This window comes from Lotus japonicus, chromosome 6 (assembly GCF_012489685.1).
Source record: "Lotus japonicus ecotype B-129 chromosome 6, LjGifu_v1.2".
Taxonomy (NCBI): Eukaryota; Viridiplantae; Streptophyta; class Magnoliopsida; order Fabales; family Fabaceae; genus Lotus; species Lotus japonicus.
This window is the reverse complement of record NC_080046.1, coordinates 49141692-49205656: the sequence shown is the minus strand read 5'-3', so window position 1 is coordinate 49205656 and position 63965 is coordinate 49141692. Positions and strand designations below refer to the sequence as shown.

Here is a 63965-nt window from a genome sequence, read left to right as displayed (position 1 = left end):
TTCAAATAAACTAATTAAATTTTAGTTAATTTTAAAACATAGGCTCATTTATAAATATATAAAAATAATAATTTTTATACAAAAATCACTTTTTAAAAAATTTCATTTAGAAAATTGATTTTTTAAAAAATATTATGTATATTTTATTGGGCTTGGAATTAATTAAAATTGATTTTTTTAAAAATATTATGTATATTATGTATATTTTTTATAAAGAAAAGATTTATATATTTTTCTCTATTTATATTATATCCTATCATTATTCTGTCCACCTCAAACATAAGATATGATAAGAGTCTATCATACTCTTATCATATTTTTCCTTTATCCAACTCTCTATCTTATTATGTTCTTATCCTATCCTGTGAGGATCACCAAACGGATCCTAAATAATAAAAGATTATCCAATAAATTGTTTCCATTTTTTCTACTAAGTACTCAACTTCAACACTAACCCCAACCGTTCAGCTACTTCAACGTACGATTAGTACCCCTACCTCTATCCTGTTTTCCAGATCAGCGCTAGCTTGTATGGTAAGTTGGTAACTATTTCTTTTTTTGAAAAACGTGATATATGCACGAACTATATCAGGAAATTGTGATAACTAATTTTGACGTAGCTTGTTGTGGATTAATCAAAATGTGATTAAATCAGTAGCTTGAGTATACGTTTATAGAAGTAAAATTTCAAAGATTTTTCTTTAAAGGAAAATTTCAAAGATAATGGAAATCTATTTATTTTTCAATAAAATCAACAAGGCAAAACCATGACAAAGAAATTAGTCATCGTCGCGGGCTCGGATTAATTAGGAAATTTCATGCTTGACAATATGTTAATTTTAGCCAGAAATACGAATCCTTATCAAGTAATTAAGAACAATTTTATCCTAATTTCTAAGTAATTTCCATATCCACACGTAGATTAGACTTGGCAGCGGCGGACCTTCATGGGGACATAAGGGAGCTGCAGCTCCCCCACCATTTTCAGAAAACACTAAAGTATTAGTAAGATATATACAATTGTGTTGAAGCAAATTAAGAGATTACATTTAGTAAATAATAATAATAAAATACTCCAAAGTAATCACTCTTACTCTTATACTAGCTACCTATTCACACTCACATGTTTCAATTACTTTTTCGTGCAACCTATGTACCTCTAAACTTAAAGCATTGTCTTTTTATCTTATTTATCTTTTTATAGTTAGTAAAAATCTTATTTATCCTTTTATAAAAATTGTTCTTGTTAATTAAAAGTCAAATTGTAATCTATATTTTTTATTTTTTATATGAGAGGGTAAAAAATGAAAGATAAGTGATAAATGTACGTGATATATGATATAAGGTGAAATGAAAGATAAGTTATATCGTTTTTTTATAGGCAAATGTTAGTTGTTAGAAATGTTAGTAAATTAATCATTCCTCCGGGTTCGAACCCGGGACCCTTCACCTCACCCAACCCTTATGTCCCTAACTCTTACTATTTGAACTATCCTTCGGGGATAAGATAAGTTATATCGTATATCACATCTATTATTTTTTTCTCTTCTCTTCTTTCTTATTGCGAGTGTTAGTTGGATGTTTTTTAAATTATCATGGTAAACTTTTATTTTTCCAAATCAAGTTTTACATGATAAATTTTAACTTCTTTATTAATTAATACATAAAGATATGCAGAATCACGTTTGTGTTTGAACAAAAATTATCAATCAAAACATACTCTAACTTACACAATATTTTTTCCATCAAAAAAAAAACTTACACAATATTTTAGCTCCTCCAAACATTTATGTCAAGTTCCGCCACTGGGACTTGGAATACTATATGCGGTGATCAAGAATCCACGTGTTCACCAATCATCTTACCGGTATAACAGTGCATTTTTTTCTCTATATATACATAGGAAAGGTACTCATATGTGGCACTACAATATTTGGCTCTATCTTGAAGAAGTGTAAAATTCAGTGTTATAAAACTCGGCTCGAACCGGTCGGTTCGACCGGTTGAACCGGGAACCGGACCCCTGACCGGTTCGAGTCGAGCAACGGATCGGGCATGCAATCGGCTCGCCTTGAACCGGATTGAACCGTCCGGGTCGGTATAAAAACCGGTGACCCGGAGCTACGGTTGGACCGGAAAGTTGAAAAAAAAAAAAATCCAGAACAATGCACAGTGGAACTCAGTTTGGGGCTTCTGCTACCAAAGCTTGTTTGTCAATGATGCTTCACTTGGTTACATCATCAGTGAACAAAGAGGTGATCTCAAGAAGATATGTGGAACTCGGTTTGGTTCCACTCTTGTTGGAAGTTCTTGTTCATCATCAGAGAACATTTCTAAACACACCAGAAAGGGGAAGGGGTCACTTGAACAACACAAATGTAGCAATACTTTAAAATGAGAGATGAAACCTTCCATAGAGAGAAAAATAGATAAGGAAGAAGGAAGTATTTCATCTTATGTAACAGAAATCTGAAAAATAAAATAGACAAGGATTCTTCCTTGTGTATCAAATTAAAGAAAACTGAAAAAGTAAGAAAGTGGAGGCACAGGGACACAGGCGGCGCAAGGATGAAAGGTTGAAGTTAGAGATAGGGTTAAACTTTTAACAAGGTATAATAATGGTTTTTTTTGTAAGAAAAAAATATGGACCGTATATTTCAAAAATATGCCCCATCGACCCAACTAAAAAGAAGACCATAAAGTAGGAACAATAAACTACTATTATAAAAAGAACATTTCAAAAAAATCTATTTATAATAGTTAGCATTTTTTTAACATAAGTTACAAGTCGAACAAAACAAACTTTTTTTTTGAAAGAATCGAACAAAACAAACTTACACTAATATATAATATCTTTATACAAAAACAAAATAATTACATCAAGTTAGTTACAATAAACTGTAATACTATCATTATTATTTTATGTAATAGATTTAATTGTAACACTATCAAAATAATATATAAATAAAATTCAATTACACTAAAGTTATTTGTGAATTGTGACATTTTGTTGTGGTAAAACATTCCTTGTTCCTTTTGTGTGTATGGTATTTATGACATTTTCATATGGTATTATGAATTTTTTTAATTTTTTTAGTGTCGACCGAGTCAAACGGTTCAACCAGTGACTCAGTGGTTGAACCATTGACTCATTGACCCAGTGCCTCGACCGAGTCGATCACCGGTCCGAGTCTGATAACAATGGTAAAATTAAACTCTTTTTACAAAGTACGTAGTTGGAGACAGAAAAAGGTTCACATTGTTTGTGTGCGTCACACCATGATGGCAGCAACAAGCAGAACCAACACCAAATCTCAGACTGAGAAAGCTTTTGTGAGTGTGAAGAAGGAAAGTGGTGCTGGACTTCTAACGAATCTTGTCAGTGGTATTGTTGGGAAAACACTTGTTTTGGAGCTAGTGAGCGAGGAGCTTGATCCTAGTAAGTTCAATTTCTTTGTTTACAAGTTATTATTAACCATTGTAGTTATGAAGTCAATTCACGTAAGCATGCTTTTTATTCAACAACGAAAAACGTAAGTATGCTCTTTTCTTAATGTCCCTTACCCTTTGTTTAATTTTTATAAATGTAGAATCGAACTTAGAGAGAATGACAAGAAAAGGCGATGCAAACAAGACACAGGAAAAAGTGAATGAGGTGCAGTACGAGGTTACATTTCAATTACCAGCATGCTTCGGAAATGTTGGTGCTGTTTTGGTTGAGAACGATTACCACAATGAAGTTTTTCTAAGAAAAATTGTCCTAGAAGGCTTTCCTGATGGGCCTGTGCACCTTACATGTGAGTCTTGGGTCCAGCCCAAACATGATAGTCCCATAAAGAGAGTCTTCTTCACTGACAAGGTCACAATCATGCCTATCTTATTTGTTGTCTCTTTACGTCAATTTTTTTGTATATTTTATCACAATATTTTATAATATCAAAATTTTACTCCAACATATATTTTTAAGTGACATTCAATCGACATATGTTTAGTGGCGGCAACGGACTGCCCATTAATTAACTGTATGTCTCGATTGAATCAATTGAATATCTACTAAAAAGCGAATTTTCAATTTTTATAACATAGATCTTCTTTTGGTTAATAGTCATATTTGCCAACGCAAACACCAAGTGGATTGAGAAGGTTGAGAGAAGAAGAGCTAGTGTTGCTAAGAGGGAATGGAGAAGGAGTGCGCAAAAGTTCAGACAGAATATATGACTATGATGTGTACAACGACCTTGGAGATCCTAATACTAATATTGACCTCAAAAGACCTATTCTTGGTGGCTCCAAACAGTTTCCATATCCAAGACGGTGTCGTACCGGCCGAAAGCACTCTGATGCAGGTCATATATATGTTGAAAATGAGTGCTGGACATACATTTTTCAATGAATAGCTACACGTTTTAGCGGCAGTTTTAACCGTAGTAGTTAATTAAAGTGCATCCACTGATTATGTAATTTATATTGTAATATACTAATATGCTTGTTAACTTTGTTATTTTACAGATCCGTTGTATGAAACGAGAAGTTCAAGTTTATATGTTCCTCGTGATGAGGCATTTGCGAAGATAAAGCAGACACAATTCAACACAACCACATTATCCTCAGGAGTAAGGGCAGTTTTAGAATCCTTTGATGCAATTCTCACGGACACAAATCTTGGATTTGAAAGCTTCGAAGACATAGACACACTTTACAAAGAAGGGCTTCATCTACCTCCTCTTAAAGGCAATGGGTTAAATTTGCTTCAAAGAGTCATTCCTCACTTGATCAAAGCTGCCAACGATAGCCAGAACCTTTTGCGCTTTGATACCCCTGAAGCAGTTCAAAGTAAGCACATTTATAATGACATGTGATTAAGTTCTTGTATATTGCCTTACTTACTTTATAACTTATTTGAGTCTAATAACCATATGCTAAGCTCTGGTGTAATAGTTGTTTATATCATCTCTTAATCATGAGGTCAGAGGTTTAATCCTCACCAAATGAAGTACATTTTGTGGCAACCGGCTTTGTATGAGCATCGGCCATGAGAGGATCAATGACCATTGTTGGCGGTGGCCGGTGGATACCATTGTTTGAAGAAGATAAATATTATTCCAGTCTAATATACTTGACTATAGATATCTATAGATACCCCGCAAAATGCAAATATTTTCCATCACTAAATGATTGTGAGTTTTGAAATTGTAGGAGACAAATTCTTTTGGTTATCAGATGAGGAATTTGCAAGGGAGACTTTGGCTGGTGTTAACCCATATGGCATCCAATTAGTCAAGGTAAGAGTTCTTGATTATACATACTTGGTTTAAGAATTACTTTCATAGTCTCATCTATGATCAAGAAGTTTAAAATGTTTCCTCTCTGTATTTTCTTTATATAGGAATGGCCTTTGAGAAGTAAACTAGACCCTCAAATCTATGGTCCACAAGAATCTGTCATCACTGATGAAGTCATTGAGTCCCAAATAATTGGTTATTCCACAGTTGAAGAGGTACCAAACAATATATAATGACTTAATTGAATAATGATCTATGATGATTAAAAATGGTTAAATCTAAACTGCAGGTTATTAAAGAGAAGAAATTGTTTATGCTAGACTACCATGATTTATTCTTACCATATGTAAGCAAAGTGAGAAAGATTGAGGGAACCACACTCTATGGATCACGAACATTGTTCTTTCTCACCAAAGAAGGCACATTGAAGCCACTAGCTATTGAGCTCACTAGACCAGCCATGGATGGTAAGCCACAGTGGAAGGAAGTCTTCACACCTGCTCCTCATTCCACTGGTCTTTGGCTTTGGAGGTTTGCCAAGACTCATGTTCTTGCCCATGATTCTGGCTATCATGAACTTATAAGCCATTGGTTAGTTCAATCATATTATTCTCTTTTCCCATGTATTGATTTAGGTTCCGAGTAGTCATAACAATCCAAAACTCATATATGATGGTAATTTGAGTTGTTCAAATAACTCATGTGTTTCAAGATCGGACAACTGCTAAGTTTAATATCTAAATCGTATGTTCTTGATTGATCGACCAAGTCTTTAATTCTAGAGAATCCAAATTCCATGAATTTAAGATATGATTAATTATTCTAACAAGTAGTTGGTGTGGGAAGTTTTGTGAGTCTTAACTAGGGGTACTAGTTGTTTTACATTTAAATCATCAATTTATCAATTTTTGCAGGTTAAGGACTCATTGTGTTATAGAACCCTTTGTCATTGCAACAAATAGGCAACTTAGTGCCATGCACCCAATCTACAAGTTATTGAATCCACATATGAGATATACTATGGAGATCAATGCCCTTGGCCGCGAAGTGCTTATTAACGCAAATGGGGTCATTGAAACCACATTCTTTACCAGAAAATATTCAATGGAATTAAGCTCTGTCGCATATGATCAACTTTGGCAATTTGATTTGCAATCACTTCCTAATGATCTTATTCACAGGTAAAGTTTGCAAAGGGGCATGCCTTTAGGTTTTGTTTGTGTTTCCTTCTTGTTTTAAACATGTTAATTAAACATTCACTTGATGGAGTATTTAAATTGTTTCTTTCAGAGGAATGGCTGTTGAAGATCCTAATGCTCCTCATGGCCTAAAGCTAACAATTGAAGACTACCCTTTTGCCAATGATGGTCTCATTGTATGGGATGCCATTAAACAATGGGTCACAGATTATGTCAACCATTACTATCCGAGCTTTGATGTCATAGAATCTGACCACGAGCTCCAATCATGGTGGACAGAAATTCGAATGGTTGGTCATGGAGACAAATATGAAGAACCGTGGTGGCCAAATCTTAAAACACCAAAAGACCTTATTGACATCGTCGCCACAGTAGCATGGGTAGCCTCTGCTCATCATGCAGCTACAAACTTTGCCCAATATGCTTATGGAGGCTATTTCCCTAATCGACCCACAATTGCTAGAAACAAAATGCCTACAGAAGACCCTACTAAGGAAGAGTGGGAGAAGTTTTTAAATAAGCCTGAACAAACCCTTTTGGAGTGTTTCCCATCACAGATCCAAGCAACTTTAGTGATGGTCATCTTGAACTTGTTATCATATCATTCACCAGATGAAGAGTACCTGGGGCAATACATGGAGCCATCATGGGCTGAGAATCCAACTATAAAGGAAGCCTTCGGAAGGTTTAGTGGGAGACTGAAGGAGATTGAAGGTATTATAGACTCAAGGAATGCAAATAGCAATTTGAAGAATAGGCATGGAGCTGGGATGATTCCTTATGAGCTAATGAAACCACTTTCAAAGCCTGGAGTCACTGGAAAAGGTGTTCCATATAGCATAACCATTTAAAGATTGGTTACTTTGATTAGAATGGGTTGATTAATAAATTCTTCGAAGGGTGATATGTTTAGCAAGGTTTTATATATAAAGTTCATATTCATACTTATAAATTTGTTATATCCCACATGTTTATGATCATGTATTAATTGCATTGCTACATGGGTCTTGTATCAATTTGTTTATCGTTTAACAAGGAATAAACATATAGTTTCTTTTGAAAAGAAGTTTCTTCTCTCACCTAATTACTTCATGAAGGTAGTATGATTTTTTTGCGCAAGGTTGTCATTAGATGAACTTGACTAGTACTGTGGGGAAATTTTTTCGCAAGGTTGTCATTGCTTCAAATCACGTAAGTGTGCTTTTTATTCAACAACAAAAAGCAACAATTTGGGTTTGACCCACTGACCCGGTTTACTTGTACAGGGAATAGTTACTTTGTTGTTCTGTATGATAATGTTAGGTTTATGTCCTTTGTGCTATCAAGGGAATTGAAGGTTGCCATTGGAATTAGAAAAGCTCAAGACAACTCTTCCTTTTTGTCTCTCTCCCATTGTCTCCATGCGCTAATCATCTGCCTGTGGCAAATCATCTTCACCATTTCTGAGGTAAAAAATTCAGACATATTCGGTTTCTTTTTTACCCCTTTAGATTATAAAACTAGATGAAGTACCTGGTTCAAGAATGCACATTGGTGGAAGATTCAGTGAGAGTTTCACACAAAAATCGAAAAGTTCAATCAGAATCATTAAAAAAGGGTAGAAATAAAATAAAAATAAAAATTGATAAAGTAAATATGTGTGGTGAAAATTTTAATATAAACAATAAATGTATTCGAGTTACAACAACCTTTCCCAGTTATTGTTTCACTTTAAGTAATTAGACAAAGTGCAAGAAGTTTCAGCAATGAACAACAATGAAATCTATAACAAAAAATGAGCAACAACATAAAATGCAGTAGAGAAGTTTGATCAGCAAAGAAGGATGAAAGACAGCAAAAGAAAGAGAGAACCTGAAACTTGAAGGTTTGACTAAATGGAAGAATCAAAGAGGATCAGGACACCAATGCAAAACAGTGATGGAAAGCATACTTCAGCTTCACAATTTGAAGAGATATTATTTCATTCTCAAATCTTAGGGATAAGGCTTTTGTGCTTCAATATGTTCAGTTATTTACTCAATCATTGGAGTTTTATGAAAATATATAGGGAAAGGTTTGGAAGATACCAAGAAGTTTGTATTCAAGCTCCGAGTCAAGAGGAGAATGAAAACCATATAGAAAAAAAAAGGTTTGGAAGATACCAAGAAGTTTGTATTCTTGTCAAACAAATTATAATATTGAAAAAAAGAGTTGAAGTATGGTATTAGGAAAGAAATGGATCCGGATCCTCTCCAGCCCAAAATCATGTCCAACCTCTACGGCTCATTTATAGCCATAGATCAAAATAATTAATGGTTGAGATGTGTTAAGGTGAAAAAGTAATTTAAACACTAATTTTTTTTTCGGAGTAGTATACATTGCTGGACCCTCCAGCGGCTGGAGAGGATCCAAATCCTTAGGAAATGAGTTCCTTCCACATGGAAGCAAGAGAGAATATACTTCACGACTGTGGTCCATCTTATTTGACATTGTTTTATAGCATAATAGTCTAGAGGTATTTTTCTTCCTTCCAAATATCCTTAACGGATAGGGAAACAGTTATGGGAACATTCACATTATATTAAGAGACTCAAATTGAAACTTTACTATTGTTTGGTTGGAGGGGAATGGAGGGGAGGGGAGGGATTTTTTCTAACTTGTTTTGTTTGGTTCAATTTATAGGAGGGAGGGGAGGGGAGGGGAATGGAGTGGACCAAAATCCCTCCTAACTCAGTTTTGTCTCCCCTCCAAAAGTGGGGGATTAGGAGGGGAAACATTTATTGGACAAAAATACCCTCCCTTCCAAATTAAAAACAGTGTCTGCTACCAAAACTCAGTAAAGACAACAACAAAGGAACCCAAAAAGTGCCAAACTGCCAATTCCTTATTTACTCTCTTCGATCTTGCTCTTCGAAATCGATTGGGGATCCCACCGATTGAATTATTATTATAATCGTAGCAGGTTGGGACAAATTATTTGGACAGTGCTGAAGCCATTGTCTCGTCCCTTTTAGTGTCTTATTATACGTAAAGAAATTTGTTCTATAAATCAAATCCTTCATTCCAAATTACCTTTGATTCTAAAGGTACAAATGAAACGAAGACAGTTGGAGGTGGGGTTGAGAGCATTCGGGTTTTGGGATAAATTTTCCATTGGACCAACAAAAAAAAAACGGTGAAGATGATCTCAAACAAAAAGGGTGTAAAAGGTAATATGTTTTAATACCCCTCCCCTCCCCTCCTTAACCAAATAAAAAATGAGTTATTTCCCCTCCCCTCCCCTCCTCTTAACCAAACACAAAATCATTTAAAGTCCCTCCCCTCCCCTCCCCTCCCCTCCATTGAACCAAACAGTAAGGGAAATCAAACATAACTTATAAATGGTGCAAAATATTGGTCTTACTCATATAAAAAAAAATAGACAGTTTCTTTTCTTTGAAGGAAAATATGAACAGTTTCTTCCTTCACTTGTTACTACTCAAGATATATTATTTTGTTATTATGAGACGTAATTAGCTAGTAAACTCTTGTGAATTAGAAATCTGCAATTTAATCCCCATCCGCGATTAACTTATGCAGCTCCTCTACCCCTCTTTACTCTAACAAGATAACTCCCTCCACCCATGTGGTCTCACAACCAAGCTACTTAGCCAATGTCTTCAATTTTGGTTAGACCATCCCATCAGCCACACCAAATGTAAGCCCCTCCACCACCACCACTCTTACCTCCATCCCATGTTCACCTCTCATGGCATCAGTGCAAACAGATTTCCAAACACACCCTAACTCCTACTTACATTCCTGATAGACTGACCTTAACTGCTTTTTCAATATCCGAATTCCATAAGCCATATAGCAAAGACTTCCCTCATATAACCCATACAGAAGATGACACAGTGACCACTACTCCCACTATGAGAGAAATATGCCAAACTCATGTTCCTGACCATATATTGCAGTGGAAACTTCAATTTCAAAATCCTTCCTTTTTTTTCTTTTTTCCCCTGCATCACTCTCCCCCTAACTGCCATTCTTTACAATTGGCTATAGCCAGAGAATTTGATAGTTTGAACTTTACTATCACTATTCTTCATGGTTCATATCACCTATATAATTTAGGAAACATAGGCACACAAATACACAATTTTTTTTTGAAAGTTATGTCAATGCATTAAACCAAAGAAGGCAAATAAGCCATTACATCCGAGTTCACCAAATGAACCGCTGCCGGCAGAACTTCCTATACAATTCTATCAGTAAAGAATTAAACATCATAAAAGCCATGAAACCAACAACATTGAAGCACACCTGGGATTATACCATATTCATCAAACACCATCACAACTCAGAAACATCACACCACAAATATGAAACCAATATCTCAGAATATGTATGCAAAACGACGAACGAACGAAACCAATTGTATACTAACAATGGTTAACAGTAAATTTTTTATGCTACTTCATTGAACAAGAAATCCATTCAATCAATATTCAATACAAATTTCTATCAACTCATTCTAATCCATGTTCAAACAGAAGCATAATCTCTTGCTCCTAATCCAACATTCAACATAGCTAGATCAAAACAACAATAACAAAAAGAGATTAGAACAAAAGAGGATCAGAATCAAAACCAGAGCTTAAGAATTCAATCAAGGTCCTTCACGATCTTAATCCCCATGCTACTGGCAGTTCCGATGATCGACTTGGAGAGAGACTCGAGCGGCATGTTGTGGAGGTGAGCGTCGTTGGTCTGCTTCAGCTTCGCGATCTCGTACACGTGGCGGAGGGAGACCGTGGAGGCGGTCACGTGACCGGGGCGGCCGCTACCGGATTCGACGCCGGCGGCTTTCTTGAGGTACCAGGCGACGGAGGGTGATTTGACGGTGAACTCGAAGGTGTTGTCCTTGTAGGCGGTGATGGAAACCGCCATGGGAGTGTCGGGCTTGAACTTCTGGGTACGCGCGTTGAAGTCCTTGCAGAATGCCATCAGGTTTAGCCGGTACTGACCCAGCGCCGGTCCGACTGGTGGCGCCGGACGTGCGCCTCCCGCCGGCACCGTCAGCCGGATCGTTGCTGCCACCGCTTTCGGAATGCTCATCGTGGTGGCTGGGATTTTGGAGCGAGAAACCACTCAACACAGTCGTCAGGTGAGGGTTTATGGTTGCTTCCCTGGATTGGGCCGGCCCAACAAATAGGCCCAAATTTACTTAACAACTTTTTGTTGACTCATTGAATCGATAACCATCTTTCACCTAAATAACTAGAGGCGTCTTGACTCATTGAATCGATAATCATCTTTTGACTAACCTAGCCTCGTATGTCCCTCATGACCAACATGGGGTACATGAACTCTGATCCTACTATTCAGGAATCTTGGTAGATTGAAAAACATACTCGTAAAGCAAAGGAAAAAGATATAAGTACTCTCTTTGAGATATCTCATTTTGGGAGGCACGCACATTTAAATCATTCCTTTTTTTAATGTTGAACTCAACTGAACTCAAATAAGTTTAAATAATCTTTTCCACATTTTGTGTATTGAGAATCGAGATTATCGAATTACAAATTCTCATGTGGTCAATGTAACCTCAAACGGAAAAAGCAAACACAACCAATAGGCTATATGGAGAGATCTTGTTTAGCATCCAAATTGTTATAGTCAATTGGATTGATCAAGTTACAGATAATGTGACATATTTAGTAACTTCTATTAATGAGTGGATAAATTAAGTGGCGAAACCAAGGGGGTGACCAGGTACTGTCATAATCACCCCCCAAATTATCAATCCTTTTAATTTTTGTGTATAGAGTAACGGTAGGTCCCTTTCATTTTTCACTTTTCATTTCTTTCTACTCGTACAAGAAACTTTAGTGTGATTAGTACTTATAGTTTTTGCTTTTTGGCTTCCTAGATCACTCTACTTTGGAAAATGTGTGGTCAAATTATGAAGGCAATTAAAGAGAGAAATTGATTATTCTTCTTTCTATTACATGTCTTATACTAGTTTTTTCCCTCAATTTAGTGCGTTTTTCACAGGAAAACTAGATCGTGTCCCATTTTTCATAGCTTCAAGTTTTATATTTGTTTAACTAGTTATTTGTATTTAAAGAAATTTGGTTGAGCTTATAAGTTAAAATATGAATTATTTTGATAAGTATGTTTTTAGAGGAGAGAGAGAGAAAATAATTCGAGAATCGAAACTCATTGCTCATCATTCATTGTCGGCGAGAAGTACAATTTTGACTTTGTGATCGCTTGGGTCCCCCTTAAGCTAAATACCATTCATATACTTTAGATACAACTTTTATTACTTAGAAATTTCTTTATTGCGTGAATCACTGAATTAAAATACAATGGCTATACTGAAACAGCACGATACTATTTATCAGACAGTAAGAACGAAATAACTGTAGAAGGGCCATGACCAATCATGAAGAACATGCTTATTACGTAAAATCCAAAGAAGCTAATTTTTCGGCACATGAATTAGCCTCTAGCCTAATATGATGGTAAGATACACGCACCAACAAGTAGAAACATTAATAATCTCAGCCAAAACTGCATCAAAGTAAGAATATACAGAAGGAGACTCTAAGCATCTAAGTGAGAGTACAGAAGGGAACTCTATCTCAACTCCAATATCCTAGAAACGTGAAGAATCACTCTCACAAATAACATGAATAGAATAATTGAATTCACACTATTTTTAATTGTCAAGTATGCAACCATGGATAAATGTATAATAGTATGAATTCAAATGTACTATTTGTCTTATATTTATTGCCTTTGTGTCATTTACACTATATTGGTTATTAATTTCTGAAAATGAATAATAAGAAGTGAGCTGCAAAGGAAGCTCATGCACTTGACAGATCCCACCACAAAACACACAAGCTGAACTCAGATCCCACTTTGATAAAAGTGAAAGCGGTTTGGTCTAAACCAACGCTGACCGTTCAAACTAAATCCAACGGCTCACATCACGCGTGTCTACTTATGTCACATTGAATCTGTGTGACACGCACGCACTCACACTCCCTCCCTCTCTTTCTCTCTCTTCTCTGCAATTCCCGCCGGTGCTCAAACCCTAACACCGTCGTTTCGTCCCCGTCCACCACCGTTTGAGGGGGAATTTGATTTTCTCCGATCATTCTTCCCTGAAATTGGAAGATTCGTGAATCAATTTCTCGTCAGCTTCTGGTAATTTATGTAAGTTAGAGATTCCAATTTTCGATTTTAATTTGCTCAGAATCACCTGGTCAATGAATTCCGTAAATGTTTCTGTGATTAATTTTAAAGTTTCAATCTTGCTCATTTTTTGCAGGTCTTAATCTTATGCACTTTGTTGATTTTTATAGATTTTATTTTTGTGCAATTGATGAGTTTTTGATTACTTTATTGTGAAGCTTTTGGATTTCTACAACTTTTGGATTGTCATGATTAATTGAGTACTAAAATTTTAGTTATTGTTTTAGTTAGCTTACACTTACTTGACATGGCAGCCTTATGTTATTGCATAATTTGAGTGTTACTGTTATATGAGTCCCTGTTGGCTTTGAATTGTAATTTAAACCCATTTGGTGATTTCAAGATTAGGTTCTAACTTATAATCAGACAGAATAATTTGATGTTACTTCCTAAAAGCTTAATTGGGTAAATTTTAACCTGAACAAGCTTACATTTGGTAAATTAGTGGTTTGTTTTCTTTGTTTTGCTCCATTTCGTTATCGAGATTATAAAACCATAAAATGATTTGATTTGTGCTATGAAAGTGATTGTGGCATCTATTATGATCTATTAAATCTGGAGCGCGATATGTAGCGTTGCTTGCCACGTGTCTTTTGCTTCGGGTGCCGCATTAGAGAACTTCGAGATCTTTCATCTTCCACAATTGTAAACACAATAACTTCCATTATAAATAAGATTTATGGCTTATAGGTAAATATAAAATACATAATAAATCACTTTAAATTTTTATAAAAATATAATTATGTATATTTCATTTATTACGACAATAAGTAAATTTTATAATTATTTCTATGTGTGGTGAAGTTACTTTTACATAATCTCTTAGCAATGTTATAAAGTAATTTACCTGCCTGCACGTCGCATTGCACGGGTCATATTCTAGTTTATGTAAATTTGAGCAGCATTCGGAGTCTGGAGGTCATTTTTTAATCTACTTCAACTGCAGTTTTTTAATTTGCAATTTACTTGGAGCACAGGCAACTTAAATGACACCTGCTTTCTATTTGATAGGGTTAAAAACATTAAGCTCATGGTCAGTACATTCTCCAATGACTTAAGCACACAATAACATAGCAGTAGAAATTGTTTCAAATGGATGTTCAAGTGATAAATGTGGAAGAAGGGAACGGTCATCAAGCTAAGGCTGATGATGGAGATGCAGAACCAAGTGACGGGGAAATTAATAATGCTGAAAACTCTGGATCTGGATCTCAGGTTGAGGATGGAATTTCTGAGCCGTTTGTGGGTATGGAATTTGATTCTGAAGTTGTTGCTAAGACTTTCTATGAAGAGTATGCTAGACGCATGGGTTTCTGCTCTAAGATTGGCCCATGTAATCGCTCTAGAACTGATGGGTCAAATATGTATCGGGAGTTTGTGTGTAACAGGGAAGGTTTGAAAAAAAGAAATAATGACAGTTGTGATGCCATGATTAGGATTGAGCTAAAGAGTCAAAATAAATGGGTTGTAACAAAATTTGTGAAGGAGCATAGTCATTCCGTGGTGAGCTCCAGTAAGGCACTCAACCGTCAGCCTCGTAAGCATTTTTCTAGTGTTGGTAGGACAATGCCTGAAACTTACCAAGGAGTGGGACTTGTTCCAAGTGGTGTTATGTATGTGTCTATGGATGGGAATCGCATTTCGAACCAGAATACTCGTGGGATGCTGAATACTCATGCTGCTGCCGCTGCTGAACCCAGTCACCCAATTAAAAATTCCACATCAATGAATTATACAGTTAGGCCACCTTTTCAAAACAGGACACTCGGGAGGGATGCTCATAATCTACTGGAGTATTTTAAGAAAATGCAGGCGGAGAACCCTGGTTTCTTCTATGCTATACAACTTGATGAAGAGAATCGTATGTCTAATGTCTTTTGGGCAGATGCAAGATCAAGGACAGCTTATAGTCATTTTGGTGATGCAGTCCATCTGGACACAATGTACAGAGTAAATCAATACAGAGTGCCATTTGCTCCTTTTACTGGAATAAACCATCATGGCCAAATGGTCTTGTTTGGTTGTGCACTTCTCTTGGATGATTCCGAGGCATCTTTTTTGTGGCTCTTTAAGACATTTCTTACAGCAATGAATGATCGTCAACCTGTCTCTATAATTACTGGTCAAGACAAGGCCATTCAGGCAGCAGTTTCACAAGTTTTCCCTCAAGCTCGACACTGCATTAACAAGTGGGATGTCTTGAGAGAAGGCCAAGAAAAGTTGGGCCATGTATGTCTTGCGCATCCGAACTTTCAGGCTGAACTTTATAACTGTATTAACCTGACAGAAACCATTGAAGAGTTTGAGTCATCTTGGAATTCTATCCTTGATAAATATGACCTCAGGAGAAATGATTGGCTTCAGTCACTGTATACTGCTCGTGCGCAATGGGTTCCGTCATACTTCCGTGATTCATTTTTTGCTAGAGTATCTCCTAATCAAGGACTTGATGTATCTTTTTTTGATGGTTATGTCAACCAACAGACGACATTGCCATTGTTCTTTAGGCAGTATGAAAGAGCTTTGGAGAGCTGGATTGAAAAGGAGATAGAAGCAGATTTTGAGACGATTTGCACAACACCAGTTTTGAAGACACCTTCACCTATGGAGAAACAGGCTGCCAACCTTTATACAAGAAAAATATTTTCAAAATTTCAGGAGGAACTAGTTGAAACTTTTGTTTATACTGCAAATATAATTGAAGGAGATGGGGAAAATAGCACTTTCAGGGTTGCAAAATTTGAGGATGACCAAAAGTCATATAGTGTCACATTAAACCATTCTGAGTTGAGAGCTAACTGTAGTTGCCAAATGTTTGAGTATTCAGGCATTCTTTGCAGGCATGTCTTAACTGTTTTCACCGTAACAAATGTACTTACATTACCATCCCATTACATCTTAAAACGTTGGACAAGAAATGCAAAAAGTAGTGCCGGATCAGATGAGCGTGCTGGGGAATCACATGAACAAGAGTCTCTGTCATCGAGGTATAATAGTTTATGTCGGGAAGCCATCAGATATGCTGAGGAAGGGGCAGTAACTGTGGAAACTTATAATGCTGCAATTAGTTGTCTTAGAGACAGTGGAAAGAAGGTTACTGCTATGAAAAGAAGTGTTGCCAAAGTTTCACCTAATAATCAGGTCAGTTGGGCTGCTTATGATGACAAGAAATCAACTTCGGATACAACTCCTCTGTTGTGGCCCCGGCAAGATGAAGTAACAAGAAGGTTTAATCTTAATGATGCTGGCGGTCCTGCTCAATCAGTTGCTGATCTAAATTTGCCACGAATGGCCCCGGTGTCCGTTCACCGAGATGATGGTCCATCTGGAAACACGGTACTTGAAAAAAATAACATTTAGTTTTTTTGTTTCAGTTGTTTAATTAATTTCTTAGGATTCCATGTCATTGATGTGTTCCTTGAGTTCTTCCATGTAGGTGGTTCTTCCATGCCTAAAATCAATGACATGGGTAATGGAGAACAAAAACGCAAGTCCAGAAAAAAGAGTAGCTGTTATAAATCTGAAGGTATGCTCAATTGCTCATATTAACATCAAACAAGGAAAGGCAAATTATAATATTCTTCATTTGTTTAAACTTTTAAGTTCGTTGAGATATCAGTACTTCATTTGCTTGGGTATATATTCTGTAGCCTTTAATTTGGAAAAGAAAATTGCTATCCCCCTCATAACATATTTTGTAACCAGTGGCAAGATTTAGCCCCTTAACATATTTCAATATAATATTGCAGTTGCAAGATTATAGCAGAACTCCGTCAACTGAATCTGAGGTTAAATTTCAGCTTTCCAGAGTTTCTTTGGAACCAATGTTGAAGTCTATGGCTTACATCAGTGAACAGCTCTCAATACCAGCTAATAAGGTTGCTGTAATAAATCTCAAGGTATGTAATTTTATTTTATAGACTTATCATTCTCGTATATTTAATATTTATAAGTTCTGTTGCACTAGTTAAACATCTGTGGTCATATTTTCTTCCTAGTAAATTGCTGTAGGGGTTAAGTAAGATGCACATTTGTTGATTTTCAATTTATGTGGAGTCCCTTTTGATTGCTATTGATTCAGTGACTAAGGAAGATAATTCATGAGGAGTCCCTTTTGCTTCAGAAACTTACTTAAAAGGGCCTAGCTTCAAGAGAATGAGGAGGAAGAGACCTATACTCCTATAGTGATAGTAATGAACATGATAAAAAGGAAGTCTCGGATCTAGAAGAACAGGATAATCGGTGGTTCCTATTTAGGAAACTTTTATTTGAACTTTCATGTTTCTAGGCAGTGTAGTTTAAGTCGGTGGACGGAGATGGAGACTGAGGGGTTTATTTTCTGCAGTCATCAACCTTCCACGGATAAGGATTTTTTTTTTTACCTTGGTCAATTTGTTCCGGCGAATTGTTTTTCTTGATCAATGGAGTGAGCCACCCCAATTAGTCCAAGACCCATATCAATCCACCTGAGTAACTTGCTGACCTGCCCATCAGTTTTTGTTAGCGTGGGCTCTTTGGGCCGGAACTCACTGACGAGCATGCCGAAGATCTTTGTCAATTTGGTTCTATATCTTTTACAACATTGTACAGCTTAAGATTCACAATTTGGAAATAAGTCTCCTAATTCCAATACATATGTTTGGCGACTATAAATAATAGTAATGTTAGTTCTCACTGACAAGCGCTTCCTTTACAGACATGTATTTGGTGACTATAAATAGATGCTGGAACTTTTAATTAATTGTATTTATATCACCTCTCTTGTAGTATATGTCTCAATTTTTTCTTGAAAGGTTTCTTTGATTCTGTCTCTTTACTTTGACATTGTTAAATGAAATCCTTGTCAATCTTTCAGCTTGAAGATACTGAGAGAACTTCTGGCGAGTCTGAAGTAAAGTTTCAGGTGTCAAGGGATACATTGGGTGCTATGCTGCGATCAATGGCCTACATTCGTGAGCAACTATCTTCTATGGCCTACATCCGTGAGCAACTATCTACTGCTGTAAGTGCCTCTGTTATCTCATGTACATTGTACATGATGCATGGGTTATTGAATAACTGTAACCTATGTGAGGTTTCTTTTTCTTTTGTAATTTTTCTGCGTGATAGATAATTCTTCTTCAACTACCTAGTCCAAACATGCATAATGGGTATTGTAAAATTCTGCTTATATCCATCCAAAGTGTAGATTTGAGAACTTCATTACATGTTCAATGCTTTTATAGTTAGAAGAAAAGAAGTGTTTACACTTTATTAAAAAGAAGAAAAAGGTACAACCGATGATATGCAATATGCTGTTTTCCTTGAATCTTGTTTTTACTTCAGCGCAAAGAAATCAAGCTCATGAATCATCAATAAAATAAATCTTTCTAATCCTTTTGGATGTCTGATATAGATCCTTGAACAAAACTATGTGTAGAGCACAACAAAAGAGGCCATGACATTTTACATTCCAATTAAATACCCTGAAGGGCAATAGCATCTCAATTACAGTTTTGCTCTTCTTCTGTCAATGCTTCTCAAGTTATTTATAATAATTTCTGATATCTGGGCCTTAAAAATGCCAATCAAACTAATAAAAAAATGTGTATCATTGGAATGGATTGCTTTCTTTGTTGATATTAATGTCTATGTAATTGTTAAAATTTGGCAGGGCAATTCACAGTCAGAACCTCAATTGAAAAAGCAAAGGAAGTAAAGCGGCAAATGTTCATTTCATTCCCAGGTGGATGTGGCTGCATATCTTATTGATCGAAGTGTGATGACTACTCAACACAAAAGTGGCTTAGAAATTGTAGTATTTGTTTTAGGGTGGGGGGTTAGCTTCTATTTCAAAGGCTGTTATGTAACTTGTACATGTATTATATATATCCCAGGCAGCAGCTTCGTTTTATACGAAGCCGATCGACTCCCCTTAATCCTACAAAAGCATAGGAATTGGTTAAGAACTTGGCCCAAAGAAAGGAGAATAGGGTCTATGAATAGGGAATAAGAATGAAATTTCTAGTAAAAAAAGTCATAAACATGATACATTGGCTGGGAGTTAATTTTCAGTGCAAACAATCAACGTTCAAATATGATCGCATAACAAACTGATGAAACTTCTGATTTAGGACTAACCTGTTGAATTGGGTGACGTTATTTGAAGCTTGGGTTATGTTCATGCAGTATTTCATGGCAGGTTGAATGACTGTAACAGCCCTAGAATACTAACTTGAAGATGACCCTCTTATAATAAACCATTGTGTGACGTTTGCGTTTTCTCCTAAATGAGTATTAAATCATTTCATTATTAATTCAAATTGATTATTGCCTTAATTATCTTTCATTCAATGGCTTTAGGATTTATTGCCATTATTAAGGCTCTATGGTCTGCAATAATTTCTCATGATGATCGGCCAAATTGAAGAGGAAAACACAAGTCCGGAAGGCACCCATATTTTTTTTATAGGGGTGGATTATCATGCATGTACAAAACTCATTGGACATCTCTTACCACTTAGTGTGTTGGCCGTGAGATGAGAGATTAATTTCAGCCGTGGGATATCTTAGTTCAAGAAAGAAAGAAAAAGGAATGCCCAGTAACTGAGATATTAAGTGCTTTTCCAGGCTATACTTCAAGCATTATTTAAGTAATCAATGGGCAGTTTTCAATAAGTAACCCTTAGCAATAATATTAACAATTGCATGTAGCAGATAAATGCAACTAAAAAGTAGGTTGCTTCACAGATATAAGTAGGAGTTTGCTGAATAGACTTGGCCTTTCCCATATGTAACACAAGTATAGTAGTTAGTTTAAAGTTCACTTAAACGTGGATGATACAAACTGAAACAGATACATAAAATATTGGGAGACGTTTTTGGTCTGAACTATTTCCAAACTAGATTTTCTTGAATATTCATCATTCCTGCCTAGAATAGACACTTAGACAGCTTACTGCAATCTGATCAAGGCTGAAGTTCGTAACAATGAAGGGTTTGAGCAAATGAAAAAAAAAAAAAATACTTCTATACCATCTGCTTTGTTGCTGTTATTAACCTGCTTGAGTGCTAGATCCTGAAATTCAAGAATGAGAGGTTTCAATTTTGAAGGCTCTTATGGATACTGTCAAGTCTCTCTACACTGGATGTCAAGTCTCTCTATGACTCTACACTTTGGAGCCATATAGTAATCTTAATTTTCTGTTCTCACATGTTTGTAAGATATCAAAGCCAGCCGGCACAGAAACTAAAAGGCTGCCACAAAATCTCAGCCGAACAGTTAAACTGTTGTAGATATACTTCCATTGTGAAATTCATCAGAACCCACATCTGATACATGTTGTGGCTGAACTGAAGCAAGCTGGAAATTCGGAAATTGATTCATTAATGCAGCCTTTCTTTGCCATTTGCTGGTGAGTAAAAGTCCAGCACCATATTTGGCCAAGATTCTTTCCCAATTATTCTGCATTTGGTATCAAACCAGAATGAGTCCATAAATCAAATCAGCATAGATATTCACTGGTTTAAGATGAATCTCAGAACTCATTGCCCAATCCTTTGCCACTGACATCATAAGCGAAATATCACATCCTTGCCGCTGCAGCGAATTCCCCCTTGTTAAAACATGGCAATGACAGAAACATGAGCAAGTAAGAGCCTGTTACTGTGAAACCTATTACACAATACTGATATACCCTGTTCAGATGCTTTAAAAGCTTCTAATACAGCGAGTTATATCTGTTATAACTGGAGGGAAGAGTTGGTTAATCAGTTATAAGTTATAACTTCTCCTAAGTATATAAACTCAGCTAGGGGCTGTAATAGTTGAGTTTGATCATTCAATCAAATCAGAATTCAATTTACACATAGTACATACCTTCAATTATCTCCATGCAGTTCCACCCCCTTCTAAGCTCATTCCAACATGACAAAAATAATATCTTCATTTGGAATCTACAAGGAATTTAAATAAACGAAGGTCAAATAGGAAGGAATTTCAGCTGCTTATGATGATAGATCGCATAAGAAACTTATAGTACCTCTTCAGACAGCAAAAGATTCAGAACCTTTCCATTATAAAAAAAAGATTCAGAATCTCTAGAAGACATTTGAATCTGCACTTGATGCAATACAACTTGGAGAGGAGAAGCAAGGTTCATTTTTTGGTGACAAGAGAAACAAGGTTCTGAATCACCAAAAGTCCTCACATGTACAATGTCCGTGCTTAAAATGGTGAAAGAAATTTGGGTCCTTGAGGATAATTTCTCTTCCTGTTACCTTGGAGACAAACTTTGCAAAATCATGACATCCACGACACACCCGGGAATTTTTCTCAAGGCGGATAGGTCCAGCCTGTGAACTGATGAGCCCAAAAGCAAGGGCCAAGAGTTCACTGTGCTCAATCTGAGTGCACTCCCTCTCTTCATCAACATCATGGAGACTGAAATCCCACTTTGGTTCAACTCCTTCGGTTCTCATTTCCTCCATGAAACCCTGTAATGCTGAACATATTTCCTTTTTCCGCGGATGAGATACATCTCCAGTTCCAAATACATGAACTTTTTCCCTGTATAACGTCCAAGTGTAAGCCTTTTTAGGTTTCAAACCCTTTTCTCTAATTGTTTCCCTAATCTTGTCCACCATGTCCAATTTTCCTTTGCCTGCATGCCAATTCAAAAGAAGCACATAGTTCTCAGCATTTAAAGGCTCCAATTCACAAAGCTGTTCAATGACTTGCTTGCCTAGAGCATATTCACCGTGGATCCTACACCCTTCCAGCAGTTTCCTCAACACCTCAGGATGCTGTTCAATCTTCTGTTCCCTGATAAAGACCATTGCTTCATCAAAGAGTCCACACCGTGCCAACAGAGACACCTTCTGAGCACAATGTGCAATCATGGGCCCCCTAATGTGGTTAAAGCAAACTCTTCCTTCCTCAAACATGCGAGCAGTGCTGCAAGCATGAAGTGCAGCAGCATATATGTTATCATCAAGGGGTGCTTCTGAGTTTCTCTCCAACTGTCTAAACAAATCAACTCCAAGCTTTCCTTGACCATGTAAACTACATCCGAATATCATCATGCTCCATGAAATAGTATCTTTCTCATTCATTTCACCAAAAACATTTAAAGCACAAGCAATGGCCCCTGATTTTACATACATGTCTATAACCGCATTACTGACATTGATGTCAAACTCAACCCCATTTCTAAGCAAGTAGCCATGAATCTCCCTGCCGTGTTTATGCGAAGCAATTCTCCCACACGCAGGAAGAATACTGGAGATCGAAACCGCAGTTGGCTTCAACCCCTCTGAGTTCATCTTCCTGAACAACCTGAAAACCTCATTATTAAATCCTCCTTTCTTCACATAACCGCGAATCATCGACGTCCACGAGACAACTGTCTTACTAGGCATCTGCTCAAACACCAACCGAGCATCCCTCGAGGCACCACAGTCAGCATACATTTTCAAAAGCGTGTTACTCAACAACACATCACACTCCACCCCATTTCTAACCAAGTAGCCATGAATCTCCCTACCATGCTTAAGCGAACCGATCATCCCACAAACGGGAAGAACAGTAGAAACCATCACCAAATCCGGTTTCACACTCAACCCCTCCAAGTTCATCCTCCTAAACAACTCCATAGCCTCACTCAATTCCCCATTCTGCACGCAACCGCGAATCATCGAAGTCCACGAAACAACATCCTTACAAGGCATTTTCTCAAACACCAACCGAGCATCCCTCATGCTACCACAATCAACATACATTTTCAACAGCGAGTTACTCGCAAACACCTCACCCTCCAATCCTAACTTCACAGCAATTAAATGCACATCTCTCCCCTGCCGCAGAGACCCCATCATCCCACACGCACCGCAAGCCGTCGACAGCGCGGCAGCCCCCGCAACCGCGCCCTGGCCAACCATCCGGTGAAACAATTCCAGCGCCGAACGGGGCATCCCTTCAAGGACGTACAACTTGGCAAGGAAGGTCCAGCAGTCTGAACCAAACGGCGCTGTTTTATCAAAGAGTGTCTGAGCGACGGCGATGTCGTCGAGGGAGGCGTAGAGGTGAATGAGGGCGATGAGGGTGTGGGCACGAGAGGAGAGGGCGAGCTTGACGGCGTGTGTGTGGAGCTGTTTCCCGAGGGAGAAGTCTGCGGCGAGGCGAGAGGCGTGGAGGAGGCTGGGGAGGGTGAGGGGGTGGAGGGGGACGGCGTGGCGGAGCATTTGGGTGAAGGTGGAGATGGCGAGGGGGAAGTGGTTGTTGGAGAGGTGGGTGTGGATGAGAGTGTTCCATGCCAATGTGTCCCATTCGGGACTTTTGTCGAACACTTGGTGGGGTTTTGGGTTGAGTGAGATGGGTGGCGGTGGTGGTGGTGTTTTGCTCCGGGGATACTGAGGAGGAGTGACGTGGAGAATGGGTGGTGGTGGTGGCGGTGGTGGGAGGGAACGAGGAAGTGTTGTGAAGGGGAGAATGTTCATGTTGATGGATGCCATTGGAATTGTCAACACTCCCACCACTTGTTCTTGGATTTAAATTGCCTAGGATTATCAATTTAGTCTCACTAGAATTCATTCATAAGAAATAAATTGAGATTATAAACGTATTAGAGTTGAATTTGTAATGAGATATAATTTCGATTTAATATTACCGGAGACACTTCAAGTCCAATAAGCGTAAAATGTAAAAGTTTGGAGGGTTGTGTGCCGACCGAGTTATTACTAATGGTAGACTGACCTATTCATTGAGTTACCATCTATGGTGACCCGACTTAACCTTCGAGCTAGAAACACTTCAAGTCTTTCAGTAAGAGTAAGGGTTAAAGGCTTGGAGGGCTATGTGTCAATTAGGCTAACCACCAATTTACTATCCTCACTAAAAATTAGAATTAGTTTACGGGGATACTTCAAGCTCAATAAACACATGTAACATGTGCGAACTAAAGAGACGTGAAACTCATGATTAAATAGATGTCATAACTCCCATAATCATTAACTAATCATTAGACCATTTAAAAATCTAATAAATCACTCTGAACATAACACGTAAATAACTAAAAGGCCAAGAAGCTCCCTTAATCTATAAAAAAGACTAAAATGATAAGGTTAATGAATCTTCACTCTAACACTGATACTGTGAACTAAACAGCATATTTCTCACTGAGTCTAACCCATGAGTTTTGGAAACAACATAACTATATGTGAAAGATTTGAGTTCAATTCTCACCATCTTGTCAGTATTAGAGTTATAAATTAAAGAACATTGTTTTAATTGCAAAATCATTAGAAGATGTTGGTAAATAGAAGAATATCAAGCCATTTTGGGTGCCATATATAACATGTAGATGGAAATACATTTGCGCACCAAAACAACAAAAGTTAATCTAATGACAACTTTGCTAAAAAAAATCATACTACCTTCATGAAGTAATTAGATGAGAAAAAACTTATTTTCAAAAGAAACTATACGTTTATTCCTTGTTAAACGATAAACAAATTTATACAATACCCTTGTAGCAATGCAATTAATATAATACATGATCATAAACATGTGGGATATAAAAAATTTATATGAATATGAACTTTATATATAAGACCTTGCTAAACATATCACCCTTGGAAGAATTTATTAATCAACACATTCTAATCAAAGTAACCAATCTTTAAATGGTTATGCTATATGGAACACCTTTTCCAGTGACTCCAGGCCTTGAAAGTGGTTTCATTAGCTCATAAGGAATCACTCCAGCTCCATGCCTATTCTTCAAATTGCTATCTGCATTCCTTGAGTCTATAATACCTTCAATCTCCTTCAGTCTCCCACTAAACCTTTCAAATGATTCCTTTATAGTTGGATTCTCTGCCCATGATGGCTCCATGTATTGCCCCAGGTACTCTTCATCTGGTGAATGATATGATAACAAGTTCAAGATGACCATCACTAAAGTTGCTTGGATCTGTGATGGGAAACACTCCAAAAGGGTTTGTTCAGGCTTATTTAAAAACTTCTCCCACTCTTCCTTAGTAGGGTCTTCTGTAGGCATTTTGTTTCTAGCAATTGTGGGTCGATTAGGGAAATAGCCTCCATAAGCATATTGGGCAAAGTTTGTAGCTGCATGATGAGCAGAGGCTACCCATGCTACCGTGGCGACGATGTCAATAAGGTCTTCTGGTGTTTTAAGATTCGGCCACCACAGTTCTTCAAATTTGTCTCCATGACCGACCATTCGAATTTCTGTCCACCATGATTGAAGCTCATGGTCAGATTCTATGACATCAAAGCTTGGATAGTAATGGTTGACATAATCCGTGACCCATTGTTTAATGGCATCCCATACAATGAGACCATCATTGGCAAAAGGGTAGTCTTCAATTGTTAGCTTTAGGCCATGAGGAGCATTAGGATCTTCAACAGCCATTCCTCTGAAAGAAACAATTTAATTACTCCATCAAGTGAATGTTCAATTAACATGTTTAAAACAAGAAGGAAACACAAACAAAGCCTAAAGGCATGCACCTTTGCAAACTTTACCTGTGAATAAGATCATTAGGAAGTGATTGCAAATCAAATTGCCAAAGTTGATCATATGCCACAGAGCTTAATTCCATTGAGTATTTTCTGGTAAAGAATGAGGTTTCAATGACCCCATTTGCGTTAATAAGCACTTCGCGGCCAAGGGCGTTGATCTCCATAGTATATCTCAGATGTGGATTCAATAACCTGTAGATTGGGTGCATGGCACTGAGTTGCCTATTTGTTGCAATGACAAAGGGTTCTATAACACAATGCGTCCTTAACCTGCAAAAATTGATGATTTAAATGTAAAAAAAATTAGTTCCCCTAGTTAAGACTCACTAAACTTCCCACACCAACTACTTGTTAGAATAATTAATCATATCTTAAATACTAGGAATCTGGATTTCTCTAGATTTAAAGACTTAGTCGTTCAATCAAGAATAGACGATTTAGATATTAAACTTAGCAGTTGTTCGATCTTGAAACACATGAGTTATTTGATTTTAATTGAACGACTCAAATTACCATCATATATGAATTTAGGATTGTTATGACTACTCGGAACTTAAACCAATACATGACAAGAGAGAATAATATGATTGAACTAACCAATGGCTTATAAGTTCATGATAGCCAGAATCATGGGCAAGAACATGAGTCTTGGCAAGCCTCCAAAGCCAAAGACCTATGGAATGAGGAGCAGGTGTGAAGACTTGCTTCCACTGTGGCTTACCATCCATGGCTGGTCTAGTGAGCTCAATAGCTAGTGGCTTCAATGTGCCTTCTTTGGTGAGAAAGAACAATGTTCGTGATCCATAGAGTGTGGTACCCTCAATCTTTCTCACTTTACTTACATATGGTAAGAATAAATCATGGTAGTCTAGCATAAACAATTTCTTCTCTTTAATGGCCTGCAGTTTAGATTTAACAATTGTTAATCATCATAGATTATTATTCATTTCAGTCATTATATAATGTTTGGTACCTCTTCAACTGTGGAATAACCAATTATTTGGGACTCAATGACTTCATCAGTAATGGCAGATTCTTGTGGACCATAGATTTGGGGGTCTAATTTACTTCTCAAAGGCCATTCCTACATATTGAAAATACATAGAGGAAACATTTAAAAATTCTTGAGCCTAGATGATAATATGAAAGTAATCGATAAACCAAATATTTATATTCAAGAACTCTTGCCTTGACTAATTGGATGCCATATGGGTTAACACCGGCCAAAGTCTCCCTTGCAAATTCCTCATCTGATAACCAAAAGAATTTATCTCCTACAATTTAAAAACTCACAATCATTTAGTGATGGAAAATATTTGCATTTTGCGGGGTATCTATAGATATTTATGGTTAAGTATATTAGACTCGAATAATATTTTTCTTCTTCAAATTAAATAATAGTATCCACCGGCCACCGCCGACAATAGTCATTGATCCTCTCACGGCAGATGCTCATACAAAACCGTAAACGGATGACCATAAAATGTACTTCTTTAGGTGAGGATTAAACCTCTGACCTCATGATTAAGAGATGTTATTGACAACTATTACACCGGAGCTTAGCATATGGTTATTAGACTCATATAAGTTATAAAGCAAGTAATGCAATGGACAAGAACTTAATCACGTGTAATTATAAATGTGCTTACTTTGAACTGCTTCAGGGGTATCAAAGCGCAAAAGGTTTTGGCTATCATTGGCAGCTTTGATCAAGTGAGGGACGACTCTTTGAAGCAAATTTAACCCATTGCCTTTAAGAGGAGGGAGATGAAACCCTTCTTTGTAAAGTGTGTCTATGTCTTCAAAGCTTTCAAATCCAAGATTTGTGTTTGTGAGAATTGCATCAAAGGATTCTAAAACTGCCCTTACTCCTGAGGATAATGTGGTTGTGTCGAATTGTGTCTGCTTTATCTTGGCAAACGCCTCATCACGAGGAACATAGAAGCTTGAACTTCTCGTTTCATACAATGGATCTATGAAATAACAAAGTTAACAAGCATATTACTATATTACAATATAAATTACAAAAACTAGTGGGTGCACTTTAGCGACAGTTTTTAGTTAACTACTACGGTAAAAACTGCCGCTAAAACGTGTAGCTATTCACTGAAAAATGTATGTCCAACACTCATTTTCAGTATATATATGACCTGCATCAGAGTGCTTTCGACCGGTACGACACCGTCTTGGATATGGAAACTGTTTGGAGCCACCAAGAATAGGTCTTTTGAGGTCAATATTAGTATTAGGATCTCCAAGGTCGTTGTACACATCATAGTCATATATTCTGTCTGAACTTTTGCGCACTCCTTCTCCATTCCCTCTTAGCAACACTAGCTCCTCTTCTCTCAACCTTCTCAATCCACTTGGTGTTTGTGTTGGCAAATATGACTATTAACCAAACGAAGATCTATGTTAAATATTATAAAAATCAACATTCGTTTTTTAATAGATATTCAATTGATTCAATCGAGACATACAGTTTATGGGCAGTCCGTGGCCGGCACTAAACATATGTCGATTGAATGTCGCTTAAAAATATATATTGGAGTAAAATTTTTAAATTATAAAATATTGTGATAAAATATAAAAAATATTGTTGACGTAAAGAGACAACAAATAAGGTAGGCATGATTGTGACCTTTTCAGTGAAGAAGACTCTCTTTAAGGGACTATCATGTTTGGGCTGGACCCAAGACTCACAGGTAAGGTGCACATGCCCATCGGGGAAGCCTTCAAGGACAATTTTTCTTAGAAAAACTTCATTGGGGTACTCATTCTCAACCAAAACAGCACCAACATTTCCGAAGCCTGCTGGTAATTGAAATGTAGCCTCGTACTGCACCTCATTCTCTTTTTCCTGTATCTTGTTTGCATCGGCTTTTCTTGTCGTTTTCTCTGAGTTCGATTCTTCATTTATAAAAATTAAACAAAGGGTAAGGGACATTAAGAAAAGAGCATACTTACGTTTTTTGTTGTTGAATAAAAAGCATGCTTACGTGATTTGAGTTCATAACTACAATGGTTAATAATAATTAACTTGTAAACAAAGTAATTAAACTTACTAGGATCAAGCTCCTCGCTCACTAGCTCCAAAACAAGTGTTTTCCCAACAATACCACTGACAAGATTCGTTAGAAGTCCAGCACCACTTTCCTTCTTCACACTCACAAAAGCTTTCACAGTCTGAGATTTGGTGTTGGTTCTGCTTGTTGCTGCCATCATGGTGTTACACACACAAACAATGTGAACCTTTTTCTGTCTCCAACTACGTACTTTGTAAAAAGAGTTTAGTTTTACACTTCTTCAAGATAGAGCCAAATATTGTAGTGCCACATATGAGTACCTTTCCTGTATATATAGAGAAAAAAAAATGCACTGTTGTACCGGTAAAATGATTGGTGAATACGTGGATTCTTGATCACCGTATATAGTATTCCAAGTCCAATCTACGTGTGGATATCTTTTGTTGCCCAATATTGCATATATTCAAGACTAAACGTGCCTTGTGGGGTCTATTTACACACCATAAATGGGAAATTAAACATGACAAATCAGCAGTGTACCATAGGTAAAATTGGATTGTGTTGACGTTTTTGCTAACAACTATCAAAATTGCTGAGAGTGAAAACACTCATGTCTAACCAAGATTTGTTAATTTAGAAATTACTTAGGATAAAGTTGTTCTTAATTACTTGATAAGGATTCGTATTTCTGGCTAAAATTAACATGTTGTCAAGCATGAAATTTCCTAATCAGAGCCCGCGACGATGACTAATTTCTTTGTCATGGTTTTTCCTTGTTGTTTTTATTGAAAAATAAATAGACTTCAATTATCTTGAAATTTTCCTTTAAAGAAAAATCTTTGAAATTTTACTTCTATAAACGTATACTCAAGCTACTGATTTAATAACATTCTGATTAATCCACAACAAGCTACGTCAAAATTAGTTATCACAATTTCCTGATATAGTTTGTGGATATATCACGTTTTTCAATATAGATATATCCCATTGCTTATAAAAAAAATCAAAAATATAACGTTTTTCATAAAAAGCTAAGAAATAGTTACCATACAAGCTAGCGCTGATCTGGAAAACAGGATAGAGGTACGTTGCAGCAATTGATGATTTGAAGTAGTTGAACGGCCGGGTTAGTGTTGAAGTTCAGCATTTTGTAGCAAAAATGGAAAAAATGTATTGGAAAATCTTCTATCATTTAAGGTTCGTTCGATAGTCATCATAGGATAAGAGCATGATAAGATAGAGAGTTGGATAAAGGCAGGATAGGATAAAAGCATGATATACTATTACCATATCATGTGTTTAAGGTGGACAAGATAATGATATGATATAATATAAACAGAAAAAATATAAAAAAATTCCTTTAAATAAAATACACATAATATTTTTTTTAAATTAATTTTCAAAATTATGAAAGCGATTATTTTATAAAATTTAATTTTTATATTTTATAAATGAGCCTATGTTTTAAAATTAACTAAAGTTTAATTAATTAGCTTATTTAATTAATTAAATATATCAGTTTTTGTCAAGAAAAAAATGATATATTTAACTAATTAAATAAGCTAATTAATTAAATTTTAGTTAATAAAAAAACGATATATTTAACTAATCGGTTTTAACTTAGTAGTGGCAAGTGATAAAAAAAAATTATTAAATTTAGTAAATATAGTTAAAATTATTAATTTTTCTGTAACCAAAAAAATTATTAATTTTTCAAAAAGAACTTTATATTTAAATTATATATATTGTTATATCTAGCAAGCACTGTTGGATATCTTTCTTGCGTATGGGTATTGATTCATGAGGTTTCAAGCGACATGCCCAATAATAGTAGGCTTTTGATGCAAGCTGTGGTCGAGGTTAGTGTTGGAGGTGATCGAAACGAAAGCCATGGAATTATGGTCACTTGCTGTGAGCATGGGGTTTTATTTTGCACTTCATGCATATGTATGGATTTGTTTCGGATATTTTTAGATTGCTTTCTTGGGATAGAGCACTCTTTTTCCTTCTCTAAGATTTTTTTCACTGGGTTTTTTCTAGGAATGTTTTAATGATGATCTCTCTTAAGTATGGCAGTTCTAAGAAGGGGAGGTTTATCATGTTGTATCTACCCTTAACATGAGAGGGATGTTCTCATGTAATTCTATCTTCTATTAATAAATTTCAGTTCTAAAAATGTAGAAAAATAATTTTAAATAATAGCAGTGGATAATATAAAATTAGTCTATATTTACTAGTAATAAATCAATATTTATAAATGAGTAGTCTATTTCAATCTTAGTGAAAAATAACTTTATTTATTTTACTATAATATAAATAAAAAATGTTGTTAACTAAGTAGTAGCAGGTGATAATGATAATTTAATCTTTTTTGAGTAAATTCAATATTTCTCTTTAAAAAAATTAATATTTTCACCATTAATAAATTAGATCACTTTTTAAATAAATTTATGAGTAACTAAATCATTTTAACCTTAGAAATAACAATTTGTATTTTTTTTGGTAAGCAAATAACAATTAGTATTGATAAAGAATAAAATTAGCATACTACTAAAATTAATATTTTATATTTATTAATTAATATTATTATAAATTATATAAAATATAAATATTGAAATAATTGAATTTGGAGTTAGGGTACTAAAAACGAATAGAAAATTGTTATCCTATCCTGTTAGGATAATTCTATCATAACTCTCATCTTAGGATAACTTTTACGCATGATGGACATGATAGGATAAGGGACAATATTGCGTTATCCTATGTTGATGGCGCAACAAACAACAGATCAGGACATGATATGATTACACTTTAACTTCCTATCCTGTTTGTTTATCTTGTCCACCAAACAAGCCTTTAGAGTCTTGACGGTGGGACGGAGAATTAGTCGCACTGCTATCGGATGTGGGGTTAGAGCATCTCAAATCGGGTTCCTTAATCTAGTTGGAGCACTTAGGCAACGTTGTTTATTTTGGAGCAACATGACATGATAGTTCTTGTTGCTTAAATTTTAGCAACGTCGCTTAATTAACAACGGTTGCTTATTCTATTTCTTCTAACTTTTTAACTAAAAAATTTTATTTTCTCTTTCATTCATGTACTTAATTAGTGTCATGACCTTGAGATAATATAAATATATGAGGTATGTGAACCCCAACCAAAAGTAAAATAAACAACCGTAGTTAGAGCGAATTATACTTGAGTTGCATAAATCATATGTGGCAGTTTGGGCCCATCAGAATAGTATTTAAGTAACTTAACTAGCAACCTGCATTGGAGATGCTCTTATATTGGTTAACATGGAAAAAAAATTGAATGACTCAATTCAACATAGCAGAAATTATAGATTGTTTCCATTAAAAACGTGATCCGACATTTCCTTAATGCTACAACTACCACTTTTCTCTTTGACATTTTCATGGTTTAAAATGTTTTTTTCCTTGTTTTGGTATTAGAATTGGGTGCCCACTAGGATGGGCAAGTTTCAAACTGGTCCACCGGTGGACCATCATCATATGCCGTTGGATCTTGGAATCTAAGAATATTCCTTAAATAGATGGCTAGGATTGAAATGATGATAGAAGGGTACAAATGTAATATTCTTTCCTTTTTTCAGGTTTCTTTTTTCTAAAAAATGCTGCATCTTCTTCCCTTAGTTCTCCAACTCTTCCCTCACAGCACCACCACCAGATCTCCTCCCCCATAAACCATTTCCTCCGCCACAATCATCACCTCCACCACCAAATCGTTTTCACTCAGCCATCCCAACCCCCACCACCAGAAACCCAGAAGATAAGAAGAATTAATAGGAACCCAGAAAAAAAGTCTTAAAGAGAGGAACTTAGATATGCATATTCTTTTTTTTTTTTTGAGTGTTAGATATGCATATTCAAGAACCCCAGAAGATAAGAAGATCTGGAGTCGTTGTTCCTCTTGGAATGCTCGTCCCTCTTAATAAAATGAAAAAAACAAATTGAAGCCACGCAATTTATGCATAATTGTCACAGAAAAAGAATATTATGTCATGGATCAATTTCCAATTGAAGCCACGCAAACCAAACTGCCCCAATTAAGGGGTCAAATTGAATTCGGGAGACAGTGCCCTTTACCCCAAACTACAAATCATTCATTTGTGGGAACAAGATATATATGGCTAACAAAATTGGGTTACAATTGAAACTGAATATTCACCCCTAGTAAAGCATTAGCAATCTCCTTCCCAATATCTTCTTGGGTCTTCAGATCCCTTTTCACATCATCTGCAAGGTTAGAAGTATCTTCATCCCTAGCATGAGAAGCAGCAATATCTTCTAGTAGTCTCTGCAAGAAGTGAAATTCCATATCCATGTGAGTTTCCAGCCTGTTCACTACTTTTTTTAGCTGAAGCAAAGAGGAAAAATCCAACCGAAAAGACAAAAAGATGAAAGCTTTCCCAAACACCCTCGGATCTGACCGGAGAAGCCAGTTACAGGAAGTGGTGGCTCGCCGGAAAACCTTCGATCTGCGGTGAAGCTAGGCCTAGGGGATTTCTAGGCACTCATTTACTGTCTAGTAGGGTAGATCGAGAAACCTTGAGGTGTTTTGGGTCGGATTTGAGTGCAGATCGCGATGGTGGCTGTTGGTGGGGTTTCGCCGGAAAATAGAGGAGAAGATGATGGTGGTGGCGGCCTCCTCCATGGTTTCTCTTGGAGATCTCGCTGAGTGCAAAGGAAAGTGGGATCGGCGATGATGAGGAGATGAAGAAGGAAGGCCATGGTGGTGGGGGCTGCTGCCAGAAGAAGAAGAAACGTGAGGAAGATTGAGAAAGATGCGTGACTGAGGGTTTCATTTTAGGGATTTAATTTTTTTTTTATCTTTTGTAAATTACCAATATAGCCATGGTGCACCGGTGGACCAAAAACAAAGTTCCCCACCCTAGTGGGCACCTTAGAATTGGAAAGGGCTGACCTTTAACTTGTTAAACAAATACACACATAGTAGAAGTGAGAGTGAAGAGAGAGACAATCCACTATTTAGTTTATGCTCTGGCGACAGAGCAGCCACATCTCCGCCGTGAACCATCGCAATCTAATGAGATAAGGAAGAGATGTTCATGAGAAAGAAGAAGAAGTGAGAGTGAAGAGAGAGAGACACTTTTGAGGGGTTGAGGAAGGTAAAGATGAAAGATTTTTGGGGTTTTCATGGAGGAAACTGGAGATCCATGGTAGTGGAAATGGTCTCAACCATGGTGATGGTGTTCATGAGAAAGAACAGGAAGTGAAAAAGGAACTACTGGTAGGACTATGAATGTGAAGAGAGGAAATTACGAAATAAACTTGGGGACCATTGATGGTCTAAAAAAAGGGATCACCTTAGTCTTCGCTCAAAACAATATCTCTGTTAACTGACTTTGTTTTTGAGAATTTTTTCGCAAACAATGGTAATAGAAAGAAAAAATAAGTTAAAATAAGATAAAAAAAAAATGAGTATGAGCTTATTATAGTGGAATTTATAATGAGGTTATGCATATTTGTGAGAAATTTTACTTTAAAACTCATTACCTTATCAGTATTAAAAATGGAAAATCATATTAGAATAGGGAATAACACATTATGAATTAAAAAATCATTAGAAGATGTTAAAATAATAGAATATCAAGCCAATTTTTTGGGTGCCATGTGTAACATGTAGATGGAAATACATTTGCGCACCAAAACAGCAAAAGATCATCTAATGACAACCTTGCGGAAAAAAATCATATTATCTTCATGAAGTAATTAGGTGAGAAGAAACTTCTTTTCAAAATAAATTATATGTTTATTCCTTGTTAAATGATAAACAAATTGATACAAGAACCCTTGTAGTACTATACAATACATGATCATAAAAAAATTATATGAATATAACTTTATATTAAGACCTTGCTGATCAACATGTCACCCTTGGAAGAATTTTTTAATCAACCCATTCTAATCAATGAAACCAATCTTTAAATGGTTATGCTATATGGAACTCCTTTTCCAGTGACTCCAGGCTTTGAAAGTGGTTTCATTAGCTCATAAGGAATCACTCCAGCTCCATGTCTATTCTTCAAATTACTATCTGCATTCCTTGAGTCTATAATACCTTCAATCTCCTTCAATCTCCCACTAAACCTTTCAAAGGCTTCCTTTATAGTTGGATTCACAGCCCATGATGGTTCCATGTATTGCCCCAGGTACTCTTCATCTGGTGAATGATATGATAACAAGTTCAAGATGACCATCACTAAAGTTGCTTGGATCTGTGATGGGAAACACTCCAAAAGGGTTTGTTCAGGCTTATTTAAAAACTTCTCCCACTCTTCCTTAGTAGGGTCTTCTGTAGGCATTTTGTTCCTAGCAATTGTGGGTCGATTAGGGAAATAGCCTCCATAAGCATATTGGGCAAAGTTTGTAGCTGCATGATGAGCAGAGGCTACCCAAGCTACCGTGGTGACGATGTCAATAAGGTCTTTTGGTGTTTTAAGATTTGGCCACCACGGTTCTTCGTATTTGTCTCCGTGACCGACAGTTCGAATTTCTGTCCACCATGATTGGAGCTCGTGGTCGGATTCTATGACATCAAAGCTTGGATAATAATGGTTTACATAGTCTGTGACCCATTGTTTAATGGCATCCCATAGAAGGAGACCATCATTGGCAAAAGGGTAGTCTTCAACTGTTAGCTTTAGGCCATGAGGAGCATTAGGATCTTCAATAGCCATTCCTCTGAATGAAAAAGTTAAATTACTCCATCAAGTAAATTTTTAACATGTTTAAAAAAAGAAGGAAACAAAAAAAAAAAGCCTAAAGGCATGCACCTTTGCAAACTTTACCTGTGAATAAGATCATTAGGAAGTGATTGCAAATCAAATTGCCAAAGTTGATCATATGCCAAAGAGCTTAATTCCATTGAATATTTTCTAGTAAAGAATGAGGTTTCAATGATCCCATTTGCATTAATAAGCACTTCGCGGGCAAGGGAGTTGATCTCCATAGTATATCTCAAATGCGGATGCAATAACTTGTAGATAGGGTGCATGATGCTAAGTTGTCTATTTGTTGCAATGACAAAGGGTTCTATAACACAATGAGTCCTTAACCTGCACAAATTGATGATTTAAATGTAAATAATTAGTACCACTAATTAAGACTCACTAAACTTCTCATATATACCAAGTGATTGGTAGAATACTTAATTATTTCTTAAATGCATGTAATTTGGATTTCCCGAAATCACATAAGCTGAGTCATTCCATCATGATCAAACGACTCAAATATCAAGCTTCGCGGAGTTGTCCGATCTTTATGAAACATATGAATCGTCCAATTGTAATTGAACGACTCAGATTATTAGAATGCAGAAATTTAGGATTTTTCTCACACACGGAATCTGAATCTAATACATGACAAAAGAGAATAGTATGATTGTACTAACCAATGGCTTATAAGTTCATGATAACCAGAATCATGGGCAAGAACATGAGTCTTGGCAAGCCTCCAAAGCCAAAGACCTGTGGAATGAGGAGCAGGTGTGAAGACTTGTTTCCACTGTGGCTTACCATCCAGGGCTGGTCTAGTGAGCTCAATAGCTAGTGGCTTCAATGTGCTTTCTTTGGTGAGAAAGAACAATGTTCGTGATCCATAGAGTGTGGTTCCCTGAATCTTTCTCACTTTGCTTACATATGGTAAGAATAAGTCATGGTAGTCTAGCATGAACAATTTCTTCTCTTTGATAGCCTGCAGTTTAGATTTAACAATTGTTAATCATCATAGATTATTATTCAATTAAGTCATTATATAATGTTTGGTACCTCTTCGACTGTGGAATAACCAATTATTTGTGATTCAATGACTTCATAAGTAATGACAGATTCTTGTGGACCATAGATATGGGGGTCTAGTTTACTTCTCAAAGGCCATTCCTATATAATGAATATAGAGAGAGGAAACATTTTAAAAGTCTTGAGCATAGATGATAAAATGGAAGTAATTAATGAACCAAATATTCATAAAACTCTTGCCTTGACTAATTGGATGCTATATGGGTTAACACCAGCCAAAGTCTCCCTTGCAAATTCCTCATCTGATAACCAAAAGAATTTGTCTCCTACAATTTCAAAACTCAATCATTTAGTGATGGAAAAAAATTGCATTTGGGGGTATCTATAGATATCCATAGTTAAGCATATTAGACTAAAATATTTTTTTTTGAAACCTAGGTATCACCGCTGACAACAATCACTAATCCTCTCGCACGAATTCACACAAAGCAGTACATAGTTTACCATAAAATGAGTTTCATTTGGCGAGGATTAAACACCCGACCTCATGATTTAGGGACCATATGAACAACCATCACATCAGAGCTTGTGGTTATTAGACTCAAATAAGTTATAAAGCAAGTAATGCAGTATATAAACTTAATCATATTTAATTATGAATGTGCTTACTTTGAACTGCTTCTGGTGTATCAAAGCGCAAAAGGTTTTGACTATCATTAGCAGCTTTGATTAAGTGAGGAACGACTCTTTGAAGCAAATTTAACCCATTCCCTTTAAGAGGAGGCAGATGAAACCCTTCTTTGAAAAGGGTGTCTATGTCTTCGAAGCTTTCAAATCCAAGATTTGTGTCCGTGAGAATTGCATCAAAGGATTCTAAAACTGCACTTACTCCTGAGGATAATGTGGTTTTGTCGAATTGTGTCTGCTTTATCTCGGCAAATGACTCATCACGAGGAACATAGAAACTTGAACTTCTTGTTTCACTCGATGGATCTATATAATAACAAAAATAACAAGCATATTAGTATATTACAATATAAATTGCATGATCAGTCCACACACTTCAGCAGGACTGCAGGAGCTTTTAAGTGCACTGCCTTAAATGTCGGCGGTAGTTTACAACTGCCTCTAAATGTGTGGCTATTCACTGAAAAATGCATGTCGGAAACTCATATTCGGCATATATATGACCTGCATCCGAGTGTTTTCGACCAGTACGACACCGTCTTGGATATGGAAATTGTTTGGAGCCACCAAGAACATGTCTTTTGAGTTCAATTTCAGTATCAGGATCTCCAAGGTCGTTGTACACATCATAATCATATATTCTGTCTGAATTTTTGCGCACTCCTTCTCCATTCCCTCTTAGCAGCACTAGCTCCTCTTCTCTCAACCTTCTCAATCCAGTTGGTGTTTGTGTTGGCAAATAAGACTATAAATCAAAAGAAAACCAATGTGAAATATTATAAAAATTGATCATTCATGTACATTCGTTTTCTTCGCAGATATTCAGTTGATTCAATTGAGACGTACGGTTTATGGGCGGCCAGTGGCCGCCACTAAATATATGTCCATTGAATGTCACTAAAAAAATAAGAAATGTGTGTCCATCGTATTACAAATTATTATGATAAAAAATACAAAAATTGTTGATGTAAGAGACAACAAATAAGGATATCACATTTGATTTTATGCATGATTCTGACCTTGTTAGTGAAGAAGACTCTCTTTGTGGGACTATCGTGTTTGGGCTGGACCCAAGATTCACAAGTAAGGTGCACAGGCCCATCAGGGAAGCCTTCAAGGACAATGCTTCTTAGAAACACTTCACTGAGGTACTCATTCTCAACCAAGACAGCACCAACATTTCCGAAGTCTGCTGGTAATTGAAATGTAGCCTCGTACTGCACCTCGTTCTCTTTTTCTTGTGTCTTGTGTGCATTGGCTTTTCTTGTCTTTCTCTCTGAGTTGGATTCTTCATTTATAGAAATTTAACAAAGGGTAAGAGAAATTAAAGATAAAAGACCAAAATAAATATATTACATTATCTAGACTAACTAATTGTTTACACGTGAATAGTCTTTTTCTCGGATGATACAAAAGACATTTTGTCAGATACTCTTTAGATATACTATTTACTGACGGTTTTTAACTCTATAACACATTGTGATTTTTAAAAATCTCAACAAAATCGCAAGTCTAAAAGATGTTCGGAAAATATCTCTATTAATACTTTTCTTTTTTCTCTTTCCTTTTTTTATCCTCTTGATAAAAACATAATATTTCATTAAAAAAATAAAGAAAGTAGAAACATATAGTAAGATTAAGTTTACAGCCAGAAGAAAAAAAACTTTTATGAGGTGCAATATTTTAATTAAAGGAGTCTATTATAGCCGGGAGTGGCAATGTGGGTCGATCCATTGTCTAGCTTTCGACCTATTTAGAATGGGTTGTGTTGGGTTGAGTTGTTTTGGTAAAGTCAACTCTCCGATAATTAATTAGTGACCTGTTGATCCATTAATAAACAAAAAAAAATAAAAAGTAAAATCTTTTTTTTACGGGTTTGCGAGTTGAATCTTTGACTACGAGTTGACGCCCCACCAAAACTCTCTACAAATTAGTTAAATTTAAAAAAAGAAGATAAATTGGCTCATGAGGGGATCATGAGTTAAGTTGGGCGGTTATGTGAATCGAACTGGATTGTCTTGTTCGTTTCACGTAGCAGGTTGCTCAGAGGGTCGAAGTGCCCCTCTAATAGTGGAAAAGAGCATATATGTAGGTAATTTGTGTTCAGAACTACAATGGTCAAGAATAACAAAAACAAAGAAATTAAACTTATATACTTAGATCAAGCTCCTCGCTCACTAGCTCCAAAACAAGTGTTTTCCCAACAATGCCACTAACAAGATTCGTTAGAAGTCCACCACTAGTTTCCTTCACACTCACAAAAGCTTTTAAAGTCTGAGTTTTGGTGTTGGCTCTGATTGTTGCTGCCATCATGGTGTTACACACCCAATATAATGTGAACCTTTTTCTCTCTCCAACTACTTTGTAAAAAGAGTTTAATTTTACACTTCTTCAAGATAGAGCCAAATATTGTAGTGCCACATATGAGTATCTTTCCTCCGTATATATAGAGAAAAAAATGCACCGTTTTTGGTAAATGGTTTGGTGAAAACATGTGGATTCTTTAGCACCATATAAGGTATTCCAAGTCCAATCTACGTGTGGATATCTTTCGTTGCCCAGTATTGCATATATTCAAGACTAAACGTGCCTTGTGGGGTCTAATTTCACACCAAAAATGGGAAATTAAACATGACATATCAGCGGTGTACCATAGGTATTTAATTGTGTTGACGTGTTTTTGCCAACAATTAACAGTACAGATTACTGAGAGTAAAAACACCCGTTGTCTTAACAAGATTTGTTAATTTATTTGGAGATTACTTTGGAGAAAATTGTTACTTGTTAAGGATATGAATCTCTGTTTAACATTAGCACATTCATGCTTGAAATTTCCTAATTACAGCCGCGATCATGACTAATTTTCTTTGTCATGGTTTTGCCTTGTTTTTTATTGAAAAATAAATAGACTTCAATTATCTTTGAAATTTTACTTCTATAAACGTATACTCAAGCAAGCTACTGATTCCCTTATTTAATAACAATTTGATTAATCCAGAACAAGCTACGTCCAAATTAATTATCACATTTCCTGATATAGTTTGTGGATATATCATGTTTTAAAGAAAATGGTTACCGTACAAGCTAGGGCTGATCTGAAAAACAGGATAGATAGAGGTACGGTCCTAATCGTACGTTGCAGCAATTGATGATTTCAGTAGTTGAACGGTTGTGGTTAGTGTTGAACGGCACTTCCTACTTTAAGCAAGAGGTTAGAGGATTGATTTCAATTTTTTATGAGTGAAAAAAACTTATTGATCAGCCTCATATCGCTTAGTACATAGACAGTGAGATGAAAGATTAGTTTTATTGTTGTCAATTGTGAAGTTACATTAATTAACATGAAAAAAATTAGACAGCATAGCAGAAATTATACTGTTTCAATTAAAAACATGAACCGACTTTTCCTTAATGCTACAACTACCATTTTTCTCTTTGACATTTTCATGGTTTTAAAATGTTTTTTCCTTGTTTTTTGGTATTAGAATTGGAAAAGGCTGACCTTTTGCTTGTTAAACAAATTAAACACTCACATAGGAAACCATGCAAATTAAGCCGGGAGAGAATGTGAAGTAGACTAATCAATAATGGCTTGAACGACCGTAGATAAGTATATATATCATGACGTTCAAAAAAAAAGTATATATATCATATCAGGATTCATGAAAGAATACCAAAACAAACATCTCCGAAGGTTAGCTCAAGTGGTAAGAGCTAGGGGACATTAGGGTTGGGAAGGGGAAGGTCCAGGGTTCGAATCCTGAGAGAAATTTGAAGGAATTTTCTAACTTACTAACAACTAACCACTAACATTCGCCTACAAAAATAAAAGACTTAAATGCGCTTTTGGACCTCCAAGTTTACATTTTTTGCGATTGTTGACCTTGATCTTATTTTTTTACGAACCGGGACTCTCTCCAGGTAAAAATTCCAGTCATCTTCTGCATGCAAATTGCCTGAAGAGGGTTTCGTTTCGTAGAAAAATAAGACGAGGGTCAAAAACAAACCTCCTTGATAATGGTCTTAGAAGATCATTTTAGTAAGGCCAAAGGGCATTATTAGAAATTCATAATGCCCATTAGCGGTTATGATATCCCTGATACAGAACATGTGAACTCGTATTTCAAGTATAGGAAGGTACTTGAAAAGAATGTCCTTAATACAGAAGAAGTCGAGGGTTTAGTGGTTGAAGAAGTAGAAACTAAGTGAGGAGAAATAGTGTGTGTGGTAGATGTGTGGATAAAACGTTGGGGAAATAGTTTTGAGTCCTTTAGCTTAGACTCAATTAATTGGGCAATTATCATGGCTTGTGAAGCAGAGCCTGGTCTAAGAATTGAAAGCTCTGTATTTATACTCAGATTAAGAACTTGTAACAAATTAAACGATGTAGCATTATCTCTAGGGAGAGACCCACCATCTAGTTAGAAATTCTCTCAAACTGTGTATGATACTTAGTCACAAGGTAGAGGTATGCATGTTTTGAGTTTGAATATCGCATGTTGATGGTTCTGATAGGCAAAAGGACCAAATCGAACAACCAAAGCCATGGTGAACTCCTCCTAAGTAGTAATTGGAAATTATTTTACATCCATTTAGCCATTTGTACCAACTTAGAACTTTACCCATGAAATAGAATGAAATGAGTTCCAAACGCATCTTTGGTGGTGTTTGTGCAAATGGAAATATTGGTCAGCTTGGAATATCCAATCAAATAAGTCAAAACTCTTCTCCTTCTTGGATGGTTCTTTGTATTTGGGTTGCACCCCTTGTACTATTTTAAATGCAATGATTTGGCTTATAAAAAAAGAATAATGATTCATAGACATAGGAATAGTAGAAACACCCCCAAACACCCATTTTTCCTGCGGATATGGCCAAATAATACACTGAACTAACCACCTAAATATACATGACTAACCATAAAGCACATAACCGTGTAAACTCAGTTGAAATTCCTAAATTAGGGATTTGGCCAAATAATACACTGAACTAACCACCTAAATACACATGACTAACCATAAAGCACAGAACCGTGTAAAGTTGAATTTCCTAAATTAGGGATTTGGCCAAATAATACACTGAACTAACCGCCTAAATACACATGACTAACCATAAAGCACAGAACCGTGTAAAATTGAATTTAGGAATTTCAACTGAGTTTACACGGTTATGTGCTTTATGGTTAGTCATGTGTATTTAGGTGGTTAGTTCAGTGTATTATTTGGCCAAATCCGCAGGAAAAAGGGGTGTTTGGGGTGTTTCTACTATTCCTATGTCTATGAATCATTATTCATAAAAAAAAAAATGAGTCAAAACCATCAGAGGTACTGAGGCTGGTGGTTGGAAGCTGGACTGAAAACTAGAGGGGGCGGGGGGGTGTTGGGGAAGGAGGAAGATGAGGAAAAAATTGGTGGTGCATGGGGTTTATGGGGTGGTTAAAGAGAAAGGTGAGAAACTTTCTCCATTAAACCAAAGAGGAAGCACTTGTAATTTTGGATGTTTAACATTTGGCTCATTAAAGTTACATGGCTCTTAAACTCAAGTCGATTGATCTACAAAATCGTCTCTAGGAATTGGTAGAAAGGGAGTTGAAAAAGCACTAGGACGATGCTATTGCTGAAAAGGGAGATGGACACACTTCTCCTGGTAACAAGTTACCTCTTCTCAAAAGAAGCGTCGGAGGTTGTGTCCTATTTCATCCACAACGATAAAACTTGAACTCATAAAGTAAATAATGAAAGAAACAAGAGAGAATTGGTGAGCAAGCTCATTTTATGATGATTCTCATTGTGCAACATTACAGTTTATTTATCAGGGTAGAAATCCCTTAAACTATGGACGGTGATACAAGTGACATTATCCTAGGACTTAGAATATTACAGAATGTAAAAGAAGTACCTTAATAGAATTATTCATCCGCTTGGATATGATAATATATCTATCTTGGGTCAATTTCTAGCAGAAGATTGAAGCCCAAAATTATTCGTGGTACCAAAATACTTCAACTAAATATCACATGCCACAACAATTATTGCATCAAAACGAAATATACTTCTAACACTTGGTAAAATTGAATGGAATCAGACAGGATTGTGATGAAGCGCCTCCTTTACCAACTTATGGAAACTATTGTAAGATGATCCTCCTAAATCAGTAGCTTTTTTTGCTTTTTTCTTCCACTCCAAACACTTCAGTTTGATTTCCTTTCCCTTTTCCCCTTTCATCATTTCCTCAACAATTGCAGTAACCTCCTCTCTCTTCACATCATGGTTAATATCCATACCTGTTCCCCATGTTGTGCAAGCATACCTGCAGTTTGTTTGTTGCTCAGCAAAGAAAGGCCAACAAATCATAGGCACACCAGAAGATACACATACTACTGTAGAATTCCAGTCACAATGAGTTAGAAAGACCCCAATTGATGGATGAGCAAGCACTTGTTCTTGATTACACCAACTTGCAATGTATCCTCTGTCCTTAATCTCATCTAAGAACTCTTGTGGCAAATTTATAAACTCTCCACCCATCACTACATCTGGCCTCATAATCCATAAAAATGGCACCTTGCTATTTGCTATTCCCCAAACAAATTCTTTGAAGTGTTTCTCAGACATAACAGCTATACTTCCATAGTTAACATACATGACTGAGCAAGGATCCCATTTATCAAGCCATTCCATGCATTCAGTGTCATTTTTCCATAAACTAGACCCACTTGCCTTGAAACCTTTGTCCTTTTCAGGAAAATGATTGTCAAGCAAGTGAAGTGGGCCAATAGTGTAGATGTTTGGATTGGTGGCCCTAAGAGCATCAAGGGCTTCACTTTCCATGTCCTGGAATGTATTAATAATGACTGTGGACGATCTCAAACAGTTTTGGGCCTCATAACCCCAGAAATTATATGTGATATCATTTATATCAGTGATTCTTGTGAAGCTTGGAAAGTCTTTAAGCCGCATATGTTTCATGCCAGATATCCAATCTAAGCTTGTTTCCAAGGTGCCATCGGTGATGAAATTTTCATCTAAAATATGACAAATATAAGTTTACCAAACGAACTTTAGCATTTATACACACACGCATGCATAAGTGCACATTTTATTGGTTCTAAATTTCATATAAGTCATTTTAATTTTGAGTTTAATTTTTGTGTAGTTATATTTTCTCTTGGATAAACGTTAACTGCTTTAAGAAGAAAACTCAATGATCTCAATGATAGGGAATCGTCAAGCAAGATACCAGCAAATTAAAATTTATATAATTTATTACCAATGGGTTTGTGAATGCAACTATCAACATATATATATATATATATATATATGATTTCTTTAATTACATTTTCATAACACTCTAGCTACCGTCAAGTATGCATGATTTTATATTTTAATTTGCTACTAGTTTTTATGACATACTTAAGGTCTTAGTATTTTTTTTCCATTTAGGGTCTGTTTGTTTTGCAGTTTTCAATACAGTTTTCAGTTTTTAAGAAAACATGTTTGATACGACCTGTTTTTAAAAAATAGTTTTTGAAAACAGTTCTCATTTTTAGTTTTTAAAATTGAACTAAAAAATTAAAACAACTAGAAGATGTTTTCAGTTTTTCTTTAATTTTTCAGATATCAGTTTTCTCTATGTTGGAAAACATGTCATTCAAACTGCTTTAGGGTCTGATTGTTCGCAGTTTTCAAAACAGTTTTCAGTTTTAAAAAACTGAAAACCTGTTTGGTGCGACCTGTTTTCAAAAACTGTTTTTAAAAACAGTTTTCATTTTCAGTTTTTAAAACTAAAAAACCAATACAGCAAAAAAATGTTTTCAGTTTCGGTTTTTAGTTTTCAGATATCAGTTTTCTAAATTTTCAAAAACATGTCATTCAACTGTTTTCTTCTTCTGAAAACAGTTCTTAAAAATTGTTTATGAAATTTTTTTTAAAAACTGAAAATGGAAACTGCAATCAAACAGACCCTTATTCTTCTGAAAACTGTTTTTAAAAATTGTTTCTGAAAGCTGTTTTATAAACTGAAAACTAAAACTGCAATCAAACAAACCCTTAGGAAAAACCAGACATTCAGCCCCCTCCCTTTATAAAACAAGGGTAAAATTGACATTTTTCTATAATTTTAAATGTAAAAATATAAAAAGTACAAATAGCTAACCATATATATGAAGTATGGTGAAATTATAAAAAAATATCATAGATTTTACTCTGCAACATTAATTAAATATGTGAAACTAATCTCAATTGTGCATTTTCTGAAGATTCAAACTGTCTACTGCCTAAAAACTGCCACTAAATGAACACTGGGAAATAACATTATATATTGCATTATTGTTGGTGATTAAAAACTTTGAATTTTCTGGAGGATCAAATTTAATTCGCCTATATTTTTTATGGAGACAAAAAAACATTGTTTTTTAGCTACAGAAAAAAGAGGTATTTATGTTAAGTTGATTTAGTTCGTAGATTGTGTACTGTTAAGAAACATACGGAGTTTTTGCAAACCACATATCGGATGAATGTGGAACCCGCGACAAGTCAGACACATTTTGTTGGTACATGACTTTACAAACTCCTCCACTGAGTTTTGTTTTTTCTATTATACATTATATATTTATATTAAACAAATAATTACTCTATTATTTTTAATATAGTTTAGTTTATTTTTCTTGTGTTTAGAGAAAAGTACCGTCTAGTTTTATACACTTCTACTTCTATTGTACATAGCAAATACCTTTTCTTTCATTTGTTATTGTACATAATTATAGAGTTGTTTTTATCACTATAATGATCTATCTATTGTAATAGTTCATTTGTCCATAATTATAAAATCCTTTATATACATATTTGGTATTCCTTTATATAAGAGTCCTTACTAGATTTCAGATCAGAAATATTTACTAGCCTTTTTCTATGTATGTCCCTTGTATTTATCATATTTTTGTAATTCTAAAATTTAATTACCACTAATAATTAATATTTTTCTGCACTACTCATAATTGAGGGTAAGTATGGAAGATTTTATCAACATATGTTTAAAACTAATGTATTAATCAACATCATTACATTTTTTCTCAATAAGTGTTACTGTTCTATATATATATAGGGAGCTTGAGCCTTTGGGGTGGGTGTTGTATAGTGATTTTTTGATAGAGTTGTTGTTCTCCCTCTGCGGTTTTTTAGGGCAAGTAGTCGTTTCTCTTTCTTGAGGTGGCTGCTATTTTGCTTGTTATCACTTTTTATATTATTTATATATTTTACTTTCGAAAAAAAAAGTGTAATTCTTCTAACAAAACATTTTAATTAGGGACGGAGGAAGTAGTTAAAAATATTTTCTCAACTACGAATGTGATAACAAAGTTGGAAGCAATTGGACAAAAAATATAATATTGAATGATTATTTAATTTGATTAATTTCCTAATAAAAGTAAAATTATTTAATAATTTACAATTATAATGCTTATTTAATTTGTTAAATTTCCTAATAATTTTTTTTTTCAAAAATTAATTTATTTAATAATTTACAATTATAACAAGTTAACAACTGATAAACATACCCTGTCTCCACATTGGGTCAAGAACGAGATCAGAAGGATAAAAAACTACTAATTCATATATATAGAGCCATTGAACCAAGAAAAACATGGTATATTTTAAACTTTGAATAATAGTATATGTGTTATCTTTTTAAAATTATAATTATTCTCTAAAGAGTTAATTTATTGCTTTAACAAAAAATTATCAATCAAATTCTTAAACTTTACAATACTATTTTTTTTTCTTTTACTCATTTCCTTTACTTCCCCCCTTACTTTTGTACCTATATCTTTATTCTTATTTTCTCTGTTTTTGTTCCGTCTCTCTTTTCTCTCGCTCCATTTACACTTATTTGAAAATATAAACAAAACTTTGATTCAAAACTTTTAGATTGGTCACGACAAAAAAAACAAGTGCGAGACATATGCAGGACACATTAACGAAATTCATGATTGGATGACAAGTACACATGTTTGGGTAGGTGTCCTTGTACAAAGCGCATAATGCTAGTGCCTAGTTGATAACTTGATATGCTCTTAATTATAAGTACTTAAAGAAATTGATTATCTTTTAATTTCAAAGTATATACATACTGATTTCGGGAGAATAGAAGTATATAGTTTAACAAAAAAAAACGTATTAGACGTCTTTGAATGATAGCTCAAATGGTAAGAGTTATGGCACATATAAGTTGGGGTGGGAAGGTCCAGGGATCAAACCCTAGATGATGCAATTTATCTTTGCGATGTATAAAAAAAAACGTATTAGACACTCGTTAATAAAACACAAATTAAATAATAATTAATATGAATGGCAGAAAAACCAAGCTTAACCTACAAAGTGGTTAATTAAAAGGGTAAGTTTAAGAGTTGTTAACAATTTCCATTAAAAGCTAATCGACACTCCAAACTAACATTTGAATATTTCTAACACTTTTAATTGCGTGCTATGAAGTGCAAATATATGCGAAGCTAACAAATTAAACGAAGAGAGAGAGAGAGAGAGGGAGAGAGGGCACACCTTTGAATGGAACAATGCCTCTTTTGACAAGCTCATCGTACTGCAAATATCCCATGAAGCCACAACTAGAGGCTGTCCAAAACTGCAACTCCTGAATGCCCAAATCTTTGGCCACTTTTGTAGCAAATCCCATGATGCCATCAGCAATTACGCAACTCACTGGAGGCACTTCACCTGAAGAGTTGAGCTTCTTCACCAACTCTTTGAACGGTTCGTAACAATGCTTGCTAGTTGAAGCACACAGAGCTGGAACGTTTTGAGTAGCGTTCTTATTAGAATGTGGCAAACCGTCCGGTATGGACTCGAATCGAAAATCCGGTAGCCCCTTCACGAAGTCTGCTCCAAGAGAATTGACCATACGATTGTGGTTAAACTCGTTGTTCACAAATGTTATGTGGAAACCATTGCAACGAAGGAGTTTGGCAAGTTGCATGAAGGGACTCACATGGCCTTGAGCTGGAAATGGCACACACACAGCATGAGGCTTTGGGGTGTGAAGTACTGATTCCATTTTAGTATGATCGAATGAGATATGAGAATGAATGTGAAGGATGTGTAAAGAGTTGTAGGTGGCTGTGGCTTAGCTAGCTAGCTTTCATACTATATATAAGAAAAATGTTGGTAAATACTCAAAGTCAAAAAATAAAAAATAAATGTGATAAATATAATTATATATGATGTGATAAGATGTGAAAAATACAAAATTTAATTATATTCATAATCATGTCATGTTTAACTTTGATTGAGCACAAATGAACTCATAAAAAAATATATTTTCACACACATATGTATATAATTTTATACAAATTATCATATAAATTTTGAAAAATTATTATCATTTTACTTTATAATAATATATCGGCATAAATTTTATAAAAAAATTCTAAAATTCTAATTTTAAAAACACGCATAATTTTAATTGTTAAGATAGTTTTTTTTTAAGATAAGATAGTTAAACACATAGTAATTTTGTAACTAATATTAATTATAATATTATTTACATGTATAATTTATTTTTATTATTTTTCTATTATTATATAAATAAAATATTTAAAATATATATTTGGGTATATTTTTTCAGTGTAAAAGTTTAAGAGAGTCCTCAGTTCAATTCTCCTAGATTCCACCATTTTTTAGTTTTTTTTAATATAGACAACAAAATGCATTAAAATGAAGTATAAGTGATACTTTTTTTTTTGTATAATACAAGAGGTACTTTAACCCTTAATACAATGACAAAAGATACAAGATAAAAAAAAATTAACAGAGAAGCAAATACCACTCTTAAAACCTTTCCCCTACGGATTATACCACCCATCAATCCTGTTGAAGCTTGCGCATGTATTTGATTTCCACCTAATTAAACCCTGCAATCTGTAATGGAACCTTTATGAGTTCACCCTTGCACCACAAATCTGAAATCCACCCTCTATAGCATGCATACAGCAGAACACGTACGGCCACAGTAATGCCATGCACACCAAGGGGCGTCGTGTACAGACTTTTCAGGGCCTAAGATAAAAATGTGAAAGAGGTATTTTCTTATAGTAATTTTAAAGAGACTTAATATATTTATAAAATATAAATTTATATATTAATCTTCTAATTCTTTTAGCTGCAAAATCATTTGTTGTATCATGTTTTCACTGTTGTCAGTATCATCTCTAGGTAGTTTTTTTTTTTGAATGGAAACTGCAATTATATTAAGCAAAACTAGGCATAGAAGCCATTACATCAACATGAACCAAATCAATAACCTGATCTAGAACCTCTTCCAACCAAATCATGTCAGAGTAATTGGAAGCATTACCAGCTAGGAAATCAGCAACAGAATTGCCCCCCCCCCCCCGGGCAAACAAAAGACAAGTCAACATAATAAAAAAAAACGAGATAACATGAAACAATCAGCAATAATACTAGCTAAATACGATCTGCCATCGGACGGCTTCTTCCAACGCTGGAAGAGCTGTAAACAGTCTGTCTCAAACAGCACACGCCGAAAACCCATCTGAACAGCAAGCTGCATGGACCACCTAAGAGCCATTGCCTCCCCCATGATTGGCGAAGAAGCATGAAGGAGGTGTTGTGCTGCAGAAGCAAGCACCTCACCATGCCTATCCCTCACAACCAAACCAAAACCCACTAGCCCCGTGGATGCCACCGCTGCATCGAAATTTAGCTTGTAAATTCCGTGCGTCGGCCTTACCTAAGAAGATGGTAGCGTCGGGCTTGGTCTGGGCACCACGGCTGCGTCCACGACGGGAGCAGCAGCTAGCATACAACAGCGTTGTACCACAACAGCAACCGGGACAGGCACCTCACCACCCTGGAAAACAACACGGTTACGCGCCTCCCAAAGAGCATACACACCTGCCTGCCAAACCGTGAGAGCATCATCATCTGCCGCAGGGAGAAAATCAGCCAAAAATTCCTCCATGTTTCCAAACCTGTTCAACCGAAGGGATAAAGGAGAACCAAACCAGAAGCTCTGTGCAACAGGACAAGATACAAACAAATGAAATACCGTCTCCTCATCACTGGCGCACAAAGGGTCAACATCAAGGCCTCTCCGGCGAAGGGAAGCACGGACAGGCAGCAAACCAGAGACCACACGCCACGCCACGCCACCTCCTTGCAACGGGGCTGAGCATCGATACGCCAAAACTTCTTCCACAAGGGTGCAGAAAGCGAAGACTGAGAAGATGTTGAAGAGCAAGCACCAAGAACCTTCCTGCGAACAAAAACATATCCAGATTTGGAACAATAATTGCCATCCACAGTTTCAGGCCACATAAGAGTATCAATACCACCATGCAAAGGCAAAGGAATTTGTAAAATAATGGAAACAGTAGCTGGGTGGAAAATAAAATCCACCAGGTCATGCTTCCATGAGTTGGACGCATGGTCAATCAAATGAGTGACCTTAGACACCCCAAGTTCAGCCATTAAATCCTGCCTACAAATAACAGGAGCCCCATTTGGTAACCATTTATCATGAAGGATATCAACCTTGCTACCATCTCCAATTCTCCAAAGGCCCCCTTCATGGAAAATCCAATTGGACTTAATAATACTGGACCATGCATAGCTTGGGCGGTAGCCAAGTTTTGCACCCAATAAATCACCATGCGGGAAATAAACTCCCTTAAAAATATAAATTTCCGGAGCAAGTAAAGTTTCCGGATGAGAAAAAATTCTCCACCAATTCTTAGCCACAAGGGCAATATTAAACGACTTAAAATCACGAAAACCAAGGCCACCATCAAATTTAGATCTCGTTAACTTGTGCCAGCTAGCCCAATGTAGGCCTCTCTTTTCGACATCGCCACCCCAATAAAACCTGGACACCATCCTTTCAATATCTGCACAAACAGAGTCAGGTAAAATAAAACATGACATAACATAAGATGGTATCGCTTGTACAACAGATTTAATCAAAACCTCACGACCAGCTCTGGAAAGCGTGGACTCCTTCCACCCTTTGAGCTTCTTCCAGACACGATCTATAACAAAATTAAAGATCTGAGTCTTAGACTTACCTATCATAGTTGGTAAACCAAGATATTTATCAAAGCTCTCCACTGCCTTAACATTCAAAAGCTGTTTTAGCTCATCCAAACCATTCTGAGGCACATTGCGGCTAACTGAGAACATGGACTTATCAAGGTTAATAACTTGACCGGAAGCCTTCTCATAGGTGGACAAGACGTCCAGGACACACTCCGCCTCCTGAGAATTAGCTCTAGCAAAGATAATGCTATCATCTGCAAAAAGAAGGTGAGAAATCACAGAGGCTCTATTTGCCACTTTAATACCATGCAACATTCTAGATGCAATACTCTTCTCAATCAGAGCTGAGAACACTTTCCCACACATAATAAAAAGATAAGGCGAAAGGGGGTCACCCTGACGCAAACCCCGAAAAGGGACAAATCTAGGTTGGGGGTTCCCATTAAGCATAATAGAGAACCTCACAGTAGTAACACAACTCATAATCAGAGATACCCATGATGGAGGGAACCCCATCTTCTGAAGAACACTCTGCAAAAAAGGCCACTCGACTCTGTCATATGCTTTGGACATATCAAGTTTCAGAGCCATCATGCCATTACGGCCAGAAAATTCTCTTCTTCATAAAGTGAAAACACTCATAAGCGACCAGCGCATTATCCGTAATTAGTCTACTGGGCACAAAAGCACTTTGAGTTTGACATATAATATCAGGCAGAATAATTTTCAATCTATTTGCAATAGTTTTAGCAATAATCTTGAAAAGCACATTGCAAAGGCTAATCGGGCGAAACTGGTTCGCATGTTCAGGTTTCTTAATATTATGAATTAAAACCAACAAAGTTTGATTAATCATACCTGGCGGGATTGACCCCTGAAGAACCTGGAGGCAAAAAGCAGATACCTCATCTCCAATAATATCCCAATGCTTCTGGTAAAACAAAGTCGGGGAGCCATCCAAACCAGGCGCCTATGTAGGATGCATCTGGAATAGCGCCTCCTCCACCTCCTCTCTAGTAAACGGCTCTCCCAACACTGCTAAGTGAGACTGAGAATCTCTCCCAACAACCAGGTCTGTCGTCTCCTCAATCCCCTCTGGATTTGAAGAAGTGAACAAACCAGCAAAGTAATCACCAAGCACTCGAGCAATGTCAGGATCTTCCTCCACCTTTCTGCCTCGATCATCTTTCAAAAATTCAATTAAATTCCGCTTTCGCCTCTGATTTGCTTTTTGGTGGAAGAACCTTGTATTTCTGTCACCATGTTTGAGCCAAGAAGCTCTGGACCGTTGTTTCCACCAAACATCTTCCTGTTCTAGAAGGGAATCCAACTCTCGTTCTGCCACATAATTGCCATAAGGACCTCCTTTGTTTGATCTTTCCTCTGAAGCTCCTGAAGGAGAGCTTGGCCATCTGAGATTTTCCTTGGTAGGTCACCAAATTGTTCTTTCCCTCATCTTCCAAGCAAAACACTCAACGTTGATAGCCTATCATGAACCTCTGTAGTTGATCTACCCCAAGTTTCTGCAATCACCTCTTTGCAAGATTCCCCCTTTTGAAGCCATAATTCTTCAAATCTGAACATATACGCTCTCTTTGATTGCTTCCTCTTTCTACGGTCAGCGCACATAAGGAGAATCGGGCTATGGTCCGAGCAATGTTTATGAAGATGACACACCTTATTAGAAGGCCAAAGAGACTCCCAAGCACTATTGACAAGAGCATAATCTAGCCTTTCCTGAACAGTACCAAGCTTGGGTCTATTGTTACTCCATGTATGTCGTTTACCTGTAAAATCAACATCATGTAAGTCACAGTCACTACATGCTCGTGTTGCCACTTGCATGCGGCCCATGTCGGGCAAATCACCACCAAGCTTATCAGCTGGGGACAAAATATCATTAAAATCATCGATACAAAGCCAAGGAATATCAACACCCGGCCGAAAATGTCTAATCAATCCCCAAGTACGGTGTTTGTTCCGATCATCAGGGAAGCCATAAATTGCTAAAACCTGCATAGGTAAAGAATGATCAGGGTGAGTAAGAGTAAACAAAATATGATTGAGAGAAGAACTCTCCACCTCAATTATAACATCCTTATTCCAAAGAAGACATAAACCTCCAGATCAGGATTTCCCCCGACCGGCACAATTAACAGGAAAAATGTTTGAGAGACCACCCATCCCTCGATGCCTCAACATTTCTAGGTAGTTGTTCTACACTGTTGTCAGTATTATTTAAAGGTGGTTGTTCTATAACATGTTCCTTGTTGGTTAGGGAATTGGGATATGTTAATAGGGATTTACTTTTTTTTGTGAGACTTTAAATGACATTAATTATGATATTGATTAAAATTAATTTTGATCAGTTAAAATTTGTTAATAGTTACTATTAATAAAAAAAATTGGGGCCTAAAAATATTTTGTTTTTTTTTTGTGGGGCCTTAGGCTGGTGCCTAATTTTCTTAACATATTACATGGCCCTGTGCAAACCACCTCTAACAAATCAATAACAGTAGGCTCACCAGTACCAGAACTGAAACTGTAATGCACTTGAGCAGCAGCACCACATAACAGGAACCAGCAGGTACTTGCAGACGAAGCAACGGTTGGGAAGACCATTTAAATAATGAGCTATTGAACCCACACATGTACACCTTAGACTTGAGCCATTGCCATGATCGCCATTGGATTATTTCCAAAACATAGGACGAATTAGCCTTACCGCCACGAAACAGCATGGAATTTCGAACCAGCCAAATGGACCAGATTACTGCCAACCAGATTGAGAATGCTCCTTTTTTTTTTTAATTTTTATTCCATATAAAGTCAAACTGCATTAGATGCTCCCTTTGTCTAATTTCGTCCCATTAATTCATACGTATTTACCAAACTCTACCTAATAATCAAAATCAAAATCACTTGTTTAAGAGATTGAGCCACTTCGATCGCTTCAACGTTTTGTAGACTATGTCACAATAACGGCACCATGGACATCCGAAAACTTTACACAGCGGTTAAATTTTGGTGGTTGAAAAACAGCTACAAAGTTATTTTCCTACATATTTTTCCACCATTTCTTTACTGCGCGCGACTTTCCTAAGACCATCATTATCCAAGAAACTCATTAGAGTTTCTAATTTAAATTTTAGTAATGCCACGTTATTTAAACCACTTTAATCAACTATGCTAACTTTTTACTCCAACCCAGCAACTCTAAAAAGTTTCTTAAATGGACCCCATAATAGACCTCACCTTTTTATATTTTTATTATTTATATTTCATTTTAATAAATTCTTGTTTTTTATTTATTTTTTAATCATTAAATTTGGAAGAGAAATTTTGAGCAAAGTAACTTTGGAGCAAAGTTTCTCTAGAAAGAAACTTTGGAGCAAAGTTGCTTGCCACGTGAAGAAACTTCATTTTCTGCAACAATTAAGAAATTTTATTTCAGATGACATATCACAAAGAAACTCACAAAATTTCTTTGTTGCAGATGCTCTAACACCATATTCTACGAATTTTTTTAGAAAACAATTTATATAATTAAATGAATTCCTGCAATATTTTTAAAGCAAAATTCGCGAGAAAAGTCAAAGTTAAATGATGAATAGTGTGAGTGTTGAAAGGTGTGGCACATCTTTTAATTTAGTGGGACAATCAAGATCTCATGTTCCTAAATAGTGTATATATCTATATTCCAATAATAATAAGATTGTGTCATGTCAAGCGATAACAATTCATGTAAAACTGTAAATGTCTTTCTTATCATTGTATTTTTTTAATTGTAGGCATATTTTCATTAATTGAGACAAGAGATGAGAGATCATTTAGGAACATATGATCTCAATTCATCATAGTACATATACATGTATAGCAGTTCTGCTCTTATGAGATATATATACATAAAATTGAACTGAATTCGTGTATATCATAAGTGTAACCAGTGGCGGAGCTTGACCAAAATATTAGGAGGAGCTAAAATAAATTTTTTAACACATAAGCTAATTTTTATAAGCTCAAATGTATTCAATTCAGTACAAGGGTGTTTAAACCTACATGCAACAAATTTCAATGGCTCTAGTTCAAAGAAATCTTACTAAACACACACCTACAACAAACCCCTCAACTAGCAGTAAATGCATCAGAAGATATGGTTCCCACAAGGATTAGCTTAGCTGGCCGAAAAACATCTCCTGAGATCAATAATGAAATTTGGTGAGAATCTCTTCTCAAATTTAACCTGCACCATGCCAATCACCATGCCAATAAGGTTCCTTTCAAGAGTTGCAGTATAAACATTACATTAGTAATTCAAGAAAATGTGGTTAAAAAAAGCTTTGAGTTTGAGAGCTGCACCCAAAGAATATTGATGTCAGAGCAAGAAAAAGATTAAAAGAAAAATGAAGATAAAAAGGTTGTGTTAGAGTTAGAAACCTGGAGTTTTGCACAAGAGGGTGAAAGTTTGGAAGCAAAGTTACTTTACTTTCTAATATTTATCATTATTATAATATATCTATATGAGAAAATTGGTTTGACCGTGAGAATTGTGATGTGAGAAGCTTCACATTTTTGTTTTATATGTCTGGCCCACTCCTTTTACACACATAATATAATAGTATTACTACTAGTACTCAAAAAAAAAATTGGAGACAATGGGGGAGCTGAGGCTCCTCCCAGTCACTTAAATGCTCCGCCACTGAGTGTAACAACACGCATATACACTTTTTTTCTCTATCTTTTTCTTCTTAATTATCACCACTTCACATACGACCACATCTATTAAATATTTGTATTTGGGGTGGGTTGTGTAAAGTTTGTTGGTTGTGGCTCTAGCTCTAGAGTGTGTGTACTCTTTTATCCCTTAGGGATTTTTCTTAATAAGACTTTAATGAGGCATGTACTCTAGGTCTCAAGAATCGGGTTGTTGTTGTTTGGTTTTCTACATGTGTGCTTCTTCACATGTATCTATATTTCAATAATATATCTTTTTTCTGTCAAAAAAAAATCTTTATATATACGTGTCTCAAATTGTACATGAAACATTATTAATATAAAATCGACATATAGCTTATAAGCCTATACTATATATGTTCAGACTAATTTTCTTAATAAAAGTAAAAAGTGTGGTAACCTTTTATTTAAAAAAATTATTATATTATTCAATTTTAAATATTTTTAGTAAAAACTCATAGATACTACTTTTTCCATTCTTTAATCTCTGTCAATTAATTTTTTTTAACGTTTTTCCACGCAGTTAATAAAATATAATTGACGTGAAATGGTAAAAATAACATATAACTGGAAAAAAAGAGATCAAAATAGACACACAGACTACTTAGTATGGTCGACATTCCACGAGAACAATCATTGGACATAGATTATTGCAGCGAAACATATGGTGGTCCCCTAGAGTTGCCAGCCCATGTTGGAGGTCTTGTCTCATGTGCAATTATTGTACTATTGAGAAAATTTCTCACGTGTTACTGTTGATGTACAGTTAGTGTATCATTGTAAAAATTTCTACTCTTTCGTTTCTGATCTTTTGTTGTTTAAGATTATGCACATTGTTTAAAAGTGCAATCATTGATAAATTTATTGACATAAACATCCTTACTTAATGTTGAGATAAAGTGAAGAGAGAGTGACACTTATTGGTTAAGAAACTTGTTATGATTCTGATTGTTAAAAATAAGAGGTGGTAGGTGAGAGATATAATATTAAATGAGGGTATACATGGAAAAAATTGAGAAAAAATGCATTGGATTTGTAAAACAAAAGTTTTAGAATTTAGGCTAAAAGTTAAAACAACAAAAGATTAGAAACAGAGGGAGTAATGTTTTACTAATACCGAGGAGGCGAGGAGTAAGACGCAGCACAATTACTAGATAATTTGATTCTTAAACATTTAATTCAGAGTTCGATATCTAATCAGTGTGTGAAGAATCATTTATTTAGAGAGGTCTACCAAATTAATGTGATCTCCAGACCTCAAGAGATTAATATACTATGTTATATTAATTGCAATGTGTACAATGCAATGTAAGAGTTAGAAAATGAAACTTTAACGGCTGCTAGTAGCATGACCGCCTCAAGGGTAAAACCACTCAAACAAGGGCTTTAGGCCTCCAAAAACAAAAATTTTACTATGAAAAAAATGCCTCAAAAAATATTTTTCTTACTATAAGTAGAAAAGACCCAAAAAAAACCAAACATTAATACTAAGTCAAAAAGACCCCAAAAAAAGGCATCACTTTAAAGTTAGCCTTAAACCTCATTTAGTGTTGTGCCGGCCCTAGCTAGTAGCGGTCTTTTGCATTAGTAAATTTATATTTAAAAAAAACTAATAAATAAAATATCTTTATTTTTTCATTCTCAAAATTATAAATTTAATTTATATTTTTTTACATAAAAAAAATAAATTGTACCTTCTGCGAATTGATTCTAAGATTTCTCTCTTTCCAACTCATATGACCCACAACTCTTACCATTTAAGTTAACAATTAGTTTGTGTTTATTCACAACCGTTAGTTATTTTACGTGAAAATTAATTAAATGAAAAAGAAATAAAAGTGAACGAATCAACTCCAAAGATGATTCTCTCGCACCAGCTTCACCCCACCTCTAACGGATCTATAGGAAAAATTATTATCTCTTTAAACCTATTTCCAATTCACGTCTAAAAAATATAGAAATAGAAATAAGAGAAGTGAGACATATAATAATTAATGTGATATAAAATGAAAAGAGATATGAAGAAAAATTTGATTAAAATGAAATAAAAAATAAGAATGTGATTGTATTAGCTGTGAGAGAAAGTAAAAAGATAGAAAATGGATAGATAGAAACTAGTGAAAAAAGTGAATTCTTTGGTTTGCTTGATTTTTTTTTTATAGGCAATAAGAATTATATTGAATAGAAGTACAAGGGGTACTCCAACCCAATACAAAAGAGAAAAGATAAAGACTAAGGACTAACATGAACAGAACAAAGATCCTAGAATGACAGAGCTACCCCACCCAATGCTTCCAAGAAAATAGACTTAACAAAACAAGCCTCATTAAAACCTTGCTAGGAGAAAACCCCCTTGAGAAAACCTAACAAGGAAAAAGAGTACCAATTTTGAAAAGCCAAGAAGATATTTTCAAGGAAGCTTACAAAGAATTCTAATAACCCACCCCAAACCCAACTGCCAAGCCTAGCAACCATTTCAGTTCCCACATTGAAGTCTCAAAGAACCCTTCAAGAAATACTCCAACAGATATGTTTAAAACTTCTGGTAGCCTGCTACTCTTTTAATCACCAAAACCAAGTGAGAAAATTAGCTAGCATGTCACCAGAAAAATCCAGTTGCCCTGGGATCCAATTGAGACTCAACGCCAATGTAGCCTCCTACAATTATCAAAACAGAACCTGCAAACAAAAAATGAGACAGCCATGATCTTTTATTTAACATTCCAGTATCTAGTTGAGGAAAAAAGTCTTGGTGGATCACAACATCACCAAGTAAACCCGTGGATTTACAATCCAATCAAAGAAGGAGACTCCAAAGGAATTGTCCTATTCTTTGATCTGTCACAGCTCAAATTGTCAAGGTGCCACCAGCCAAGAAAATCACTCTCCTACCATACTGAGACAATACGTAGGATTTGAGATCCATTCGTAGTGAGACACTGAGAAACCCCTAACCTTTGCTTTTAGCCAAAGCCATGTTCTGAACTGAATGGACTCAAAAATCCTATCCACCTCCACTGTCTCTCCTTTAAAAACAGAGTTATTCCTTTGATACCAAATTGCACAAACAGTAGCAATCCAGATCATCCCCATCGATTTAGGAAAACGCATACCTGCATCCAATACCTCACAGAATTGAATAAAGCATGCCTTAGGATCTTTCTGTAGAACAGTTCGAACACCAAGCCAGTTGCAAACCTTCGTCCACACAATCCAACTAGTCATACAATCAAAAAAGAGATGAGAACAATTCTCATCCTCACTCAAACAGAAACCACATTCCAATCCAGAATTAGCAGGTAACACACTTCTATGAGCCAGATCAGTCTTAGTTTGGGTCCGATTAAGCAGAATTTTCCAGGCTACAGCTATTGAGTTAGAGGGAGCTTTGGTCTTCCAAATTCTATTAAAAACATTCCCTTCCACAAACGCCGGGCTTTCTTGTAGCGAATCATACGCAGACTTAACACTATAAGTTCCAGAACCATCTTTCAGCCAGCACCATGAATCCTGTTGATTTAATTTTGGTGAAAAACTCCTCAGCAGAGTTCTCAATTCCTCAACTTTGTCGAGTTCTCGGGCAAGTAGTGGTCTAGTCCAGGAAAAAACCCAAATCCAATCATTATCATCCCAAACACCCATATCAAAAACTGAGTTCTTCTTTTGAGCTGACAAATTAAACAAGCGCTGAAATTTATCTTTCAATAATCCAGTACCCCACCAATCCTCTTCCCAGAATAAAAACTTTTTTCCATCACCAGTTCGACGACAAACAGCATCATAGAACCAATTGTTCTCCTCGCAAATCGCCATCAAATCTTTCCACCAGATCGAGTCATTTGGTTTTACTTTTCCCCTATATTTAGCATTTAGAATACGACACCACAAGCTGTTTTCCTCATTTAGCAGCCGCCATCGCCACTTAGCAACTAACGCCCAATTAAAAGTCTTCCAATCCTTTACTCCCAACCCACCCTCACCTACTGGTTTACAAATTTTGTCCCACCGCACCCAGGCAAGCTTGTTTCCCTCCCTAGTATTCTCTCCCCATAAAAAACGACGAAGAATACTTTTACACCTAGCTAAAACTCCAGCAGGCATTCTAAAGAACGACAGATAAAACAGAGGGATAGAGGATAGTACAGATTTTATTAAACAAAGTCTACCCCCAAAAGATAGATGACGTTGTTTCCACTTCGACAACCTACCGCGTAATTTTTCTAACACTGGATCCCAGAAAGATAACCGCCTCGGATTTCCCCCCACTGGAATACCCACATATACAAAAGGGATCTTCATCTCATGACAATGAAGCATAGACATTGCGCTTCTCATCCAACTGGGTTCAACACAAATACCTGCGATTTTACTTTTAAAAAAATTAACCTTTAGACCAGCAACCAGTTCAAAGCAGTGCAGTATACTTTTGACCACGAACATATTATTCAAAGATGCTTCTCCAAAGAAGATGGTGTCGTCGGCAAACTGCAGCAATGAGACATCAACAGTATCCTCCCCAGCTACCTTAAAACCAGTAAATTGATTCAATTCATTGGCCCTCCTCATCAGTCCACTCAAGCCCTCTCCAACAATTAAAAATAAAAAAGGGGGCCAACGGGTCGCCCTGCCTCAATCCCTTTTCCATACAAAATTCCCCAGACGGACTTCCATTTACTAGCACAGAGACTGATGCTGACTGAAGACAGTTCCTGATCCATCCTAAAAGAAATAGGTGAAATAAAAGAGAATGAATAAAGTCTATACCATCTCTCCTTGTTTGGTTAAATAGAAATATAGATGAGAAAAAAATACTTTTTATATTTAAACACATGTTTACCCCTAAATATATAAATAATTATGTTGCTTACTCAAACAATTAATATAGGACAAAACTGGAAATTTTACGAGTGTGTTTGGATGCAACAGAGATGAGGATAGGGATTTTGATATAGAGAAGAGGAGTTTTAATTCTTATCATATTTGGTTAAAAAGAGGAGAAATAACATTTTTCTTGTTTGGTTCATTTGGTTAAACAGGTTGCCCTTATTTTTAAAAGAGTTTTAATTAAATGTAAAGAAAAGTATTTTTATCTAACAAAATATCTCTCCTCCAATTCTCTTTACTTATGGAGAAGAGACAAAATTAGCTGTTAGAATTAGGGAGACTTAATTTAGTTCAGAGTTGTTATATCCTTTATAAACATTTATTTGATCATATCTCTAATAAATATGAGACTTTTAAAAGGTTTGGGCCTCCTCTAGTCCTCTATTCTCATAAAAAATGAATCAAACATAATAATTTAAAAAGAACTCCTCACCTTATCTCCATTTCCCTCCAACCAAATAATACGCACAAGTGTGCGAACGAACATCCTGGAAAAAGTTTATATATAGGCCCCACATCTAAACTCATCTCTTCATTATTGTCTGATAGAACCCGATGGAGGGACCGATGGCTATTTCCCTCTCACTTATTTCTCTCTTTTTTGTAGTTTTCTTTTGCCAAATAGAGGAAAGTGAGAGGCGTATATGTGATATAGACTTATGTGGTCTACACACTCTCCAGTCTCCATTTAGATTTCAAAACAGAAAAGTAACTCCTAACGTAAACTACAGAAACTAAATTAAATAATAAATTTTTACTAATAATTATAGTTCCAGCCCACTGGCCCAGTATCGACAGGAGACGAAGCTCAGCCAAGAGGAGGAAAGTGAATAAGGTGCAGCCCAATTCTGACAGTAACAAAATTTGCCAAACATCATATGGATAGCTTAATTTTGTTAAAATATAAATACACTAGAAATTATACTCGTGCGTTGCACAAGTTTCTTTACACTATTTTTTTAATATAGTATAAAATTTATTATAGTGTAATTAAATTTCTTTTGTATTAGTATTGAATTAATTTTAAAAACTTTGGTTGTAACATATTCTATTGATTTGAGTTCTCTGTTTTTTGCGGACTGATTTATCATATATCCGGTTAGAAACATTGATATTCAATTAGGGAAAATATTGCCCCCAGATGTTGTTCTATTTTATAATCATAACTTATCCTTATAAACCAATTTAATAATTTGAAAAATCCTTAAGTGAATTTGAAATATTTGAAATCAAGTAATGAGGTTTTAATATAAGTTATAATAACATTTTTTTTTATCAACTATGAAATAATTTTAACTTTAAAAATTATAATAATTTATAATCTTAATATCGTAAAATATTATTTAGTAAACTTAAATTTATTAAAAAAAAGGTATAATTATTTTTCTCTGTTATGCTTCCTCAAGTTATTTTTACTTCTATATAATAGATCAAAACTCACATTTAAAGAATCTTTTTCAAATAATACATACATTCAATATAGTAATAATAAATATCTTATAGAGACATTTTTTTTAATTTTCAACTATTTTTTTCGACATTATTTGTTAATAAGTATTTTTTTATACGTTAAAAATAGTTAATTAGTTTTATTTTTTTTTTAATTTCTCAAATTAATAACTAATAATATTTATAATTATTATTAACAATCTATTATTGTCATTAATGTAAAGGTAGTCAATTTCAATTATTATTAATTTTGAAAAAATCACCTCAAGTTGTAATGAATAATTAAAATTTAAATAATTTTCATATTTAATTTTAAATAAGAGAAATTGAAAATTTTAAATAAGAGAAATTGAAAAGTTTAACAATTAACAATTAATATAATGAATAAAAAAGTGGATGTAGTATTTATTTTAGTTTTCAATTTTTTTTAGTTTTCAATTTTTTATTTGATGTTTTTAATAGAAAATAAATTTATTATTTATTTATGTGTTTAATGATATTTTTCAAGTCTTTTTTACATATGTATATAGAATAGATATATATGATATAAATTTTTTTATTTTAAAAGTATTTTATCTAAATTATTTATTAATAAATATATTTTATTATTAATTTTAATTTTTTATATTTGTCAAATGCAAAGCTCAAGTCAATTTTAAGTCTATAAGTACTTGAATAGTTTTTTATAATACAAATTTTTTAGTTTTTAATTTATTGAATTTTTTTTGTTATTTTTTTGAATTTAATGAAAATACACCGTCAGTGTAAATATTTTTTACACATGCATCCAATGATGGGTTGTCAAATCAGAAAATAAACTTTAAATTTAATTATAATAAAATAGAACATAAATGCTTTTGAATACGTGACATCCAATGATTGGACGTCTGTGTAGAAACACTTTACACTGATAGTGCACAACCATTAAACTCTATTTTTGTATGTATGTATGTATGTATGTATGTATGTATCTATCTATCTATCTATCTATCTATACTATATATAAAGGAAGAGTTTGTGCAGCTTTGGGGGCAAATTAGGAATTCAATAATCTATTGCACTACAATTGAAATTTCTAGATGGATATTTTAGTAAAAACCCA

General features: G+C 35.5%; 9 protein-coding genes across 11 annotated transcripts; 2 read left to right on the top strand and 7 right to left on the bottom strand.

Annotated features, from left to right (window-relative positions):
• Positions 1-3279: 3279 nt before the first annotated feature.
• On the top strand, positions 3280-7339 carry LOC130723991 (linoleate 13S-lipoxygenase 2-1, chloroplastic-like). The gene is made up of 9 exons (XM_057575146.1): positions 3280-3439; positions 3591-3859; positions 4106-4346; positions 4510-4833; positions 5197-5282; positions 5387-5497; positions 5572-5873; positions 6197-6463; positions 6573-7339. The coding sequence occupies exons 1-9, from the start codon at positions 3280-3282 to the stop codon at positions 7330-7332; spliced, it is 2520 nt and encodes an 839-aa protein (XP_057431129.1). The 3' UTR covers positions 7333-7339.
• A 3558-nt stretch (positions 7340-10897) lies between these two features.
• LOC130726741 (uncharacterized) lies at positions 10898-11607 on the bottom strand. Its single transcript, XM_057578043.1, has one exon. The coding sequence runs from the start codon at positions 11561-11563 to the stop codon at positions 11111-11113; it is 453 nt and encodes a 150-aa protein (XP_057434026.1). The 5' UTR covers positions 11564-11607; the 3' UTR covers positions 10898-11110.
• A 1734-nt stretch (positions 11608-13341) lies between these two features.
• LOC130725843 (protein FAR1-RELATED SEQUENCE 3) lies at positions 13342-19831 on the top strand. Of its 2 annotated transcripts, none has more exons than XM_057577033.1 (6): positions 13342-13666; positions 14726-17050; positions 17151-17240; positions 17464-17613; positions 18570-18716; positions 19368-19831. In XM_057577033.1, the coding sequence occupies exons 2-6, from the start codon at positions 14807-14809 to the stop codon at positions 19410-19412; spliced, it is 2676 nt and encodes an 891-aa protein (XP_057433016.1). In that variant the 5' UTR covers positions 13342-13666; positions 14726-14806; the 3' UTR covers positions 19413-19831. The 2 variants fall into 2 exon arrangements, with proteins under 2 accessions (XP_057433016.1, XP_057433015.1); XM_057577032.1 differs by having other exon boundaries at positions 13342-13675.
• A 740-nt stretch (positions 19832-20571) lies between these two features.
• On the bottom strand, positions 20572-24274 carry LOC130725845 (putative pentatricopeptide repeat-containing protein At3g23330). 2 transcript variants are annotated; one of them, XM_057577034.1, is made up of 3 exons: positions 21736-24274; positions 21573-21649; positions 20572-21309 (listed from the first exon to the last, which is right to left on the bottom strand). In XM_057577034.1, exon 1 carries the CDS (start codon positions 24203-24205, stop codon positions 21887-21889), a length of 2319 nt encoding a protein of 772 aa, XP_057433017.1. In that variant the 5' UTR covers positions 24206-24274; the 3' UTR covers positions 20572-21309; positions 21573-21649; positions 21736-21886. The 2 variants fall into 2 exon arrangements, with proteins under 2 accessions (XP_057433017.1, XP_057433018.1); XM_057577035.1 differs by having other exon boundaries at positions 20572-21293.
• A 914-nt stretch (positions 24275-25188) lies between these two features.
• LOC130723975 (linoleate 13S-lipoxygenase 2-1, chloroplastic-like) lies at positions 25189-29489 on the bottom strand. Its single transcript, XM_057575125.1, has 9 exons — positions 29303-29489; positions 28879-29147; positions 28388-28628; positions 27887-28210; positions 27426-27511; positions 27211-27321; positions 26835-27136; positions 26241-26507; positions 25189-26131 (listed from the first exon to the last, which is right to left on the bottom strand). The coding sequence occupies exons 1-9, from the start codon at positions 29460-29462 to the stop codon at positions 25372-25374; spliced, it is 2520 nt and encodes an 839-aa protein (XP_057431108.1). The 5' UTR covers positions 29463-29489; the 3' UTR covers positions 25189-25371.
• A 5643-nt stretch (positions 29490-35132) lies between these two features.
• Positions 35133-40046, bottom strand: LOC130725480 (linoleate 13S-lipoxygenase 2-1, chloroplastic-like). Its single transcript, XM_057576705.1, has 9 exons — positions 39890-40046; positions 38753-39021; positions 38238-38478; positions 37716-38039; positions 37287-37372; positions 37077-37187; positions 36701-37002; positions 36099-36365; positions 35133-35991 (listed from the first exon to the last, which is right to left on the bottom strand). The coding sequence occupies exons 1-9, from the start codon at positions 40044-40046 to the stop codon at positions 35232-35234; spliced, it is 2517 nt and encodes an 838-aa protein (XP_057432688.1). The 3' UTR covers positions 35133-35231.
• A 3440-nt stretch (positions 40047-43486) lies between these two features.
• On the bottom strand, positions 43487-48858 carry LOC130727001 (linamarin synthase 2-like). The gene is made up of 2 exons (XM_057578328.1): positions 48287-48858; positions 43487-44757 (listed from the first exon to the last, which is right to left on the bottom strand). Exons 1-2 carry the CDS (start codon positions 48795-48797, stop codon positions 43814-43816), a joined length of 1455 nt encoding a protein of 484 aa, XP_057434311.1. The 5' UTR covers positions 48798-48858; the 3' UTR covers positions 43487-43813.
• A 1634-nt stretch (positions 48859-50492) lies between these two features.
• On the bottom strand, positions 50493-52387 carry LOC130725479 (uncharacterized). Its single transcript, XM_057576704.1, has 2 exons — positions 50888-52387; positions 50493-50774 (listed from the first exon to the last, which is right to left on the bottom strand). The coding sequence occupies exons 1-2, from the start codon at positions 52385-52387 to the stop codon at positions 50493-50495; spliced, it is 1782 nt and encodes a 593-aa protein (XP_057432687.1).
• A 379-nt stretch (positions 52388-52766) lies between these two features.
• On the bottom strand, positions 52767-54418 carry LOC130725478 (uncharacterized). The gene is made up of 3 exons (XM_057576702.1): positions 54290-54418; positions 53474-53809; positions 52767-53219 (listed from the first exon to the last, which is right to left on the bottom strand). Exons 1-3 carry the CDS (start codon positions 54416-54418, stop codon positions 52767-52769), a joined length of 918 nt encoding a protein of 305 aa, XP_057432685.1.
• Between the last annotated feature and the right edge of the window lie 9547 nt (positions 54419-63965).

What these genes read in the sequence shown, in the direction of transcription:
- LOC130725845 (XM_057577034.1), bottom strand. Translation starts at nt 24,205, where the DNA reads ATGGCATCCATCAACATGAACATTCTCCCCTTCACAACACTTCCTCGT.
- LOC130725843 (XM_057577033.1), top strand. Translation starts at nt 14,807, where the DNA reads ATGGATGTTCAAGTGATAAATGTGGAAGAAGGGAACGGTCATCAAGCT. An exon ending in ATGGTCCATCTGGAAACACG is followed by an intron (nt 17,051 to 17,150) that starts GTACTTGAAAAA and finishes TCTTCCATGTAG; the next exon opens with GTGGTTCTTCCATGCCTAAA. An exon ending in TAGCTGTTATAAATCTGAAG is followed by an intron (nt 17,241 to 17,463) that starts GTATGCTCAATT and finishes ATAATATTGCAG; the next exon opens with TTGCAAGATTATAGCAGAAC.
- LOC130723991 (XM_057575146.1), top strand. Translation starts at nt 3,280, where the DNA reads ATGATGGCAGCAACAAGCAGAACCAACACCAAATCTCAGACTGAGAAA. An exon ending in GAGCGAGGAGCTTGATCCTA is followed by an intron (nt 3,440 to 3,590) that starts GTAAGTTCAATT and finishes TTATAAATGTAG; the next exon opens with AATCGAACTTAGAGAGAATG. An exon ending in ATGGCATCCAATTAGTCAAG is followed by an intron (nt 5,283 to 5,386) that starts GTAAGAGTTCTT and finishes TTCTTTATATAG; the next exon opens with GAATGGCCTTTGAGAAGTAA.
- LOC130725480 (XM_057576705.1), bottom strand. Translation starts at nt 40,046, where the DNA reads ATGATGGCAGCAACAATCAGAGCCAACACCAAAACTCAGACTTTAAAA. An exon ending in TCGAAAACACTCGGATGCAG is followed by an intron (nt 38,040 to 38,237) that starts GTCATATATATG and finishes GTTATTATATAG; the next exon opens with ATCCATCGAGTGAAACAAGA. An exon ending in CCTAATGATCTTATTCACAG is followed by an intron (nt 35,992 to 36,098) that starts GTAAAGTTTGCA and finishes TTTTTCATTCAG; the next exon opens with AGGAATGGCTATTGAAGATC.
- LOC130725479 (XM_057576704.1), bottom strand. Translation starts at nt 52,387, where the DNA reads ATGGCTCTGAAACTTGATATGTCCAAAGCATATGACAGAGTCGAGTGG. An exon ending in GGCGTGGCGTGTGGTCTCTG is followed by an intron (nt 50,775 to 50,887) that starts GTTTGCTGCCTG and finishes CCTGTTGCACAG; the next exon opens with AGCTTCTGGTTTGGTTCTCC.
- LOC130723975 (XM_057575125.1), bottom strand. Translation starts at nt 29,462, where the DNA reads ATGATGGCAGCAACAAGCAGAACCAACACCAAATCTCAGACTGTGAAA. An exon ending in GAGCGAGGAGCTTGATCCTA is followed by an intron (nt 29,148 to 29,302) that starts GTAAGTTTAATT and finishes TTATAAATGAAG; the next exon opens with AATCGAACTCAGAGAAAACG. An exon ending in GAGTCTTCTTCACTGAAAAG is followed by an intron (nt 28,629 to 28,878) that starts GTCACAATCATG and finishes TTTGGTTAATAG; the next exon opens with TCATATTTGCCAACACAAAC.
- LOC130725478 (XM_057576702.1), bottom strand. Translation starts at nt 54,418, where the DNA reads ATGGTCTTCCCAACCGTTGCTTCGTCTGCAAGTACCTGCTGGTTCCTG. An exon ending in TTATTGATTTGTTAGAGGTG is followed by an intron (nt 53,810 to 54,289) that starts GTTTGCACAGGG and finishes TTACCTATGCAG; the next exon opens with GTTTTAGCAATTTATGGCTT. An exon ending in CTCTTTGGCCTTCTAATAAG is followed by an intron (nt 53,220 to 53,473) that starts GTGTGTCATCTT and finishes TGACCTACCAAG; the next exon opens with GAAAATCTCAGATGGCCAAG.
- LOC130727001 (XM_057578328.1), bottom strand. Translation starts at nt 48,797, where the DNA reads ATGGAATCAGTACTTCACACCCCAAAGCCTCATGCTGTGTGTGTGCCA. An exon ending in AGGCATTGTTCCATTCAAAG is followed by an intron (nt 44,758 to 48,286) that starts GTGTGCCCTCTC and finishes GTCATATTTTAG; the next exon opens with ATGAAAATTTCATCACCGAT.
- LOC130726741 (XM_057578043.1), bottom strand. Translation starts at nt 11,563, where the DNA reads ATGAGCATTCCGAAAGCGGTGGCAGCAACGATCCGGCTGACGGTGCCG.